Below are 68835 nucleotides of genomic sequence, written 5' to 3'. Positions count from 1 at the left end.
TTAACGGTAATGAGACCGTTAATTTTATAGCCGTTTGGTTTTTTTTTTATTATTTATTTATTTACTCTATAAATACTCCTATTTCATACTCATTTCAATCACAAACACACATCTATTTCTCTCTATTTCCACCCCAATTTTCATCTCAAATCAACTCTATTTTCCTTCTCCCAAATTTAATCAAACTAATGGATCCTTAAGGAATGGAGTAAAAAAGTACAGTGGGGCCCTCAAATAGTGGTTTAAGGAACGGTTTAGGAACGGTATAGGAACAGCGTTGTGGATGGCCTTAGTATTTTGTCAACAGTTTTTTTGTGTTTATGCAATTTAAAAGCGTCCATACTCTATACTTTTTTTTTTCCAATTATGCGATTTTAATCTTAACTTATTAATTTACGGAGTAATATATTTATATTTAACAATTTCCCAAAAAATCAAATTAAGTAATTTTGCAGATAGAGTTGTGTTTCTCCAAATCCGAGCAATTCAACTGCTGAAAAGTGAAAACCACCTCCACCTCCACCATAAGTCCCTTTTAATCTCCTAAATTGTTCCGGCAAATTCGCCCCAACACTATTGCCGTCGATTCATCGTAATAGGATCAAATAATCGGATAAATGTGATTAAACATTACTTGGATAGTATATGATTCTTTATCTCCTTGTGTATGGCGTTGGCTCAAATAATAGCTATTTTAAGCTTACAATTTATAAACACCCAATAAATTTATCACTTTTTAGAAAAGTTCATAATCTTTGGTGAAGGTTCGGTACCCAACAGTGGAAAAAATTCAATCAATATAAATTTTATCATTTTTCGCTATAAATTCATCAATTTGTAATTCGTATACTAACAAGCCCAAAAAACACTCACATATATTATGTGCGGGATGACACATGACATGCATTATAAATATTCTTTCGCCGGTAAACTCAATATTTCATTAGACTATTATATTTTACAAACACTACAGACATAAAAACAAGTGCCAATTAAAAAGTTCAAAGAACATGATGACCTTTTTTTATGTTGTTCTTGTTAATTCGTTTTTTGATCTTTATAAAAAAAAGAACTTGGTAACGCTCTAATGAGTTGGTTACTGATAGAGAACATAAGTTCTATTTGACTGTATATTACATGTACTTCTGATTTTAAATGTCATGCCAAAAAAATAAATTGGAGTAAATTTTTAATTTTTTTATTTACGGAATTTAGTATAGCCACCAGCATTTGTAGTAAAAATCTCTTGTGTAATTTCAGAGAATATCCAAGCTTCTGCAAAGAGTTTAGCGCTGAAGTCAGGATTTCAAAGAAAATCATGATCAAGTAGCTCTAGTCTAGATTAAATCAAACATGTAGTACAATATTTTTATTTAACATACATCACTTTAAAAATAGGAGTATAACACATTAACACTAGTATATTGTTTTTAGTTATAAATAGAGTAACGTAATGTCAAAACAATCGTAAACATTCAAACGAGTCTACAAAATGTCAAAATGACACGTAATTTGAAAGACCAACTGTTGGCGTACTACTAAAACTTAATGATGAAACATTAATTCTTTTGAAGAACAATAAGTTTATATCGTTTTAACCCCAATTTGTTGATTGTTAAGGAAACCATCTACAAGGAAAGCTAAAGCAAGCATCTCTAAATTTTGAGTTGTTGAATGGAACTATTTGATTATAAATTCTTTAAATAAATTCCTAATTTTTTTTATTATAATTCTTATTCAAGTTAGCGCATAACTTACTTGAAGATCTAGGATTAAATAGTCAATAACATTCAAGTTAAAAAAAAATAAATTGTCCATAACTAAATGGTCAATAACATTCAAGTTAAAAAAAAATTGTCCATAACTAAATGTCAATAACATTCAAGTTAAAAAAATAAATTGTCCATAATAACATTGACTTAAATATCGAGTGAAGTCTGAATCACAAATATGATACCGATCAAATTAGAATTAAAGACCGAAATAAATTAATAATGATAACAGAGTAGAATACAACTGAAATTACAACAAAAAACAAAAAAATAGAAAATGCGTCTATTATACTTATTAGATACCAATTAGGGGTATTTTTTTTGGTTTAACCACAGGTGTACCGAATCCGCCTTTTGGCGAAATCCGACTAATCCTGCTCGACCGGGCTTGCGGATTAAGGCCGAAAGTCACCCAGAGAGGGCATGAAATTCGAAATAGTTCATTTCAAATCATATTTATTTATCTCAACTTATGGCCTGAATTTTGGTATTTTTTACAAAAATATTGTGATCTTCAAAAGATATCCAAAACAAGTGCTATATTTTTTCAAAAGATGAGCTAAATAACACAGTTTTTTTGTTTGTTTTATATTTATAATTAGCAACTGGTAGTCCTACATGTAAATGTTGTACCATTTCCAATTTTAAAATTAGATTTGCATGGGGAACTTGAGCGCGCCAAACGATAGATACAGTGGAAGAATCGGCATTCGGTTATTTTTGGAAAAAAGTATATTGAGAAGTCAGGCTTTTGTATATTTTGAAGGTGATCATATTTTTACAAAAGGCAACACAATTTAATTTATTAAGTAAGACAGTTACCTAGTGATTTTGGGTTGATGAGGCATTGCACGAGCTCCACAATGATGATTAGGTCTCTTCTGACATCTCTGCATTTTTTTATTATCTCTGATGATCAACATATCGTAAATTATATCATCACATAAAGCTTATAAGATGCTATAGCTAGATCTTACCCACAACCCTGGATGAATAGAACCATGGCTACTTCGACTCGTACCCTGTATTTAAAGCTCAAACATATTAATAATTCGTAGTACAACATTATCATATCGTGTTTACGTAGTTTTTGGACTTGTCTTGGAGCTCACCGAGAATGTGGAACTTGTCCTGGAGCTGGCCCAGGACGAACTGTCTGACTGACACGTTCTCTTCGACTTTGGTCCCAGAGAGAGCTGGAAAGGTAAGGGATGAGAGAGAGAGAGAGGTGATATGATACACCGGCAACAAATATTCTACCTTGTTGAACTCCTCTGTGAGAGGACTTTCCAGGAGTTTTGATGTGTTTTCCTGCAAAAAAATGAAGCCTATTATTATTGAATACAAGTAAATATGGCTATGATATGATGGCTGATATTTTACTGTTAATTTGTCCCCTCGTAGAGTAAATGTCAAAAGTAGAAACTTGAACATGCCACATTCTGTAAATCTTAATCACTTTCATGTTGGTAAGTACTGTTTCTTAGTTGTACTACTATATTTGTATGCTGTAATAGTAAATTTGATTGTTTAGATTGGATGCCACATTCTGTAAATTCTTAATCACTTTCATGTTGGTAAGTACTGTTTCATAATTGTACTACTAGTAAAATTTGTTTGAAACTTATTAATTAACTCAAGAGACAGAGACTGCTTTGATTTTGAGGTATCAATGATATGACTTACCTTAGCTGATGAATGGTGATTGGCCCTCTCCCTAGTTTTGAAGTTAAATTCCTGGAATTGACGACATAAAAGCAAACTCAGATGCCAAACGCAATAGATTAAAAACCTCATTGAATTACCGAGGGAGTTTCTTTTGTTTTTCTTTCTTCTTCCTAGAAATAATAACTTACTTGGGGAACATGCTAAACTAAAATTAAAAATAAGTTAATGCAGCAGGAAAGAATAAGTTACTTGAAACTCTGTAAGTGGTGTCTTGCTCTTTCTTAGTTGGGGTAACGAACGAGACTGCAAAATCTACAAAAAAAGGGAAAATGGATGATAATGTTAAAAGTTTTTATAAGTAAACACAATGAAAGCCAAAAAGAATTAGAGAACTCTGGTTTACGGCAAATACTAACTTTTCTGTGTGAATGATTTTGAGCTTTAAAGGGACCCTTGCTTTCCTGGCTGTCAGTTGTGCTCGAAGCAGAACTGTTCTTGGACCTGAGATCCATGAGTGGAGGAAACTTCATTAACACCTTGGTAGTCTACATTGATGAGATGTACAAAAACTGTCTGAGAAAAAGTTTGCATATACCTTTGACTTTGTGATCTGAGCAGTATTCCCTGCTCTGGTTCTCTTGGAACATTATCCTTTACATCAAAAAGAAGTGCGACATTAACAGCATCAGAGTAAGTATCCAGTTAACAAAAATTCTATATGCAACAATACCTTCTTTGATGATTTATGAGACAATGAGAACTTGTGCTTTATCTCTAGGACCCCAACATAACACATTCACATACCAATCCCCACCCACCTCTTTAAATCAGAATAGCATAGGAGTAACTAGTAAGTGACATATAATTAGTCATAGTAGAAATTGACAAAACTAGTAAAAATTTCCAAATAATGGAACCATTCTTTGTCATTCGAAGTACAAACTCTTATTTTATCCAAACACTACTAATAGTTATTCGACTTTGGCTCTTGAAATAATGGGATATCATTGTTATGTTCATATTATGCATACAAAAGGGTCGTCGACTTAAAAAATTTAAGCCTCTGTGACATATAATGCATGAATTATTACCTTGTCCAAGAACCCTGTCTCAAGCTTTTGTCGCTTCGTTGCATGATTTTGATATCCAATGAAACTTATTTTCTCGTCCTGCATGGTCCCAATTCTCTGGAACCTGGTATACGAGAGACAAGAAAATACACATAAGCCAAACGAGAACATTTGTACTTCAGTATACTGTATACAGGTTCAACTACATGGAACAATAACTTTTGGCAGTGGGAGAGCAAGAATGACACAAACAAAATTGTCTATCCCCAATTCTTAGAATGAAAGTTAAACCTTGTGAAATGGTGGCTGGATTGTTGCTTGTAATGCAGTACTGCATTTTTCTTTGCCAAATGACTAGCTGTAGGTTCCATAAAGTTTGCACTCCGCGTTTGAGATAAATTATTAGAAGCCTTGGGTTTCGGCTTTGCTGCATCCTCAACCGCAAGATGGCCTTTTACTGAAGAGAAACATAGAATACAAGAGATCAATACATATAAAAAAGAAACAAGTATCGCATACCGAAAGAAGCTGACCATAACTAGTGAACATTACAAGAATATATTGGTAACAACTAACTAAACCAGCACAAAATTCTGCATTAAACGACATTCCCACAATGTTCACAAAAAAAGAGGTAGTCTGGTCTTAAACCCAAATGAAAGCTAAGTGTAACATCATGCATCCAACTTTTGCTCCTTTAGGGAAGCAATTTGTTAGGAGGAGTTTATAATCCATGACTTGATTTTGAAGGAAAATCAGTCATAACAAATGGGTTGAACCGAAAGGAAACTTGGGAACAAGATAAATCTTTTAGTCCATATGGATAAAAAATGCCATGAGCTTACAATTCTTCTGCTAAAGTTGAACAGATACTTGTGAAATTGAGAATAAACATGACAATGAGAGACCAGAAGAAATGATAAAAGAACTTCTTTCAGTAAATTGCTTCCCTAAAGGAGCACAAGTTCTTCCTATTGAATTATGAGTTTGCTACAAGTATCAAAGTATAAAATACAATGAAAAAGGACACAAAGTCATAGATGCTTTAGAGACCAAATCAAGCAATAATGTTTGTTTTCGTATGACTGAAAATGAACCAAGAACAATCAAGAGCACACAACATATTTACAAGAAAGCTCAAATCTAATTTTCATCATTTCAATCATGCTAAAACTAAATCTATTGATTAGCTCAGCAACAAACACACATTGAGAGCAATGGACAGCCCTCCTATTTTACCTTTGGCATTCTTTTTAGAAGGGGGAAGCCCATGCCTGCTATCAGTATCCGAACTGCTGCATCCTTTTTTAGGTTTTGATGATTTACAAGAGCTGGTCACAGGCAGTATTTTGCCTATATTCAATTCCACGATAAAAGCTGGATCCTCACCCAAATAACAAAAATTCCACAAGTGAATAGCCAATCAAAATGATCGATATCAATTGAATCCCCAATCTAACAAAAATCAAAGTCGGTGAAGGGATAGAAACTGACGAGAATTGGGATAATCTCCGGAAATTTGGAACCAGCGCTCAAGCTCCTGAATATCGGAATCAACCTCAGGCCTGGTGAAATCGAAGAACTGAGAGGCGTCGAACTCGTACGCATGGTCAATCTCGATGTGACAGTCATCAACAAAATCCCCCATTTGTGAAAAAAAGGCGCCTATTGTTCCATGGTGGGTGTTGGTAGAGGAAATCGCTGACTCCTGCTCCTCAGGGAAAGCAAACGCAGCAGAGCAGAGATTTCGAGGAGGGATGAGAGGAGGAGCGGATGAATTTGTTTGAAATTGATTGAGCTGTTTTGATGACAATGCGATCTTCCCGTGCTCGTTGGAAAAGAAGAGGACCAAAATATTGCTGCTATTTCTTTTATTACATATTTAGCGCCCTTTATTTGAATTTGTAGGGCCCTTTTTCGGAATATCAAATTCAAATTAATTAATCATTATTAACAAAATCACAGGATTCAATTCACACACCACAAGACAAGATCCCCCTAACGATCTTAATCTAATTCTGATGTAGTACTATTCCAATATTTTAGCTATTCATTTATTAACGAATTTATTTCTTGGATTCGTATAGTATTTTGCAGGCAAAATATTACACAAGATTGTTATTTTACAATCATATAATATTAATTCAAATACAACAAACAATGATATCTTTTAATATACTCCTACCTTATACAACAGAAATATTTAGAGTACTTCCCAAAATTCATCATAATTCAAATATTCTGAAATGGAACTTTTATTTGAGTATAATTAGTAGTTTCCTTTTAGTTTCCGCAGTCAATTTTAAAAAATACAGTACATAGTAATTTTTTTACGGTATAAATCAACACCCACTCGCATCTCCACCCATCTCGTCTCCTAGACAAGTCCGAGAGTTTTTTCTCTTTGACTATTTTCGATGCTCGAATATGGAGTGTGTCAATTTGCACTGATATTTTTTCCTTGCGTAAAGTAACATATGTCAATTTAAACTGATATCATTGGAAAAATACACTAATAATAGTTTTATTATTTATAAATAAATATTGATTTTAAGATTATGTAATGGTGGACTTGACTTTGATACTTTTGGTCTCAAATATTAATAACTTTATCATTAGGGGTAACACACAGACACACTAAAACTCCCACCGTCGTCCCATAAAAATAGAGATTTGAGGATGACATGCGTTTTGTTGCAAAATTGGTGATACAATAGATAGATAGAAAGAATAGGGAATATATTTTTTGTCCACAAACTCTGCTAATGTATCATTTTTTATCTGTAACGTTTCAGCATAGCGTTTGAGGTCCATAAATTTGATTTAATATCATACAGTATGAGTTACTTAATCAGTATTTCAAACAAAATTTAGATAAAAAAACCCCAAGGTCATGAAGGACTATTCAGTCTATTTACCCTCTCTTCTTTATTAAGTATTAAAATATTAAATTTATCTCTTTTTGTTTCTTCTTTCCCCATTGCTCTAAGAAACTGGATTTGAGAAAGAAATGGGAAGAAAAAAAGATCTATTTCTTATATTTGACCACCATTTGTTTATGAACAATCCAACAGCCAAAATTTTGTCTTCTGTTTATGTTCCTCTTGATGTTAATTACTCCATTGACAAAAAGTCCGGGGAATTCTGATTTCTAATCCATCGAACTCTGTCGGGAACATGCTGAATCATTATGACATCCTAGATTTTGCCAGAGAGAGGAACATCCATATCATATCATATCATATCATATCATATCATATCATATCATATCATATCATATCATATCTAACTGGAGTTATCATCTTAATACATTAGAAAATGGGAACATTTCCTTTGGTGAAACATCATAATAATACAAGGATGAACATTTAAATGTAAAGCACTGATTTCAATTTTGGAGTGAAGGGTATATTTCACATCAATTTAAGGTGCAGCTGTCTCTTCCACTTGAGCGGCAACCGATTGATTCCGTTTCCAGACTGAAAGATGCAGCAACCAAAGGCATCCCCCCTCATAAAGTCCTGTCATCAGTAAAACAATCTTTAGTCGCTGCCGAAAGGTAATTCTGTTTTAAAAGCAAAAGAAGTAAAGAATGTGGTTACCATGGATTGCTGCTTATGCATTTTGTTGACTTTCCTTTGGCAGCTCTGTCTTCGGCTCATCATAATCAACTCTCCAAGGGTCAGCAGCGGCCTTCTGGCTTGACCGCGGTTGCTCTCATGCTGATTCTCCATAGCTTGTACATCGTTCCCCTGAGAAGGAGCCTTTTCCAGGTAGCCTATCTTGTTCGAATTCGACACCAGCAGAGGGAAGAGCCACTCCAAGAAGGACGCTCCAACCAAGCTCGCGCTGCCAGTAGCGTAGCTGCAGGCACTCTCAGTTTCAGAAGCTGGCGAACCAGGACTCTGCTCAAGTCTGCTATCCGTGGTCACGAGTGCAAGAGAAGTTTGGTGCACAGGCACCGCGCTTGCTATTGCTGTGGTTGATATTCGGCCGTTGGCTAGGAGGGACTTGGCCGAGCAGAAGGAGTCATCAGTGCCCACACTGCACGTGTCAACCTCCATCTCTGATGATTCATCGTCATCGCCTTCACTGTCACCCTGATAATCATCAATGTCTACAGAGCTAGCATGCCAGTCTCCATATTTAATGGTCAATAGTTTTGGAGGTTGAATGAAGGATGGGAGTGGCGTCCCAGGCTTCTCTTCCCATCCGAAGGGGACGGATACGACGAACTTGGGAGGTGGCGCAGGAGGCTCGACCGGTCGGCTGAAAGGTTTCCAGTCCTTCTTGGGCATTCCAGGTTTTTCTTCCCATATGAATGGAACAGAAATGAGCTGCCTCTCTCTCTTCCTCTCGCTCTTGGAAGGGTTTGGTTCTGCCATTTTCAATTCTTGCATTAGTGGATTCTGTGAATTTTACATTGAATGGGAGACTCTTATATAAAGCTGTTAGAATTAGTGGAGTAGTAGTTTCTCAACTAATTCATTGGACTCTGCTAATTAACAGAACCATTTTGTTTAGAAAATTAGGCTTACCTAATGTCCCATTTGAATAAAGAATTTGACTTGATTTAAAGTGGAGTTTTGCCAGTTTGTTTAAGGTAGTGCCTCTTATCTTTGACTTCTTTCAAAATAAGTTGATACGCACACGTGTGAATTGTGATAAGATTCTCAACATGTATTTGGATTATCACAACTGCGTGCTTAATTTATACGTATTTTCGAATATATATTAGGGTGTCCACTATGGAGTGGACGCGGCTGTAGCCGCGAGGGTGGGCGGCGGATTATAGTGGAGAAGTTGTCCGCCCCGGGGGCGGACGCGGCGGACGCGCGATAGCCGGGAGCGGGGCGAGGACGCGGCGGGGGGGGCTATAGCCGCGCCTATAGGCGCGGCGCCTATAGTGGACGACATAGCCGCGGCGAATTAGCCGGTTGCGGGGAATTTGAAATTTTTTACACTCCCTCTATAAATACCACACCCCCTACTTATTTTTCACCATTTTCACAAAATCCATCCACTCACTATCCACACAACCACTCTCTAAAAAATGAATCGAGGAGACGACGACTCACCCGACTCTCAGGAATCGGGATATGACACCAATACATCACACCCGTCGGGTTTTGCCGGATATGGCACGACTCCGTCCCAGTATTTGAATTGGAATTAATCTCCCCCACCGTGGGCATCGAGTCTACCCCTTCCTCCATCTCAGCCGTGGAGGTCTTCTCCAACGCCGCCACCTTTACAGCAGAATCTGAGTCGTTCCGCATTTGGAGATTACAGACCCAACCTAGACGCGCTTCACCAGCCGCGGCCGGGTTCCCCTTTCCAAGCCAGCCAATCTCCGATCACCGAAGCAGATCAAGACGCATTTGATACTATGATGGGTCTGCTCAGTTCCGGCATCCCAGATACGCCGGCAGCGCAGGTGGAAACGCCCATTCCGACCCGAGGAGGTAGCGGCAGTCGGGGCCCTGGTGGCGGTAGGGGCGGAGGCGGCAGTCGTGGCACCGGCACGTCGGTGGACGCTCGGGCATCTGGCCCGGCATTGCGAGTAGCGAGGGCAGTGGCGCTGGCGGTAGCGGTGGCTCTAATCAGGCCGAGGGGTCCAGCCGCGGCAAGCCATACACCAAAGACAAGAGCATTGCCGTGGCGAAGGCGTGGGATTCTATCACTTCGGACCCCGTGGTGGGCACCGATCAGGAGTCGGGGAGCTTTTGGAGGCGCGTCATGATGGCATACGAGGAATTCAAGCCCGACGGCGCCGAGAAGCGCGACCCAGAACAGATCCGAAAAAAGTTCGGTAGGATTCTGCGGGCTACCAAGCTGTTCGCGTCCATATACGAGAACAACCTTCGCCACGCCGAGAGTGGCCGAAGCGTAGCAGATGTGAAGACCCTATCGGAGGGCCAATACCACAAGACGGGCGAGCCGAAGTTCACCTTGTGGGAGGAGTATCTTGTCCTCGCGGATTGCCCGAAATTCAGGTCGATCATGGCGCAAGAGGTGGGCACAGCTCCTGGCCCGAAGCGCACAAGGCACAACCTTGCCGGGGAATACAGCAGTGGGAGCGGCTCGCACGAGTTCGAGCAGTCCGACGAGCAAGTCGAAGAGCCAGCCGCGACTCACATTAGGCGACGACGGCCCCCGGGACAACAGGCCTCTATCCGCAGCGCCAGAGGGGGTAGAAGTGCCTCCCGCCTAACGGCGGCCGCGTCCAGATCGCGCATCCCCCAGTCTGCCCCAATCCCATAGCCCACGGTGCAACCCCACGAGGTATTGATCAATACCATAGACGTAACGTTGATGCAACAACTGCAAGACGTATGCAGTAAATACGCAGGGGAAAAAGACCCGTATCTCAGGAACGTCTACAAGCGGCTCATCACTCGGATTGAGAGACGACTGGGGAGCGTTGATAATGATCCTGGGGAAACCGCGGCCGGCAGCAGCGAGGGAGGAGGAGGAGGAGAAGAAGAAGACGAGGAAGCCGACTCCGACACCGAGTAGACGGTGGCAGAGTTTTTAGTTGTATTTTATTTTAATTATTCATTGTATAATTTTACCGGTTTGCAATACAACGAATATTCGGCCCTAATTACCTCGTTTTCTATTTATTTACACTGTGATTATTTTAATAATAAAATTTGGGGGCTATTGGAGGTGTCCACTATAGTGGCGGAAATAGAATTTTGGGGCTATGGACAACAAAACTGGGGCTATGGACAAAAACTTAGGCGGGGCTATTGGGCGTGTCCGCCTTGTAGTGGATACTCTTATTCATATCCTCTTTTTAGTTTTATTCTTTTTGGTTTTTGTGCGTAAGAGAGTCAGTGCACGACATCCACCTCACTTGTGCTACACATGCACTTCATTGCCCAAAATTTTTTTTTATTAATAAACTTTTATTTATTTATATCATACAATTGGATCTCAATATAATTTTTTTTACAATTGACCATTGTGAGCTTTTCGTATAATATTATTTACTGTATTTGTTTTTATCAGATTTTGTATTTCCTGGGCCCTGAGTGTACGCTTCCTACCAAGCCGTTGTACCAGGCTATCAGCTGCTCGAGATTTTTGAGATTCCTAATTCATCTAGGCGTCGTTCAATTACCATGACTCATTATCATATAATTATCCATCTAAAATTAAGTTATGAGATTCAATCTCATGAACCGAACATAAATGTATATATTTAATCATGAGATATGATCTTGCAAACCGAATAAACCCAGTGTATTGATTTGTTGATGTAATTGATGTTGAAGTCGATGATCTTCAACTGCGAGCATAAGGACAATTGAGACAGGATTGGACCATAAGGAGATTGTTCGGGACACTAACATATGTCCGGCGGGATTATCCTGGACAGTTTGTTGGAGCTTTGGAGCTGAAATCCACCACACTTAGGTTCTTGCATAAATAAATTGATGCAAGAGAATGAGATAGATGAACAATAAATTAATTTAATACTAAAAAGGAAATGTGGATATTTTGAGTGGAATGGAAGAGTAAGAAAGAGAAGGAAATATGAAAAAGAGACAAAAGGAAAATATTAAATAATCATTTCGTTTACTAAAAATAAAAATTCTTTCATTTTTAGTCCGTTTCTTAAAAATAGAAACTCTCCATTTTAGGAATTGGAACTACAATTCATTAACACTAATTTCACTATTTTTTTCTTTTTATTTTTCTCTTACTTTACCAATTTTGCTTTAAAACTTATGCCGTTTTCAAATTTCTTATTTTTAGAAACAGATGGAGTATAAAGACTAAAATATCCCTTTAAAATAAAAAAAGGGGGAATGGTAAAAAAGTAAGAAAATAGTGCAAAAATGCCTGAAATGTGACTAAGTATACGTCCACAAGATATGTTTTTTCACCAGAGTACCAGAAATGTGCAAACTACATAAGGAATTTTTTTTGTAGTTTACTCGAAGAAAAATTAGGACTATTTAACATGATGAAGGAAGTGGAGTATATAAATAAATCTTTCACATTTTTAATATACTCTGAGCCCATAAAAATGAAACATATATTGACAGACGAAATAAGTAATTGTCTTATTTAAGATTATTGAGAGCATTTGCAACCCTCAACACTAACAAATATAGAAAACATAATTATTCAAAAGTTTCACAAGTAATTTACGCACATCGAACACTAAAAAGTATAGTACTTCTATTTATAGGTTACATCTATTCTTTCATATTTTCAAATTATTTCTTATTTATAGATTCAAATTAAATTGATTTACAAATAAACACTAAAATTTAATTTTAAAAACAAATTACGCAATTGAAAAAAAAACGTAACTAAAATAAAAGAAAACATAATTGAAAAAAACAAGTAATCATGTGCTCACTGATTGGAGACGTGATGCGCAAGCATTCTATACCAAGTGCTTAACAGAGCCCTAGCAATAAAGAAAAAATTATTAAAAGTATAATTAAGACTACTATATGATTTTATCAAAATAGATAAAACACATGAGTATATCATATAGTAATAGAATATTATTCTTATTTAATTATACAAATAGGGATTTTAGTCTCTCGTATCATAATAGTATATGGTAAGATTCTAATCAGCATTGCAAATCCATCTCCAAAAGGTAATTACAACCCATACATGGATCGATGGCCTCCTCTCCTCTATTATATATAATGACGACTCTTTTGATTTATTCCAAACCTAAACAAACATCAAATCATCCACATTGATACAATTACTCGAACCGAATGGATTCCTCGATCGCCGCCTACCAACACGACGAAACGCCCCGCCCCTGCGCCGGCGGCTGTGGTTTTTTCGGCACCGCCGAGAACAAAGGCCTCTGCTCGCAGTGCTACAAGCGCCACCTCCTCACAGCGGCAACTGCGCATAAAGTGGCGATAACTGAAATCGGCGGTGCTCTGACATCGCTAAAGACTGATGAAAGCGAACCAGCAGCAGAGCGGAGTAGATGCAGTGTGTGCAAGAAAAGACTGGGAATGTTAGGGTTTACGTGCCGGTGTGGGGCCGGTTTCTGCAGCGTGCATCGGCTACCGGAGGCGCATGGCTGCGGTGTTGATTTCAAGGAAGCGGGAAAGATTGCTATCCAAAAACAAAACCCTCTTTGCAAAACGGACAAGATGATAAATAGGATTTGATATCACCACTTTTATGTTACGATTGATTATAGCGCTCTGCATATTTTGTGATTTTCTAAAAGTATTTGTTTCTGATGTTATTTGTTAATGGATCGGCGTTACATACTTTCCTAAGTCTGAAATCAATTCAAATTTAATCCATGGATTTAACCCTAGTTTTTGCGTTGTAGTACTTGTATCCCAAATCATCCGTACACACATGAATCATGAATGATCGACCCAACCCAATTAGGGTTGGGTAACATATCGAAATACCGAAATACCGGCCTTATCATACCGAAAAAATATCGAAAATACCGAATTTTTGGTATACCGTGATTTTCGGTACAGTATGATAACTTATCGAAAGATTTCGGTAAGGTAACAATATGAATTTTTATATACCGCAGTATACCGCTTTATACAGAAATTCGGTATATACCGTAAATTAAGGTATATACCATAAAATATAAATATAATTATATATAAAATATAATTTATATATTTTTAAATAATAAATTTTATTGTGAAATATAAATATAATTATGAATAAAATATATTTAATATATATTTTTTAATTATAAAATATAAATAATATTCTAAAAACTCAAATGATTTATTTTCATTGATGTTGAAAGTATGGTATACCGCAAACGTACTGTATACCGAACTTTGGTACGGTATATCGAAAATGAGGTACGACATCAGTATGGATATTGGTCATACTGAAAATAAGGTATACCGAAGTTCGGTATACCCAAAATTTTGATAAGGTAAAGGTATGATTTTTTCAAATACCGAATTTACGGTAAGGTATACGGTATGGTGGTTTCGATAAAGTATACCGTACCTACCCACCCCTAAACCCAATAAGGTCAAACTCAACCCGAAATCATCGTGTTCTTATCGGTTCCTAACCCAATGGGTTCGAATAGAACTTGACACAATACGATAACGACTAAAACATGATATTACACGATAAAATAAGATGTTCCATAATTAAAATAATTATTTTCTCTAATCAAAATAATAAAATTAAAGTATAACATTAAAGTATACTGATATTAATTCTATACAAAATTAAATAATTATTTTTTAACAAATTAAAGTATAATATTTTGTTAGTTTATAAAAAATTAATTACTACTACTTTTAAAATTAATAAAATAACTAAATTAAAGTTTAGTATTTTTTTAATTAATAAAAATAATTACAATAATTCTTAACATATAACTCAAACTCGATCCACAACCCGTTATCTTCGGATTCTTATTGAGTCGACCCTATAAGGACCCAAATCGTAAACGTGCATGTTCGTGTCGGATTAACTTTGTGCGGATTCGTGTCGGATCAAAAATTGTCAGTCCTACTTCGGGGACATTCAAAACACTTTTGTGTTAATTAATCAAATAAAGGTGAAAGGGCTATAAATAAGTCCCCTTTTACATATACGAAATGTAACTAGATCTATATAACACTATAAAAGACGACTATGGAAATTGATATTTGTGGAGTACTACTATCTTATTTTTCATATTCTTTTTATTTTATCAATTTTTTGATAAAGTAAATTGCGATGGTTGAGGGGCAAATCATGATGAATATACGTACGAAATTAAATTAGCAAATGGACTACTACTATATTTTTACTTATACGTGTAAAAGGTATAATTGAATACGCACAATCGGGCAAAACAGAAAATAAAAGGTCTTAACCTTTTTCAATTTCTAAGATTCCAAAAGAGAGCTAAAAATGAGGAAAATTTTCATTACTCCTTTTATATCTAAAATTGTGAAGCCCATTACTCCAATTTCGCCCCTTCAATCAGCTGCACCACAACCTCAACCATGAATCAAGCCCAACAAGACAAGCCCATGGTCAACAAGGCCCAGTGCACAGCGATTGAGCACCCTAAATGGTGAGAATCAAGCATCAATCAATGCCTTTGGGTATAGGAATTTTAAATCCTTGGGTCAATTTTCCACTCATTCAGGTGCCTACAAATCAGCACGGAGAATAGTCAATGGGTCTGCCGGTAGATACTCTTGATAATTACTAAAAAATAAATAAATCATTAAGCTAAAAATATATTTAAAATTTGGTCCAAAAAATTACTACGTATAAATTAAAATTTTTAGTAGTAAATTTTCCATGAATTTAGTTTTTTCTAAAATTGAAAGTGAATTTGTAGGAAATTAACTACAAACTCTAAAATTTGCAATTTGAACCGTGAAAATACCAAGTTTTTGACAATTTTTTTGATATTACGTAAGTAAGCATAAATTTAAAATGAATCTGGTCATATTGAGATTATGTTAATTAGTGTAACGGGAGGGGATTATAATATTAAACGTGTTTCATATGTGTAGTGCATTGAAAATGAAACGTGAGAGTGAGACACTGACTCCTCCTCCCTCATTAATACTATTTAAATTACAGGTGAGGAGGCAGCAAGAAGGTTAGAGATGAGACAGGCGGCTTCTTTTCCTCAATTTGTGGTGGGTGTTTTTGCAACTGTAGTTATTCTCATCTTGCTCATTGTTTATGGTTTGAAGGGATTCTTGACCACCTCTGATATCCTCTTTCTCATTTTTCTAGGTAATTCATCTACCGTTTTACTCTTTAATTTTAGGTTGAAATGGAATTCAGTAGCTAATGAACTCATGTGCACATGAACATCCTGAAAGGATATGGGCTAGATTAGATTAATATGGATTAAATAATTATAGTTGGGCTACAATTATATTTAGTCCATAAGCCCAACAATCATGAAACTCTAATGACTCTTTGTCTATATATATGGTTATTTATTCTCCATTGTGGGAAGATGAGAAATAGCGTAACATTAGAGAGAAAATACGTAAAGCTCTGTAGAGAGAATTCCTAGCTTTCTTCTACGGAGCAATTGTACCGGGATAGTTTCTGCATCGGATTGGATTGCACGTGGACCTCGATAGTAGTGGATTCAACTTGCAGGATTCAATCGAAGAAGAACAACACAACAAGTAAGATTTAGTTCCGTTGTGTGTTACGTGCTCAACTTGCAATATGATTATGAATCTAGATCTGTTATTCTTGTCTGCAATTTCCGCTGCGCTCATTAGATGAATACAAGAATTCCTAACAGTGGTATCAGAGCTCGGGGCTTGATTCATAATTAATTTTGTTTCCTAATTATTTTGTGGATGATTTTAGAAATCAAAATTATGAAATAAGATTTCAAAATTCTTGCAATCGAATCCGATTTGATTTGATTCATTCAAAATTGGAATTTTCACAAAATTCAAACGAAATCTTCAACTTAGATTTCAAACTAATAAATTATTATTTTATCAAACGAAATCTTCAACTTAGATTTCAAACTAATAAATTATTATTTTATCATTATTTTGAATATTAATAATAAGTGTGTTTTTAATATTATTTTAGAATTAATATTAAATATCTGTTTATATTATTTTGGAATTGATATAGATAAGATAATAAATTTATTAATTGGATTAATGGATTAATGAGCAAGAATTTGTTAATATTATTATTTTGGAATAATAAATAATATATGTGTGCTTGATGATGATTTGGAATTATCACTTGATTTACAAATTTATTAATTTAGAATTAATATAGATTGGATTAATTTCGTTAATTAGATTAACAAATTGGGACATAGTTATCATCTGGAAATGATAATATATACTCCACAACACAATATTAATTTGGAATTAATATTAAATATATATAATTATATTAATTTAGAATTAATATAATTAAATCCACATTTAATTAGAGAATAAAATTTGATTTTATTTGTTGAGCATTATTTGATATCTTATGTGATAAGCATGCTATTTGATTTTATGCTTATTTTTTAACTATAGTAGTTAGAGACCGTTTTATTGTCTGGGTAGGCGGCGCCCAGTATGTGTAGTCCGTGTTATATTATGTCTGGGTAGGCGGCGCCCAGTATGTGTAGTCCGTGTTATACTATGTCTGGGTAGGCGGCGCCCAGTAATTGTTTGAAGTTTAATATTGGATATTATATTCACAGAACTAGTATCACACTTTTCCCCACAAAATATAAGTCTTGTTTTGAAACAAACGCGTCGTCCATCACAATTGTTTGATGTTCCTAGTCTTTTCGACCACGAGTTTTACGCCCTCGCGTTTACTCTAAATCTACAAGGTTTAGGCTCATTCATAGATGCATGGTTGGCATCGTGTGATGGGGTTGACTTGCTTAAATTATTTTGAGTAGCCCTCGCAACCAGAATAATTTATGGACGTATATTAATTAGATTAATAAACCAAGAATTGTAAAATTGTTGTTACAATTGGCTTGGAGGCCTACCTGGTGATATTATTGTAGTCATCAGCCCTCGCAGAGGCTGCAATAATATAGACTTGGATCTTGGACCACTAAAATTTATATTAGATATAAATTCGTATTTTATGTTTGGGGGACATAATATATGTTAAAATTAGTGGAAGCTAATCAATACAATAAACCCTTGTTTGATTAGTGATGCGATTGTGATCTTTGTATGCTTTTCTAATTTGCTTTTCGTTTTATTTTCTGTTCAGATAATATGTCAAACTTATCTTATGAGTGTATGATGGAAACAAACAAATTGACTAGGTCAAATTTCACTGAGTGGCAGAGAGACTGCCCAAAACTCAAGGCACAAGGTGCAATGAGTGGGAGCTCAGCTATGTTTGTCATTGAGATAAATATGTCTATGAATAACTCACAATCCTGGGTATTGGATACCGCTTGTGGGTCGCACATTTGTAATAATGTGCAAGGTTTAATTGACAGCAGGAAAGTGAGGCCTGGGGAAGTAGACCTACGTGTTGGAAATGGAGCAAAAGTTGCTGCCGAACGCGTGGGAACTTATAGATTAGATCTTCCCTCAGGACATAGACTAGATTTACATAATTGTTATTTCGTTCCAGTTATTTCAAAGAATATTATTTCCATTCCGATGTTGGACATCGAAGGTTTTTCCTTCCATTTTGCAAACAGCAGGTGCTCGTTTTCTAATAATGGATTGTTTTATGGAAATGCTTCTTTAGAGAATGGATTATATATGCTTGAAGGCAAACGAGATATTCTCAATGTGCAAAATAAAAGACTTAAGCTATGTAATACGGATAATGCTACTTATCTTTGGCATTGTAGACTTGGTCATATCAATGAGAAAAGGATAGCGAGATTGAGAAAGTTAGACTATCTAAATTCATTTGATTTTGAATCATATGGTGCTTGTGAATTCTGTCTCAAAGGAAAGATGACTAATAAGCCACTTTCTGGGAAAGGGGTGCGTGCTAATGATGTGCTAGAGTTGATCCACAAAGATGTGTGCGGACCGTTTCCAACTCAAGCAAAAGGTGGTTATTCGTACTTCATTACTTTCACTGATGATTTGACAAGGTATGGATATGTGTATCTTATGAAACACAAATCTGAGGCCTTTGAGAAATTTATAGAGTTTAAGTGTGAAGTTGAGAAACAACTTGGGAAAGGTATAAAAACTCTTCGATCAGATCGAGGAGGGGAATACTTGAGCCGAGAATTTCTTGATTACTTGAAATCGCATGGAATTCAGTCGGACTGGACACCTCCTGGTACACCACAAATGAATGGAGTATCTGAAAGGAGAAACCGAACACTATTAGATATGGTTCGATCCACGATGAGTTTAGCTAGTCTTCCTTTATTTCTCTGGGGTCATGCTTTATTGACTGCTATTTACATTCTGAATAGAGTTCCATCTAAATCAGTTGAGAAAACACAATATGAGTTATGGTATGGCAAAAAGCCTTGTCTTAACTATATGCGGACCTGGGGTTGTCCAGCTTTTGTTAAGAAACAAATGACTGATAAGTTGGAATCTAAAAGTGAGAAGTGTTACTTTGTGGGATATCCTAAACAAACTAGGGGATACGATTTCTACTGTCCTGAAAATCACAAGGTGATAACATCAAGGAATGTGACGTTCCTTGAAGACAATTATGTCTGCAAGGAACAAGGTCAAAATACAGTAGATCTTGAAGAAATTCAAGAACCACAAGTTAACAATGAGGATGATGTATTGTCAAATGGTTTGAACAATAACTCAGTGGGAGTTTTTGATGATCTATTGGGAGGGGAAAATACTATTAGAGGAGACCTTAGAGGGACTCTCGAAGAACCTCCTCAAGATAATGAGATGCATCAAATACAAGATGATACAATAGTTGCGTCACCTCTACCTCAAGAAGATCATAGTGATATTCCTGGGCTTACTCACAATCAGAATGAACAGCCCGAGCCTGAAGAAAACCAACTCAATAGGCCTAGAAGGATTCGTCGTGCACCTGAGAGACTGAATCTAATGGTTGAGAACCAAGATGATGAAGTTGATTTAGATGATGATGAGCCTAAGACCTATACCGAGGCGGTGTCGGACACCGATCGAGAGAAGTGGCTTGAAGCCTTGATATCTGAAATGGACTCGATGTACTTCAACTTAGTCTGGGAACTAGTTGACTTGCCAGATGGGGTTTACCCCATAGGTTGCAAATGGATCTTCAAAAAGAAGAGAGATGCAGATGGCAAAGTACAAACCTACAAGGCTAGGTTAGTGGCAAAGGGTTATAGTCAGCGCAAAGGCATTGACTATGATGAAACCTTTTCGCCAGTTGCTAAGATCAAGTCCATTAGGATATTACTTGCAATTGCTGCATACTACAATTTCGACATTTGGCAAATGGATGTCAAAACCGCATTTCTCAATGGAGAATTAGAAGGCGATGTCTATATGACACAGCCAGAAGGTTTTGTATCGAAAGAAAGGCCGAATGCAGTGTGCAAGCTAAAGAAGTCCATCTATGGACTTAAGCAAGCTTCGAGGAGTTGGAATATTTGTTTTGACAGAACAATCAAATCGTTTGGTTTCGTCAGAAGCAAAGAGGATCCATGTGTTTATAGTAAACGCGAAAATGGAAACGTCGTATACCTTATCATATATGTTGATGACATCTTGATTATGGGAAGCGATCGTTCCATGATGCAATCCGTGAAAGAATGGTTGTCTAGTTCCTTTATGATGAAGGATCTGGGTGATGCTTCCTACATCCTTGGAATCAAGATCTATCGAGATAGACCGAATAGGATGTTGGGATTATCACAATCCACTTACATAGACAAGTTGCTAAGGCGCTTCTCAATGGAGAATTCTAAGAAAGGTTTTCTTCCTATGGGACATGGCATTGTATTGTCAAAGAAGGATTGTCCTTCTAATGACAAAGAAAGAGACAACATGAAAAGGATCCCGTATGCTTCGGCAATAGGATCTATTATGTATGCCATGATTTCTACTAGGCCAGATGTGGCCTATGCGCTTAGCATGACAGGCAGATTTCAGCAAAATCCCGGTGAAGAACATTGGAAAACTGTTAAGACTATTCTTAAGTACCTTAGAAGGACTAAAGAATATTTCTTAGTCTATGGTGGACAACCAGAGTTATCAGTTACTGGGTACACTGATGCTAGTTTCCAAACAGACCATGACGACTATAAGTCTCAGTCTGGATATGTTTTTGTCCTCAATGGTGGAGCAGTGAGTTGGAATAGTTCCAAACAAGGTACAACTGCCGATTCCACCACTGAAGCCGAGTATATTGCTGCATCTGAAGCTGCCAAAGAAGCTGTTGCTTTGTTAGAGTTCGTTAAAGAACTGAGTGTCATTCCGAGTGCCAATAGTGCAATACCTTTGTATTGTGACAACACTGGTGCTGTTGCGCAAGCAAAAGAACCCAGAGCTACGAACAGAAACAAGCATGTTCCCAGAAGATATCACCTGATCAGAGAAATAATTGAAAGAGGCGACATAAAATTAGAAAGAGTACCCACTGATGATAACTTGGCTGATCCTTTCACCAAACCGTTATGTATAGCAAAACACAACAAGCACTTTGAGAGCTTAGGTGTTATGCATGTTGGTAGATGGCTTTGAATCAGTGGGAGTTACAGTTTTATATGTCTTATAAACATTTTGTGTTAAGACAATATTACTTGATCACATTATATGAAAATTTTATTTCCTATGGGTTTTGTGCACTTATTAGAATAATTGTTTTAAATGTTTGATTTTATTCTAAATATTTGTTCCCTTGAATTATGACTGTCGTTAATGGTGTGAGACATTAATGATATAGTATAATTCTAAAATAGCCCTAACCAATGATCGTCAAGAATGGGATATTGATGATATGTTATAGGTTAGCATGGGGTTTGCATCACATTCTTCGAGAATATAGTTGTTCTCACAACTATGAGATATTAGATACTCGTGATGGACACATGGTATATTTTGGAGAGTATTGGTATACCCTACTATTAAACTGTTTTGTTAGGTGTCTACAGTTTATTAGTGCATGAAGTATTTAATAGTCCTTGGATCTGAGGTCATTACACATTTTGTTTGTTGAGTGGTGTGCTTTGACCTTGTACAACGCTTTGCCTTCCCTCGGAGGATTAAGACACGGACTTGTGTTGGGTACATCATAAGATAAATGGAAATGGTAGTTGAGCCAAGAATGAGATTCATTCCTCGATTAGAATTTCGAGAGAACACTCAAATTCTCTATATTACTTGACCATTAAGTCATTGGCCAATGCAAAGATATATTCAATTAAAGTAATTGAATATGATCGAATGGGTCATTTAATAAAGATGAGATAAAGTGATTGAGCTATTTGGATGACACATGACAAATCTTAGGCTCAATCGGGTGGTTCGTGAATGAAAGGATGTTACTATAAACTTTGTGTAAAGGCTTGTTTACCGAATTCACGTAAACGTTCTTCATATATCGAGCTACGCTGCCAACGCAGTCTAGGAGTTTTGTGCAGACTTCGATTAGATCGTCGTCGATAATGAGGGCCTAAAGGGTCACACTATAAGTGTATTTTGATCCGCTCAAGGGTACAAAGTTGGAACTGCGTATTATATCTAATGCTAGTCCAAGTGGGAGATTGAAAGGATATGGGCTAGATTAGATTAATATGGATTAAATAATTATAGTTGGGCTACAATTATATTTAGTCCATAAGCCCAACAATCATGAAACTCTAATGACTCTTTGTCTATATATATGGTTATTTATTCTCCATTGTGGGAAGATGAGAAATAGCGTAACATTAGAGAGAAAATACGTAAAGCTCTGTAGAGAGAATTCCTAGCTTTCTTCTACGGAGTAATTGTACCGGGATAGTCCCTGCATCGGATTGGATTGCACGTGGACCTCGATAGTAGTGGATTCAACTTGCAGGATTCAATCGAAGAAGAACAACACAACAAGTAAGATTTAGTTCCGTTGTGTGTTACGTGCTCAACTTGCAATATGATTATGAATCTAGATCTGTTATTCTTGTCTGCAATTTCCGCTGCGCTCATTAGATGAATACAAGAATTCCTAACACATCCGTCATCTTTGAAATCTGTTGATTAATTATACTAATCTGTAATGTGCAGTTGGTGGGTTTTCGTATACGACAGTGGAAATTGGATTATCGTTATGTTGGAAAGGGAAAGGGGAAGGGGAAGGGGAAGAGAGCAGTGGCCCATTATTAGGTGAGGTACCACCATCTTATGCCGTGGACATCCCTAACGGATCACTACACACTTAATCATTACCATAGATCTGATCATTCATGTCAAACCCTAAATCTCCCTTCTAATTTTACCTCTAATTCTTCCGCAGGAGGATAAGTCTTCTTTTTTGAAATTAAATTGTTAAACTCTAGTAGTACTGTATTTTTTTTCTTCCCAATTTAGTTGATTCCTTGTTCTAGAATGTTTCAACTTAAATGATCATTTCCTTTCCACAAAAATACAACTTCCCTTCCAAAAAATAGTCTCGACAAGTTTTAATAAAATATTAGTAAATTAATAGAGAGAAGAGAAAAAAGTGAGTAAAATAAGTGAAGTGAAGAGAAATTGTGGATAAAATATGAGAGGTAAGGACAAAAAGTACGTAAAATAAGAGTGATAAACTTTTCATTTTTAGGAATTATAATAATACTACTCCTATTTTTCATGGATAGAGTGAATCTTATTTTTTCTAGCACTACTTTATTACTATCTTTTATTTCATTCTTTCTCTATCTCATTTACTTTATTTTATCATAATCTCTCCTTTTTATTATTTTTAACTTTATTCTCTCTTATCTATATCTCCAAATTTAATTCACTAAATATCTTTTATTTAATTATTTTCTTGTTACAAATAAAACATTTTGATTAAGATGGGACAAAAGGAGTAATGGACTTCGAAAATTATCAAAACAAGAATACGGAAACCAGCCTACATTTAGTTTATAGAAACGGACAATTAGTTAAAAAAAATATCTGATTTTTTCAAGAAAACAATACTCGAAAAGTCCTACGTTCATTCAGTTCGAAAGCAAGCATCATCCAAACAATAGCCATTAGTTTAATATAAAAACAAGAAACTAAGAGCTCATAACTCACAAATTAACACATGCACCATTATGAAAGGTAATGAAGCTTTCCCAAATTCACAACACCTCAATTCAATCAAACAACCTCCTTGGTCGTCATCGTCTTCGCCCGATCATCATCACTCACTTTACCTTGAATTGAGATTGCAACGTAACCAATCTTCTTCTAAATTTCAGAATGTCGTTCTCATCCAATTTTCATATATACAATGGGGAAGAAAGGTACAAGACACTGAAACTAACTGCTGAAAGGAAAAACAGCTAGTAAGAGAACACCCCAACAGGTAATAACAACAAATACTTGACTATCCGTCATAAAGCTATTAATGGTGACATCTAATGTTTGCAAGTGTCTAATGGGAAAATCAAAACACATAAGCACTACTCCTGTTGAAATTAACCTAAATCGATGTCATTCAGCTAAGAACCATATCCCTGTCAAATTTACCCGAATGAATGTTTCAGGATTTCAGACGAATTAAAGAGGTCACTTGGAGCTCGAAATTGTATCCTTATCCATCTGCATGCATGTATACGAGAGCAGCTTTAGTGAACGAAACTGAAGTGACGGGGAGTTATTCCGTGATATTCAAATATTACTCTTACCCTACATTTTTAGCTAGTTCTGCAGCCTTTCTATCATCAAAACCAAATCCAGCCAATATCTTATAGCCTGCAGACTCTTTTTGTGACCAGATTCCCAGAAGTATATGTGTTACTGTTATTTCACCACTTTCACCTGCAAATGCAACTAATTTTAGTTATAACCAATGAATATAGCAAAAGTGAATGTTAATTATACCGCATTGCATTCTCATAGCATTTGCACGAACTATAATCAGTACTTGGCCCATGAATCCATGACCAAAATGTTATAATTGATACACATGAGAGCAAGGTTGGAATCAGCATAACCTTAGAGGGCATTTTTTTGAGTAATATGATAGATTAATGTAACAAATGATTGAGTATTTGAAGGATAAGATGGCCAAAAAAGTTCGAAATTAATCAATCTATAAAAGTAAATGGTACATTAGCATGGATTATTTTTATAAATCCATATTATAACTCAAAGTAAACATGTTTGCTTTGAATGATAGGATAGATTGATAAAATATAGGATTGAGTATTCGAATGATATAATAGTCAAACAAGCTTAGACTAATCAATCTATCGAAGTAAACAGTGGATTGGCTTGGACTATTTTTATCAATTGATCTTGACACTAAAATAAACACGCCCTTAGTCTAACATTAATATATCAAGACAACGAATTATTAAACCAAGCCAATTTCAATTATGCAAACATGTGTTTATGTAGTAAACAGTGAACGGAGAAAACATGTGATGGGGGAGAGAGAGAGAAACAAGTTTATCACCCCTAAGTGTGAAAGAGTTGCATAGATTTTCAAACCAGGAAATGGCAAACTCGAAAAATACTGGATTGCAAATTACTCCACTATGTCTTTAAAACAAATTCCATAAATCAACAGTAGTATATTTCAACTACTGAATACATGTCTACACCAGGCTTCTATGACATCTAAAACAACCCCTATTTAATTCCATGTGTTACCCAAATTTAGTACCCGAGGGATGAATGAGGGTCAGGATTGATAAATCAGCACTCAGCAGGATCGAGAGAATTGGGTGACATTATTTTATCATGAAAATGAGAAAGAGCTAAGCTAGTTGGGTATATGCATAACCTGATGGAATAAATTTCTAATGAGTCTATCCTGTAGAGGTACTCTAATTAGACTACTAATCAACTCTTCTAGATTTTGTTGTAAATCTAACTAGAAGTAAAAGGGAAATCATTTTATAATTTAAGTAGTGCCTTTTGAGCCAAGTAGTACCAGACATAAATCGCTTCCACAAATATTTAATGGGATGGCCTTGTTCTTCTAGATCAATGGGGAAGAGGCATTTTTACAATCAGTGGATTACACCCTCTCCAATTCAAGCTGGACCAATGCTGTGTTGAAGACCCAAATTCATCAGTTCCCATATCACCTTCCTCTTACTTGGCATGTGATTGAAGAAATGCAGCCATTTCAGGCTCTCTCTTTTTTGTTCCTTAAAGTGAGGGGAAAAGATTAGTTCCAGTTTTGGTTTCAATGAATTCAGTATATTAGGTACTAATCAAATGACAGAATCTCAAATTTTTCCAAAGCTTTCTTTCAAAGTTTCTGTCTAAAAACTATCATCAATCCAAGCTCCAGTCCATCAAACTTTCTTCTTCTAGATGCTTGACTTGTGTTTTATATGTTCTTTTTACCCCAGGTAGAAGTTTCTTCTTTCTTCTTGTACGAGTCAGTTTCATGTGATACATAAACAAATATCAGGTTTCTTAGGGTTCATTTAGCCGATCCTGGATTGCATCCAAAATCCAAATTCTTCATCAAATTTGCAGACATGAGAGCAATTTAGATATCAGGTCATCTGCTCCTTTTGGAAAAATTTCAAAGGTTATTATATTCATTTCATTTGCTAATGTTTTCCTCTTCTAGTGCTGTGGGAGGATTTCTCTCTTCGTAAAAAAAACTCTTACGGTTTTTGCAATTTCTTCTTTTCAACAAAAAAAAGAAAGTTCCTTTTCTTTCTCTTTTGGGTTTTTATAGGACGACAAAAACCAAAACCCTGTAGGCATTGGCTTCTCAAAGCACAACAAAATACTACAAAATTATATATTTCCTTTTATTCAAAGAGACGAAAATAAATTGAGAATAGTACACAGCAGGGAAATGGTGGTATATATGAATTTCTACAATGAAGTGATAAAAAAGAAAGCATGAAAAGGACAGCATTATGAACGATGACTATGCAATTGCATAATATGTAGGAGTACGACATTATTCTGACAAGCACATACAATTAAATACAGATTCAATGTTGATTAGTTGGTAGGAACTATTTTTAGTGATCAAATAAAGACTCAAATGAACTATTGGTTGTTGTTGTCAACAGTACTTCAAGTTAAAGGATGCTCATTTAACATTCAACTTGGTATAGATCACTAACATTTCTTCTAATCGATGATCCAAGTGAGCTTGCACCATAAACCCTTTCCCGTGCTTCAAAATATTCACCAATAAGAGGCCAAATACTCCATTGCAACACTATTTTACAAAATGAGCCAAATGTGGAAAGGATTAATTATTATGTAAGCCTCCATGTAGAGTTTTTCCACTTAAACACATTTAGGGGGTGATGGGTTTGGGATCGAACTGGGATTCAATCACATATAGATGCTTGGTAAACCTGACAAGTACTTTGAATCATTACTCTAAGGTAATGCTCTATTTGTTTATTCCCCTAAAAAAAACTCCAAATTTTGAACGCATTAAGAAGCACTAGTATTCAAAAAGTAGATCAATAAGAAAGATAAGAAGATCAATATACAATATCTTCTACTCAAGGTTCTGCGGAAAAATAGCTCTACATAAATGTGGTGAAGAACAAATCAGCAATGAAATTGAAAAAATATAGATATTTGACTGCGATGATGAGATAAGGATATGAAAGAAGTCCATTACCAAAGACAAACTTATAAACGATAGAGTACGTGAAAAAAATGGTAGTACCTGTCTTCAGCTTGTCCTCAGCTGCCCAGTCAAGAGCCTTTCGGGCTGGTTCAGTCAACGGGGGATGCTCAGGTCTGAAAAAAATACATGTCTGATTTCCCTATCAATCTTACAATTTCGTCTCGCACCTTAAAGAGTGCAATACCATTCTCCCTCAAAAACGTTGCTGCCAAACTGGTTCCTGCAGGATCAACACTTGAGCTTCGTGATCTACATTCAGCACATATGTTAACTTGGCTCAAAACGAATAAAAGGCTTTGTTGAGTGAGCAATTTTCAAGGATTCAAACAGTTACCAGCTTTATAAACAAAATAAGATTCTTTTCCATATCCGCATTCCTGAGAAAATTTATATTTGGTATGAATATGAAACAACCTAGGAGCACAGCATATTTTAGCAACATAAATTTAGATTTGAACACAAATATAAGCTTTAAAGAACTGGAATAGAGGTGCAAAATGTTTATTTCATTTCATCCTAAACAATAGCAGGCAGACCTTCAACCAGAATGCCCATGAGTAGAGCCTCCGTCCCAGTATTCGGATATTTAAGTTTCCGCGCCTCCAATTCCCCCATAGCAAACGATTTAATCGACCTTGCTGACCATCTGCAATCACCATTGTTGGAGGAGGGCAAGAGAATCACAAGAATGCCCACAGCCACATTAAAATATACTAATTCGCACAGATTTTTATTGCAACAAGAAAAGGCGAAAGAAACAAAAGAGAAATATAAAAAAAATCTTACTTGGCCTTCTTATCAGTATTAAGCCCCTCTGTCTTTCTGCAAAAACCAAAATAACACATCAAATCTGCTTTTAATACGGAACAGGATAATGGTTTTTCATACAATAAACTGAGTATTACGTGTTGGGCAAACTGAAGGAGATGCTGGCGACAACGTAGCCATCTCGTTTCGAAGCAACGAGAGTTAAATTTGACTACTGAGTCGAAAGCTTGGCGCCCCAAAAGGTATTCGGTGGATTGAAATTCAACAACTGCTCAAAGTGTTTTGTGCGAGATTGAACTGCAGCTGAAGAAATGGGCGTAATTAGAACACTGCCAGAACCCTTGAGTGGCCATTAATTAACTTGGAGACTATTCTTCAGAATTATGGTAATGGAAATTTCTTCGGGGCTAGTAGAATTTCACTCGACATACGTTAAACCCAGGGGTTTTTTTCCTTCTTTAGTTAGAAATTTGCAGTGTTTCTGTGAAGATAGTTTGCTACCATGACGATGTTGAGTGGGCCGGCTCGGATATAATTGGGCCGGGTGGATCCAGCTCAATACGGTCCAAGTCTCGGTATGTAAAGCCATTTAAAATAACAAAGAATTTACATTTGAAACCTATATTGTAGAATCTCCTCAAAGTAAGAAAAAAAAAACCACAAGAAGCAACTATGCCATTGGATGGAAAAATCCTTATATTTAATTATTTAAGTAATTAATAGGTGTTAACTAAATAAAGTTAATTTAAGACAAATTATTTTCAATTTTTAATAAAAATAAAATAAATACTCCATATTATAAATTTTAAGGGCAAAATGTCATTTAACAATGTAATCTACTAAATAATCTAATCTAGATGCTTGGGGTACTTCTCAAAAGGTAATATGAGTTGGGATATTCCATATATATGCTTACAATTTGATGAATCCGCGAATTATTGATGTTAATAAATGCTGGTAGAGAATGAAGATTATGACACAGAATTTACGTGGTTCGATTTACTGAGGTAAATCTACGTCCACGGGAAGAAGGGAGGGCAAGATTGTATTGCTTGATCTGGGATTACAGCTTACAACACAGACTTGCTATATGGTATTTTATCTCTAGAGAGCTTAACCATTTTCTATCTGATCTAAGTTCTATTTATACATTGAACTAAGGTCGTGGTTTGCAGCCCCACTAACAAGATCGTGGGTGAGCAATAACTGCTCAATAACTGCTTCGTACCACTAAATAGATCGTGGGTATAGCGGAGGTCGTGGAGGCCTTTCATGAGTCCACTAACTCCTAGTTCGGTCGAATGCTGAGACCGAACTGCTGGACTTTACCGATCAGCTCTTGCTGATCTGAGAGGAGAGCTTGACTGGTCGGCTTTTACCGAGCTGTAGGCTGAGTCCGAACTCTTTGGTCGTGCCGAACTCTTTGGTGCCGAACAGATACTCTTTCTTGGGCTCTGGGCTGATGGGCCGTCACTGTTATTGGGCTTGCCATTAGGGTTTAGTTCGTACCCCATCACTACCCCCCCGAAAAGCGGAGTGAATCACTTCGGCGAGGTGAGTCACTTCGGCATTCTGGATAATGGTAAGGGGGAGGCTGACGTCAGGGGACGTGCCTTGCGCGTGCCTGCATTAAATGCGACAGTAAAATCCGGCCGTTGAATCCTGAAAAGGTGGGATTCGAAACGGCGCAACGATCTCGAAATCTTTCCCGAATCTGATAAATATGCTCCTTTTTCCTCATTTGAACACCTTTGCTGTTGCGTCTTCTATACTCTCTCTTTCTCGAGAAATTTTCTTCCGCTTTCAAGAGCTTCTTCAGATTTTCTTCACCTTCAAAAAGTAAGAAAAATGTCTTCTTCTTCTTCGGAGTCGGGTAGCGGTAGGAAAGGGGATAAGGGGTCTTCTGGCCGGAAAGAGTCCGGGGAGAAGACCGTAGAGTATTTCCCTAGTATTTTGAGTAAGGATACTGTGATATCCCTACCCGAAAAATACTTTTTTCCTGGGGGGAAGGCGGTGGTACCTGACGGTGATCATAGGGCTGACTCCCCGCCGGAGGGGTACGCCACCGTGTACGAGGCCTGCTTAGAATGCGGGCTTCGTTTCCCCCTCCCTTCTGCCTTTATAGATTTACTAGATTTTTTTCAGCTTCCTTTAGGCCAAGTGACTCCGAACTCTTGGAGGCACTTGTCGGCCTTCGCTGCCGAGCTCCGTAGGTTAGGAAGGGATTTGTCTTTGAAGGCGATCCTTAAATTCTTTCAATTTAAGAGGAAGGGGTCTTGGTTTTACTTGATCCCTTTACAGCCCTTTAGAGCCTTTTGTAAAACGAAGTGGCCGAAGTGGCAAAATCGCTTCTTCTACTATGATAGGACCGCGGCTCCTAGTTTTCCCTGGAGAGGGCCGGAGTCCGTTATCCGTCACCCTCGGCCTGAACCGTTGGACGAGCTCGATGGCGAGCTCAACAAGATTCCCATAGTTAGGAAACAATACACGGAGTCTGAGCTCGTCAAGGGCGACGTCGTGTTCGACATCTCGTCTTCGGACGAAGAGGCCGAGGGTGAGGATTTCTCTTTATCTTTATGCTCTACTGCTTTAACGAAGAAAATCTGACTTTGCTTTCTTGCTTTTTGGCAGTGTACATGCTGAGTAAGGCTAGCCGCAAATCTTCGGAGTCCAAGGAGCCGGAGAGGCCGAAAACCACCAGCTCGGCGTCTGATGCCGAGAGGACTCCGAAAAGGCAAAGAACCTCTTCGGATCCGAAGAAGCCGGAGTCGACTTCGGCAAAGGGGAGGGGGAAGGCCCAGAAGCCCCCGAGAGCGCCAGAGAAAGACGTGGTCTTGGCGCCTCCTTCGGAACATATCTGTGAGCCGTTTTTATGGCCCACGGACTTCGCCGAGGTGAATTCTCTTCTTGATTTTCTGGCCTTGCTTTTTTCCTGTATTTTTTGTGGCCCCTTTGTTGACTTTTTTCTTTATTCATTTTCAGAGGAACGATATGCTCTCCAAGCTCGTCGCCGTCGAACTCTCCAAAGCGTCCAATGACTATGCCGAGATGCAGAGGAAGTTGGCGGCTGCTTGTCATCGGGCCGAACAGGCTGAGGCTAACTTTGAGAAGGCCAGAGCTGCTAGGATTTCGGCCCAGGATGAAGCTCAGTTTGCCAAAAACCAGCTCGTCATCCAGCGAGAGCAGACGAAGCGGAGCGATGCTGCTGCCGTGGTTGCCCAAGGGGAGGCTCTCCGTGTTTACACGGAGAAACTCTTTTTGAGCAGCCAGTTCTCGGCCTTTGTCGGTAGCCTGGTAAGGCTAATTGCCGATAAGGGCGAGCAGGGGGCCGACGTCGTGCTGCCTCTGTACAGCCGAGAGATAGCAGCTCGGCTTCAGAATCTGCCGCTCCTTGAGGAGCTCGCTTCATCCTCGGTCCTGCTTTCTGCAGACCGAGTCCGGAGTTGTCGAGCTGATCGGGACGAGAACCTGGAGGCTATCTTTGCCTCCGTGGGACCCGTTTCACCCGCTTCGACTTACAACGGAGAGGGTGAGGCCGAGCCGCTGGAGCTGGAGGCCGAAGTCGAGCGGGCCGGGCATCCGGAGAAGGAAGCCGATCAGGAGGCGGAGGCGAGGCCGGCAGGAGGCGAGGCCGAGGCTGAGGTAGCTCAGGAGAAAGAAGCTGAACCAGACCAAGGAGCCGGAGACGAAGCTGTTGGAGTATGATTTCGTCTCCCTTCTCTTAGTCTAGTTTCTTCCTTGTAAAATGGCCTTGAAGCCCTCCTAGTGTAAAAATTTTCCTTGTGAATGAAAAATTCTCTACACTTGTCTTCGTATAGCTTTTCGTACTCGCCTTTATTCCTGTTGTATTTTACTATCTGCTCGGTACAGCTGCCGAACTAATATAGCTGCTTTGTACTCAAGGAGATGGAGATACTTCACTGGAAACGGCTGTACTCTTCGGCTTTAGACGAAGCTGAGAAAAGAGCTATAGCCGATCAGACGAAGAATGACGAGCTTCTGGCTCGTTTAGTGAAGCTGGAGGCCGATAATAAGGACTTAGAGTCCGATAAGAAGGATCTGGAGGCCGAGCTGAATACGACCGTTGCTGAGAGGACTGCGTACGAGGATTACATCCGTGTGCGCGGGGGATTGACCATATCAGATGTTCAGAGTCGAGTTGACGAACTGTGGGAGGAATATCATGTACTCCGGAGGAACAATGCGCTGGAGAGCTCGGCTTGCCAACAAGTTGTGAAATCATTACGGCGCTGGGCTTCTCGGTACGACATTGTTCTTTCTCGGCGCCCCTCCATAGAAAGATTCCTTCGGCATGTCGTGCCAACAGATGCTCGCACTCCAGATCAAGCCTCTGGTTCCCTTGTTCAAAATCCTACTTCCAGTCAACAACGAACTCCGGAACAGCCGGAAACGTCAAGACGAGAACGGGCTCAGGAGCAACCGGAATCGTCAAGACAGGGACGGACTGAAATTCGCCGAGGAGTTGTGACTATGAGCGAGCAAGATCAGCAGATGATTATTGCAGAGACTCTTCATCGCCGAGGTGTTAGGACTTCTCGGGCTCGGGGAAGAGGCGTTGGGTCGAGGATAGCATCTCGTCGACCTGCTTATTCTTCATCTGCTCGGAACAACCGAACTCGGCTTCCAGAGGATTTTGCAGATAGGTGGCTTAACTTCAGCAACCCTGGACAGTAGAATAGTCCTTTGTAATAGCGTAACGCCATTTTGTAGGGTAGCTGAGTTGTATGCCGAACAAGATTTGAAAAATGAAATTTTGTTTTCGCTTCTAACACTGTCTTTACAGCTTAGCGAAAAAATTTCATCGTACTTGTCCTCGGTCTTATGAAGTAAACTTCTTTGACCGAACTTGGTCCTTGGTCTTATGAAGTAAACTTCTTTGACCGGACTCGTCTTTGGTCTGATGAAATAAACATCTTTGACCGGACTCGTCTTTGGTCTGATGAAATAAACATCTTTGACCGGACTCGTCTTTGGTCTGATGAAATAAACATCTTTGACCGGACTTGTCTTTGGTCTGATGAAATAAACATCTTTGACCAGACTTGGTTTGTGTTCTAATTTGGCGATTTTTGTCGCCGGGATCGAACTTTCCCTTGTCCTAATTCGGCGAGTTTTATCGCGTGGATCGGACTTTCCCCGTTAACCGAAGTGGTCTTATGCAGTAAACCTCTTTGACCAGACATGGTCGTCCCCGGTCTTATGAGGTAAACTTCTTTGACCGAACTTGGTCGTCCTAATTCGGCGAGGTTTATCGCGTGGATCGGACTTTCCCTTATTGCAGTTCGTTTCAGACGAAGTGCTTGTTAAGCTGAATTGCGGTCTTGTATCCTCCTTGGAAGCTTGGACTCACAATCGTTGGCTTATTGCAGTTCGTTTCAGACGGACTGCTTGTTAAGCTGACTTGTGGTCTTATATCCTCCTTAGAAGCTTGGACTCACAATAGTCTTTAATAATCGATCTAAAAAGGGGATCAGTCTTTAAAGAACGATATACCTTGGTACCATTTGTAAGAGACGACAAGCACATAGAGACAAAACACATAGGGAAAAAATGAAAAAGACGAAAGAAAAAAACTTTAAACTTTTTATAAAACGACAAGCAAAAGGTACAAGTAAAAACAAACAAATAAAAACATGTACCCCTATGACCGAACTAGACACAAGACAGACTGACCGGACTTTGTCTCTTACAAGTGGAACTTCTTGAGGTTGGAGACGTGCCATGTTCGGGGTACTTGTTCTCCTGACATGTGAGTCAATTTATAAGACCCTTTGCCGAGGACTTCTGACACCCGATACGGACCCTCCCATGTGGGTTCGAGTTTGCCCAGCTTTTCTGCTCGGCTTACTTCGTTGTTTCTCAAGACGAGATCTCCCACTTGAAATTGAAGCTTTTTCACCCTTTGGTTATAATACCGGGCTACTTGCTCCTTATACTTGGCTGCTTTTATGCACGCCAATTCTCTTCTTTCTTCGGCGAGATCTAGTTCGGCTCTCAGTCCGTCGTCATTCATTTCTGAGGAGAAATTTAGAGTTCGGGGACTGGGTACGCCGATCTCCACCGGAATTACGGCTTCAGTGCCGTACACCAGACTATACGGGGTTTCACCGTTGGAGGTTTTGGGTGTAGTTCGGTAGGACCACAGGACTTGAGGGAGATTTTCTACCCATTGTCCTTTGGCTTGTTCTAACCGAGCTTTTAACCCTTTCACCAGAATCCGGTTCGTTACTTCCGTTTGTCCGTTTGCTTGGGGATGGGAGACCGAAGTGAACCGCTGTTGAATGTTCAGCTCTTGGCACCAATTCTTGAACGTCTTGTCGGTGAACTGAGTCCCATTATCCGAGATGAGGATGTGGGGTATGCCAAATCGGCACACTATGTTCTTCCAGACGAAGTCCAATGCCTTTGAGCTCGTTATCGTAGCTAATGGTTCCGCCTCCACCCACTTCGTGAAGTAGTCCACGGCAACGATAAGGAATTTCATTTGCCGAGGAGCTTGAGGAAGTGGTCCCACTATGTCTATGCCCCATTGCATGAAAGGCCAAGGGCTTTGCATAGTGTATAGATCGGTCTGCGGCATCCTTGGGACATTTGCATGAATTTGGCACTTCGTACACTTCTTGACGAGCTGCACTGCCTCTTGTACCATGGTTGGCCAATAATATCCCCATCTCAGAACTTTTTTAGCTAAAGCTCTGGCTCCGATGTGGCTACCGCACGATCCTTCATGAACTTCTCTGAGGATGTAGTCCGTCTCTTCTGGTCCTACGCACCGCAATAACGGCTGGAGGTAAGACTTTCTAAAGAGGACTCCTTCATGAAGTTCGTACCGAAGTGCTCGGCACGTGATCTTCCTAGCTTCTCTCTTATCCTCGGGCAATTGTCCTTGATCCAGATACTGCAAGATCGGCGTCATCCAGTTCGGCGAGCTAGATACTGAATGTACCTCGGCTTCATCAATGCTTCGATGCATTAATTCTTCCGCCTTTGAGCTCGGATCTGAGGCCAACTTACTTAAGGCATCTGCTCGGCTATTTTCCGCTCTAGGAATGCGGATTATCCGAAAATAGGAGAAACTTCGGCTGATGCTTTGCGCTTTGTCCAAATACTTCTTCATTCTCTCGTCACGGGCTTCACTGGTACCCAACATGTGATTTACTATGACTTGTGAATCACAATGGACTTTGAGAGATTTGACGAGCAGACTTTGCGCTAACTGGAGTCCGGCCAGGAGGGCTTCGTACTCGGCTTCATTATTAGTAGTGGGGAATAGGAACCGAAGTGAGTAGGTTACCTCGTGTCCGTCGGGAGCGACAAGTAAAATACCAGCTCCACTTCCCATCTTGTTTGAAGCTCCATCTACGAATCCGCTCCAGCAGTCCGGCGGCTCTATTTCGGATTCCAAGGGCTGTGCTAGTTCGGCATTGGCAGAATTCTTCTGTTCGGCAATAACAGGAATTGCTTGATCGAACTTTGCTTCTGCAAGAAAATCTGCCAAGGCTTGTCCCTTGATGGCTTTCCGAGGTAGGTATTCAATTGTGTGCTCTCCCAACTCTATAGCCCACTTGGCGATTCTGCCTGATGCTTCTGGTTTGGTCAACACTTGCCGAAGTGGCAGATCAGTTAAGACGCATACCTTGTGAGCATAGAAGTATGGCCGCAGTCTCCTTGCTGCATTTACTAATGCCAGAGCAATTTTTTCCAGAGGTTGATACCTTGTTTCTGGACCTCTTAATGCTCGGCTTGTAAAGTAGATGGGAAGCTGCTTTAGGCCTTCTTCTCGTACAAGCACCGCGCTGATGGTTTGATCCGATGCCGCTAAGTATAAGAATATTACTTCGGCTTCGGTTGGAGCAGAGAGAATAGGAAGCTCGGCTAGATAACTTTTGAGCTCGTCAAAGGCCTTTTTCTGCTCGGCTCCCCACTCGAACTTTGGTGCCTTTTTCAACACCTTGAAGAACGGCAGTTGCTTTTCGGCTGCTTGGGAAAGGAATCGATTCAGTGCGGCTAGACATCCGGTTAGCCTTTGCACGTCATGTATGGACTTCGGCATTGCCATGTTCTGAACGATTTGAACTTTTGAGGGGTTTGCCTTGAGTCCGTCCTTTGAAACCCAACAACCCAGAAACTTTCCCGAATCTACCAAAAAGGTACACTTTTGGGGATTAAGTTTGAGGTTGGCTTTCTTGAGCACGTTGAGAGTGGACTTGAGGTTGTGCTCGTACTCCGAAGTGCTTTTGCTTTTGACGACTATATCGTCAACATACACTTCGACCTCCTTTCCAATCAGGTGCCGAAAAAGCTTGTCTACCATCCTTTGATAAGTGGCTCCGGCATTCTTTAAACCGAATGGCATCTTTTTATAAGCGAAAATGCCGAAATCAGTAATGAAGGCCGTTTTTGAAGCATCAATCTCATCCATTAAAACTTGATGGTATCCTTTGTACAGATCAAGAAAACAAAAAATTTCAAAGCCTATCAAAGCTTCTACTTTTTTATCTATGTTCGGAAGGGGATAGCAATCTTTGGGACAGTGCTTATTTAGATCGGTGAAATCTATGCACATCCGCCATCCTCCTTCCTTTTTCTTGATCATGACAGGATTGGCCACCCACGAAGGATACTTCACTTCGAATAACACATCCGCCTTCAATAATTGACGGACTTCGTCATGGATGACTTGACTTCGTTCTGCCGCAAAGAGTCTTTGCTTCTGTTTTATCGGCCGGACTGAAGGATCAATATTTAACCGATGAGTGATTACCTCGGGGGGCACTCCGGTCATGTCCAACGGAGACCATGCAAAGACGTCTTTATACTCCTTGAGGAGCTGGATGGTTTTTTCCCGAAGTAGGGGCGTTCCCGCGAAGCCGATCTTAACCGTTCTGGATGGATCGTCTTCGTACAGCTGAACTGTCATCGAGTTCGGCTCCGGTATGACTTCGGTCATCGCCTCTGACTCCGGCTGCTGTGATTGCTATGCTTGGTGGTGCCGATCTGACTGCTCGGCACTTCTAAGCGCAATTTGCAGACATTCCTTTGCTCTCTTTTGGTCACCTCGGATGACCGCTATCCCTCCTTTAGTAGGGATCTTGATGGTGAGGTGATAGGTGGAGCAAACGGCCCGAACTGTGTTGAGCCAGTCTCTTCCCAGGATGACGTTGTACGGGGACCGAGCTTTCACCACGAAAAACTCAATCATCGTACTGGAGCTAGTAGGCGCTTTCCCCACCGTGATCGGAAGGCTGATAATACCTTCAGGGCGGGTGTCCTCCTGAGTGAAGCTCTTCAGGGGAAGCGGAGCCGGACTGAGCCGAGCTGGGTCCACTTCTAGTTTGTCGAAGCACTCTTTAAAAAGAATGCTAACCGACGCTCCTGTATCCAAAAACACCCTGTGGATCAGTTTGTTTGCCACTCCGGCTTGGATGACAATGGCGTCTTGGTGAGGAGAGATGGCCGGGACGGGATCAGCAGCCGAGAACGTAATCACTTCGTCCTGCTTCAGCCTTTTATGCGTTGGCTCCTCTCGATTGGAGCCTCTGCGTTCTGACTTTAGGGACGACTTGGTCTTCCCGGCAGGGAGCGCGTCAATAGTCTGGATTACTCCATCATATTGCGGCTCGTCATCGTCTTCGGGATCCGGCTGCCTTTTCGGATCCTGAGGAGCGCAGTTCGCACCACTCTGCTTTTTATTCTTCTTTGGCTGCTTACTTCGGTATTTTTTCAATGTCCCTGCCTTCACAAGAACATCGATACCTGCAGCCAAGTTTCTGCACTCCTCAGTATCGTGACCGTGGTCTTGATGGTAGGAGCAGTAGTTATCCTGTGGTCGGCGCGCGGCTGATTTCGTCATCCGCTTTGGCTTTTCGAATAGGTCAGAGTGCAGTTCGAAAATTTCCGCTCTCGGCTTGTTCAGCGGTACGAACTGAGCGGGCGGCTTCTCGGGATTGAGACGAGGTCCCAATCTGTCTTGCACCGGAGCCCTTTGAATTCTTTCAAATGGAGTCCGGCGAGGATGCCCCTGATCGCTATGATCGGGCTTCCTTCTGTCTCCTCGGGTCGATGAGCTGTCTAACGACCGTTTGCGACGGTCTGCCTCATCGGCCCGGGAGTACTGGTCCGCAATGTCCCACATTTCCTGAGCTGTCTGCGGACCGCACTCAACGAGCTTCCTGTAGAGAGCTCCGGGCAAGATTCCATTTTGGAATGCCGAGATGACAAGCAGATCGTTGAGATCGTCTACTTGCAGGCATTCCTTGTGGAATCTTGTCATAAAGTCGCTGATTTTTTCGTCGCGACCTTGACGAATGGAAAGCAGCTGAGCCGAAGTGATTCGGGCTTCCGCTTTCTGAAAGAACCTCCTGTGGAAGGCATCCATTAGATCTCGGTAAGATCTGATGCTGCCCTGGGGGAGGCTATCGAACCACCTTCTCGCGTTCCCGATGAGCAGCTCGGGAAACAGCTTGCACATGTGGACCTCGTTGAGACCCTGGTTCGCCATGTTATATTGATAGCGCCCCAAGAAATCGTGAGGGTCCACGAGCCCGTCGTAAGTCATCGACGGAGTTCGGTAGTTCTGTGGTAGGGGAGTTCGTGTGATGTCGTCCGAGAACGGAGTCTTCAGTGCTCCGTACACGGCGAATCCGATATCTCGTCGGTATGGAGGAGATTGAGTTCTCCTGTGATTCCGGTACCGAGGAGGAACAGGAATATGTCGGGGTTGAGGATTCTTTCTCCTGGGAGATGTGACACTACTGCGGTAGTGACTTTCTTGTGCGGAGGGAGAAGGAGAATCCGTCGTTTTCGTCTCCGGCTGCTTTTGGCTTTTTCGCAGGAAGGTTAAGAATTCCTCCTGATTTTCAGCCAAAAACTGCTTGACAGCCTCATTCAAATCGGGCTGCTGGGAAGACTCAGTGGGACGGTTTTTGGAGCGGCTTGTTCCTTCGCCATGAGAACTGGTGGTGGATTTATCCCTAGGCTGTTTTCCCGACCTATGGGATGGATTGGCTTCCTCCTGGTTCTCACGGGCAGGAATACGGGTATTGTGCGATCTGGTATGCATTTTTTGGGTGGAAAAAATGGATCAAAAATTCGCTTTATCACAAATTTTGTTCTCTGGTTCCCACAGACGGCGCCAGTGATGAATCCGCGAATTATTGATGTTAATAAATGCTGGTAGAGAATGAAGATTATGACACAGAATTTACGTGGTTCGATTTACTGAGGTAAATCTACGTCCACGGGAAGAAGGGAGGGCAAGATTGTATTGCTTGATCTGGGATTACAGCTTACAACACAGACTTGCTATATGGTATTTTATCTCTAGAGAGCTTAACCCTTTTCTATCTGATCTAAGTTCTATTTATACATTGAACTAAGGTCGTGGTTTGCAGCCCCACTAACAAGATCGTGGGTGAGCAATAACTGCTCAATAACTGCTTCGTACCACTAAATAGATCGTGGGTATAGCGGAGGTCGTGGAGGCCTTTCATGAGTCCACTAACTCCTAGTTCGGTCGAATGCTGAGACCGAACTGCTGGACTTTACCGATCAGCTCTTGCTGATCTGAGAGGAGAGCTTGACTGGTCGGCTTTTACCGAGCTGTAGGCTGAGTCCGAACTCTTTGGTCGTGCCGAACTCTTTGGTGCCGAACAGATACTCTTTCTTGGGCTCTGGGCTGATGGGCCGTCACTGTTATTGGGCTTGCCATTAGGGTTTAGTTCGTACCCCATCACAATTCTTACTCATTCTCTAATGTGGGATATTGTTTGCCCCACACTACCAAATCATTCTTTATTGTTATTTAATTTTAATCTTATCTACCAAAATAATAATGTACCAATATCATCTTTTTATCTATTGGGCTCACACTAGTTTAGCTAATCTTGAAGTTGTTTTGGTTTTAAACTTTTAACTAATCATAGCTATGAGCTATCTATTTCCAAAAAGAACATCATGTCATAATAAAATGTGTGAGAATAAAAGTGGAACGAAGAATGCGAAATATACAAGTTGAGCTTTGGACTTTTGGAGCATACATTATCAAACACAAAACGGGAAAAGTCTCAAGTTTGAAATTCATTAACAATTTCTATGTTGAGCATTGTGATCTTGTGACTAGCTTTTCAATACGGTTTTGAAGCTACTACTACAATAAACAAAATTTACGTTGGATGATTGGATCACAAATAAAGAAGTACAAATAAAACTTGTCTAAAAATTGCATAAACCCATGAAATAGAACCCAACAACACATTGCATCTGATCTTAAGTCGAAGACGTGGTCCCCTCACTTAAGAATTAATAAATTCAACCCTTGACTTTACACTTATTAGTACTTAATAAATCATGAAACCACCATTCCATCACATTATAACACGAGAGCACCACTCCCCCCTTAAAAATATGGTGCCTCGCACGTAATATAATTCTCCGCGTTCTTCAACACCAAAATTGTTCAACTGAAGTGTATATATAACAAACATAGCAAGCATTAGCTTCAACCATTCAACCCCATTAAAAAAAGAAGCATGGCCAGCCTCAACCCCTACGGCAAGCTGAACGAGGCCGAGCAAGAAAGGCTGGTGGCGCGTCGCAAAACGCGGCGACGCATCACCATCATCGCCCTCTCCAGCATGGTCCTCGTGGCAGTAGTCGTCGCCGCCGCCGTCAGCGTCACTCAAACCCGAGACAACGGAAGCAAGAAGCAGCCAACCATGTCCACCTCCCTCAAGGCCTCCTGCGCCACCACACTCTACCCGGACTCCTGCTACACCAGCCTCTCCCCTCTAATGAAATCCCGCAACGTCACCCCTCAAGATCTCTACAAGCTCTCCCTCCAAGTCTCCATCGACGAGCTCTCCAGGGCCTCCACCACGTTCCTCGAGAACGCGGTGAAGTCCCTCAACATCACCGATAAAAAAGCCCTCGCGGCTATCGACAGCTGCCACGAGCTCTGCTTCCTCGCGCTCGACCACCTCAACGACTCCATCTCCGCCGCCGGCCTCCACGACCTCCGCACGTGGCTGAGCGCCGCCGGGACGTATCAGCAGACCTGCATAGACGAGCTCCACGCCGCCTCCGATCTGCTCAGCTCCCTCGCGGAGGAGCATCTCAGGAACTCCACGGAGTTCACCAGCAACAGCCTGGCCTTCGTCACCGCCGCCGAGGAATCCATCGACGCGCTCGGAGGCATAGGGAGGCGCCGCCTCATGAGCGCCTCCCCTGCGGAGTGGCTGTCTTTTAGAGACCGGAGGCTCCTGCAGACGCCGAGCGAGAAATTGAAATTCGACGCGGTGGTGGCTAAAGACGGGAGCGGGGACCACAAGACGATCGCGGCGGCGCTGAAGAAGGTGCCGGAGAAGAGCAAGAAGAGGTTTGTTATATATGTAAAGAAGGGTGTTTATGTTGAGAATGTGAAGATCGAGAAGAAGATGTGGAATGTTATGATGGTTGGTGATGGAAAGGATGCAACTATTGTTTCCGGTGGCCTCAATTTCGTCGATGGGACTCCCACTTTTCAGACGGCCACCTTTGGTACTTATACGCTGCAGCTTTTAAATTTATGTTCATTTGTCTATTTAAAAAAAATAGTTTGGTTCATTTTAAACTAATTAATTAACATTTTTGATATAGCTGTGACGGGGAAAGGATTCATCGCTCGGGACATGGGGTTCGTAAACACGGCCGGGGCAAACAAGCATCAAGCCGTGGCATTAATGTCGACGGCCGACCAGTCGGTTTTCTATCGCTGCAAAATGGATGCGTACCAAGACACGCTCTACTCGCACTCGAACCGCCAGTTCTACCGCGAATGCGACATCTACGGCACCGTTGACTTCATATTCGGAAACTCGGCGGTTGTGATTCAAAATTGCAACATTATGCCCAAGTTACCCATGAAAGGCCAACAAAACACCCTCACCGCGCAGGGCAAGATCGACCCGAACCAAAACACGGGCATATCCATCCAAAACTGCGTCATTAGGCCCGCGGCCAACCTCTCTGGGGTCAACAACTTCTTAGGCCGGCCGTGGAAAAATTATTCCACGACCGTTTTCTTGCAAAATAAGATGGAGGGCTTCATCGACCCGCAAGGGTGGCTCCCGTGGGTTGGCACCTCGGCCCCCGATACCATCTTCTACGTCGAGTACGGGAATTGGGGGCCGGGGGCGGTCACCAAGAAGAGGGTTAATTGGAAGGGTTTGAAGCTCAATCTTGATGCAAAACAAGTGAACAAGTTTACGGTTGATAAATTTGTCAATCGGGACAAATGGATTAAAGACACAGGTGTTACCTACAAATCGGGACTTTGAGTTTACAAATCATTCATTCTCAACTACATCTTGCTTTGCTCAATTGCTTCATTCTTACACATGGATTTCTTTTCTTTAATTTTCTGTTAACATATACTCCATATGTTTTTTGTTTTTCTCTCCTTTTTTGTTCATTGTACGTTTTTCTCTTCTTTAGTCTGAGACAAGTTCACTAAATAATCCATAATATATGGGCCATATGTTTCTATTGTCATTTGCTTTTCACTACTACGTATACTCCTATAATGAATTATTTGGTTGAATGCATTAACATTTTCTATGAAATTGTAATGCATGCCTAATATATCTTTTAATTTTATTCGTTCCCTTATCTCTTTAGAAAGTTAACTATTCTATTTTCTATTTGCGGGTTAAAATATATATTACTAGTACTTAGCGTAGGGTTTAAATGAACCCTAATTAGATTAAATTAAGGCTAATTATGAATCATTAGATAAAAAATGGATTGTGGAGCTCTAGAGTTTTCGCTTGCAGTAATACAATATAAATAGGGCATTAAGTGGTAAAATAGAATTGATAATTATAATATACACTATAATTCAAAAATTTACACATTTTATTCGCATTACATACAATATACTTAGTTCATTATATGCACTGGACTTAGGGCATTAAAATTAAACTGCTTGCAAATTCAAAAAAAACTCACTTAAACATTACAATTTTTTCGCCATTAAAACATGTAGAACTTAGAGCATTATATACATTGACTTAGGGCATCAAAGTAATGCAATGAAAAGCATTATTGAAGTAGATATATAAATATGCAAAATGCATTTTTGGGTCATTTTTTCATCAAAACATTGCAATTGAGATTTTATTAGAATCCAAGGTAAAATTTTCTTTAATTTGCTATATGATTGTAATAAAATAATTTAAATTAAGAAAATTATATAAAATTTAAGTTGTAGGATTTTTTTATTTTTATTTTTAAGGGTTCTCATTGATTTTCTAATTTAACCTTACTTACTATATAAAATAAATTCTATAAATATAACACATAATGTACGCCCTAATCTAGTTACTCTAGTTTAGCCTTAGTTTTTATATAAAAAAAGTTATAATATGTAATTAATTTTAACCATATTTGGTCAAGAGAAGTTTGGCTATTTCAAACGTGCATCATAATTTTGAGAGAGAAAACTTAAATTTGTGAAGCCGAATTTTACTATAGGGATAAATCAATTTGAAAAGCCACTCATATTTTAAAAAACGAGAATTTGTCGGAATGATGAAGATGAAGAAAAGTGCAAGATAAAAAAAATGTGAGATTAGAGAAATGGTTATGATTAAAATGACAAAAGTGAAAATTGAGAGTCAGATCGATTTCGAAACTATTTTTTTTGGAAAAATGGCCACAAATAGTAACATTTGATTAAAAAAAATGAATAACGGTAAGAAAATAGACATGAAAATTAAAAGTGGAATAAAAAATAAAAAGGATAGAAATAAAAGAAAGATAAAAAAGGAAATTGGTAATTGGGGTTAGTGTGTCCCCAGTCTATTGGGAATTTGATGTGGTTTTAACTACAATCCAAAAGTCTGCTCGACTGTGTTATTCAGACCAATTTAATTTAACCAATTTTGGCCAATTGTTCCAATTTTAGGAAAATCATAAATTTGATCTAAACTAGGTAACTTATTTAAAATAAAATATTAGTACAAAATTTACCGATTAGCTAAGTTAAATTCTACTACTACTACTATTACTACTACTATATTTTGTTTAGAAATAACCTCTACCTAAAATACTCTTCACTCGATTATATGTGGAGTATTATTCATGTTTTGTCGAATAAATTGACCAAATACTAAAAACATAATTTAGTTTATATGTGACTAAGTTTGCTAGGAGATTGATTTCACAAGGGCAAAGACAATATGATCGAGTTAACTATACAGTAGTATTGAAATTATAAAATAAATTATATCAAAATATATATAGATCTAACAACACATGATCGAGTTAAGAGCATCCCCATCCGTGCTCTTGCCAACGAGCATGGATGTGGGCCCGGACCCATTTTTACTCTATGTTCTTAGGCAAGAGCACAACACTCACATCCGTGCTCTTCCGCAAGGACAAGCTTAAGGGTCCCACCATTCTATTATTCAATTTAAATAAAAATATTTTCACAATATTAAAATGCATTAAAATTACCCGGAATACTATTACAAATTATAAAAAAAATAAAAATTACATAATTAAAATTCTAAAAATTAAAAATTACATAATTAAAATCCTAAAAATTAAAAATTACATAATTAAACTCCTAAAAAATAAAAATTACATAATTAAAATCCTAAAAAATAAAAATTACATAATTAAAGGCTAAAAATACCCCCGTGGAAAACTATTCATCCGAAGTTGCTCGGGGGTCATAGTTGCTCGGGGGTCATAGTTGACCTATCGGCCAAATTGAAGTTGGGCCAAACCCCCCACAGTGAGTTGGTGGGGGGTTGAGGTGGCACAAAGGGAGCGGGAGCGGGAGCGGGATTGGGGGCGGATGGAGTCGCGGCGCGACGGCGGTTGGCCGTCGACTTCTTCCTTCCTTGCGGCCGGCGTTGGGAACTACTCGGGCCGGCGTCGGGGCTACCCAAGTTAGCTCCGGCGAGCTGGGTGGACACCTCATCGGAGTCGGCGTCGGATAGGGATACCGACCTCGACCATTTTTCAGATGAGCTAGAGGAGGATGATACGCCTCCCCTATACTTCGGATGCACACGCACCTCCTGCCAAACATTGAGGTACTTGAACGGTTTGTAGTGTTGGGATTGGTAGGTCGCCAACGCGGCACTGATTATGTCGACCTCTCTTCTGCCGCTCCCCGCCGACCGCTCTTCCTGGAGGTAATACCCCTGGAACTTTTGGATTTCTTCGTTGGCTCTGTATATTGCATTGAGCACCATACTCTCGTTGCGCTCGATTGTTCCAACCGGCCGGTTTTGATTGTACCGGCGACAGATGCGCCACCAAAAATGGTCCCCGGATTGGTTCGTGCCAATCTTCGGATCCATCTCCCCCGGAGTGTACGGGGTGCTAACACCACGAGTAGGAACAAGAGTAGTTTGAAAGCCGTCGCTCCCTCCCGCTCTAGGTACGGGTGGTTCGGGTGCCCACCCGTATTGCCCCTCGGGGGCATCTTGGTTGTCCACCGGGTAAGGCCGATAGCCACCCGGAGCTTGCCAACTTCGGGTTTGAGGAGGGGCCGAAAATTCCGTTTCCGGACTAGGAAATGGTTGCGAGCCGAACCATTCGTGATTCCAACCGCGGGAGTCGGAGGGGTGATCGCCGGAGCAGGACATTTTTTTGTTTTAAGAGTGAAAGAAAGATTGAGAATTGTAAGAATGGAAATGAGAGAATTTAGATGAGAATTGTGTAGTGTAGTGTGAAATTTTTTGTGTGGAAGTGAGGGTATTTATAGATGGAAATGTGAATTTTTGGGGAAAAAAATTGAAAAATAAATTAAAAGTGGGAAGAAAACGGATATAATTTTTTGGGAAGTGGGAAAATATTTTTTTTACTTATAATCGGATTTTTTTAATTAAAATCTGATTTTTTTTAAAAAAAAGAAAATTGCCAACGGCATTGCCGTTGGCCAATCAGAGGAGGACACGTCAGCTGCTCGCTAGCACAGACGTGCTCGATGCATCGAGCAGCGCCGTGCCAGCGGCACCCACTGGCACGGACGAACTCCGTCCTTCAACCACTGCGGATGCTCGAAGTATACAGTATTGAAATTGTAAAAACTCATGGTATCAACTATATGCAATACCAACATGCAGCCCAATTGTCGGATCACAAGCAGGGGTCAACACGTGCCGCATGATGAAACCGCCTGTCACTTACTCTTCGTCACAGTCAATACCCGAAATATTTAACTTACATAAAATGTCATAATCATTTTAATTTCGAATTTGAAAACATGTGCTCTGTCATCGTTCCCTCACTTGCCGAAATTTAAAAATCCCTCCTATCATTTCCTCTCACACATTCAACGGTCGAAATTTTCAATGCCCAATTCCCCTAGTTTCTTTTCTCTGGCTTTCACTCTTCATTCCCTGAAATTTTAAATACATCACCATCTTCTCCAGATTAAGTCCTAGAATCTTCATCACTGCAACTGAATTGTTGCGATTGGAAGTATTCTCATCGATTTTGGGTTATTTTTTCTGGTACGCTCTCATATTTAACTTAAACCTCTCTCCATCTCCTTTGTGTGCTTTCTGTTGATTGATTCAATAAAATTCGGTGGTGGAATTTGTTGTTTTCTTCGTATGAAATGAGTTTCTGGGGAGTTTCGATGAACTGAGCTTCTCAATTCTTTTCGGAGATCTGTTGCTTGGTTAATTAGGATAATTCTATGTTACTTCGTTATCACTCGTAATGAACGTCGATATTGGTGGCATGAGAATTTTAGATTGGTAGCTCAATCGATCCATAGACATTGGCATAATTTGATTTGGCATTTGGTATTAGGAGAAGTTTGTTTGTAGTTTGTTGGAACCGCTGTGTATCCTTTTTTTAATTTTTCTCTTAACTTTTGAACTATGTAAGCTGGGCTAGCGTTGGAGGTTCGATAATGTTACGGACGTTCTCCGTAACGAGGCCGGATGGCTAACTTCTTGGAGAGATAAGGTGATCAAACCTTCGACGTGCTCGAAGGAAAGCTCACGAATTGCTGATTTTCGGACGTTCTCCGATGAACAACAATTTGGAAACGAAATATGATATTCTTGTTACTCAAGACAAGTTGTGGAAAATAATATATTCATTGAATGATTAAAACGATAACAACCTAGCCCTATTTATAATACTAGAATACTAGCTTAGGAAACAAGAAACAAATATAAGAAAAGATATGCAAATCCCTAATATATCTAAACTAATAAATAATGGTAGAATACTCATATCAACTCCCCCACGGTTAAAATCCACCTTGTCCTCAAGGTGGGAACCACGAACCAAAGACGAGAGTTGAAAGCACAAGCTTGGCGAGGCGTCTCCTCCTGGATCAAACGCATACCGAATAGTTGGACGTGTCACTTCACCTTCTCCATAAAAAATCATCAAGGTAGGATCAAAACAGTCGTCAAAATTCAGCGCTAAAACGTGAAGCTTGTTAACACGTCCACGAACTCCCAAACACGCCGTGTAATTTCGAGGCGGGACCATCCGTGCATCGATGGCAAGCAATGTCGGTCGCTGAAATATTCTTGCAACATCACTATCACGCAACTCTCCCTTTTCACCCAAACAATTCCCAACAACATCTTGGGATGTCACTCGAGCAACGACAGCCTTCTTCACTTCCTCAATGGAATCAACCTCCTCTACATCGTCTAATAATGCCTCTTCCTCCGTCTCTTTACTCATATCGGGGCTGCACGGTGGGTCAATTTCATCAAAAGATGGAACTTGTTGGTCTTCGAGTCTGCCATCTCTACCTTCCCTAGATCCCCAATTCTCACTAGGCAAGCCACGATCCATGAGTTTCTTTGCTACTGCCTCTAATATGGTGTTCTTTGAATCACAAAGCTCTGCATCTAATATGGAGTCCTCTGAATCACACAGCTCCCCGTCGCCGTCTCGTGTTGGCGAATGCGTGTGAGTAATGACCTCTCCATAGTCGAAGGGTTGATAGTGTTCGGGCAGTGGATAACGAGTTTGGTGGAGGTGGTACGGCCGGCGTCTATCTGGCTGATACGGAGGCGGCGGTGGGTACCTATCCGACTGGTGGTGTTGTGGCCGCCGGTACGTAGGCTGGGTGTAACGTCGATGCTGCTTGTCCCAATCAGCGCCACCACGATCAGGAAGACCGTAAGGTGGTTCCGGATCAGGCCGTTGTGGCGGTCGAAGCTTCCCTAGTCGCCGGTCGTTCGTGTTCATACGCGACTCCAATATGTCCACCCGTCGATCCATACTGTCGAGGCGTGCATTTAATTTGGCAAACCCTAATGTGATTGGGTCGACCGAAGCCTTCCCCGATTGGTCGGGACGACGCGGCTGGCCTATATGCAGCGCCGGCGTCGCTTCCCTCGTCGGCCGTTCCGACGTAGATGGGCCATGGTATGTTGACGGCATGAGTACGGGATGAAAGCACCAGTTGTTACGGACGTTCTCCGTAACGAGGCCGGATGGCTAACTTCTTGGAGAGATAAGGTGATCAAACCTTCGACGTGCTCGAAGGAAAGCTCACGAATTGCTGATTTTCGGACGTTCTCCGATGAACAACAATTTGGAAACGAAATATGATATTCTTGTTACTCAAGACAAGTTGTGGAAAATAATATATTCATTGAATGATTAAAACGATAACAACCTAGCCCTATTTATAATACTAGAATACTAGCTTAGGAAACAAGAAACAAATATAAGAAAAGATATGCAAATCCCTAATATATCTAAACTAATAAATAATGGTAGAATACTCGTATAAAGTTGTTAAGGACTTAATCCCTAACGATCCGATAAAACGGACAATAACGAGATAAAGATAATCCGGCGCCCGTGAGGGTCGGCGGAGATAAAGATCTGGGCGGCTGTGCGCGGGTTCCAACCCGTCGGGCAACGGCTACAGATCAGATTTACGTTCCGGCTGTGCGCGGAGACCTTCCGTCGGGCAGCAGATAGCGTAGGGAATTATGGATTCAAAGCATAACTCGAGGCATTTGGCCAAAATAATATATTTGTTGATGGATGATTAAATATGATAACAAGCTCTCCTATTTATAATACTAGAATACTACCCTAACTTATTGAATAAGAAAACTAAGATATGGAAAAGATTTGCTAAATCCCTATAATATCTAAACTAAATAAATATAATATAGGTTCGTATCAACTCCCCCACGGTTAAAATCCACCTTGTCCTCAAGGTGGGAACCACGAAGCTACGAAGAGTTGAAAGAAGCAGCTTTGGCGATTTATCTCCTCCTGGATCAAATGCCCACCGAATAGTTGGGCGTCTCCCTTCATCATTTCCACCCAAAATCACCAATAGAGAACCGTGTTGGGTATAAGATATGGTGGACACCCCCGCCACATTGTTGTCACGACAATTCAACACTGAAATGAAAAGTTTTGCCACACCTCCATGAATGCTCAAACACGGCGTGTCATTTCCCGGAGGAATCAACCTTGCATCTTTGTCGAACGATGTTGATCGATGATTCATATTTGGATCATCACTGACATTCAAATCCACATTGACACAAGCAATTACGGGCAAATCGGTATAAGCACTATCTCCTTTCTTGCCCCAACAATTTCCAACGACATTTTTGGATGACACTTGAACAACATTGAGTGAGACGATTATCTTCTCCACTTCACCAATAGAACCATCCTCCTCTTTATCTACTAGCAATGTCTCCTCCTTTTCACCAATCTTCTCATCATATACCCCAACGAGCACTTGTGGTGGCTCATTGTCGTTCTTGACAATCCCTTTGTTCTTGATGAACTCTCCAGGGGACTCGTTGTTTGGAACATCAGGAGGAGCGCCATCATTGTGAACATCGGTAATGTCATTGGGAACCTCAACACCGAATACTATCGTGGGAGTATTATCAGTTTTTTCTTCGGCTAAATTCTCATCTTGAATGTTCTTCTCAAACGACCCGTTCAAACTGGCGAGCAAAGCGGCTTGCTCTAACCTATAAATACGTAATTTCTCATTGTAATCGTCTAAGGCCGCTTGTTGGACAGGAGTGAGTGATTGAACCATGAGATTGGGAGTATTGAGTAGACCACACTGCTTCCCCGAATCAATAAACTTGCTGGACTGTTGTGGCCGATGCGTGACGCCGGACCGTGGCGGGGCAACGACAGTCAACGGAGCTGTGCCGTGACTCAGAAATCGGTCGGACCGCGGTGACCGGTATGTAGGCTGCTCGGCGCGGCCATTATGAAGATGTTGGTGTCGCCTCGGATACTCCTCAAGCTTCTCGAAGCGGTGATCTGTGTCGTCGCTCCAAGCCTCGAATTTGTCCAATATGTCCAAAACGCGATCTAGTTTACTGGAAACGGGTTCCTGCCTGTACTTGGGTGGCGGCTGATCATACACCGAGACCTCGTTGAAGGGGCGTTGCCTTGGTGTCTCTCGATAGACAGGTGTGTCCCAACAAGTAGGTCGGCGCTTGGGCGGTGATGGCGAGTACATATCTAGCTCGTAGGATGAAGAATGTTGATATGCAGTGGTCCGACGGGTGCATGGTGGGTCCCAGCAAGTGGGCTGTCTCCGACGGGTGCAGGGTGGGTCCCAGCAAGTGGGCTGTCGGGTGTGGCAGGGGTAAAACGGCTGCACGGGTTGAGGGAAATTGTATTTACGATGGCAATAGCCGGCGTAGTCGTATGACATGTCGACGGACTGAATCGTGGTTGTGGTAGAAATGGTGGTGATGATCGTCTGACTTCGACGCGGCACGCGGGAATCCTTCACGTCGGGCGTTGCAGAAGTAGAGTTGTCCGGCGGCTAGAGCTCGGCGGACAGGCGGGGCTCGACAACCAAAGCAGTTACTGTCGCGGAATGTTTTCCGTCGGGCAGTGGTGTAGCTTTGGTTCGAGATGGTGGGAGGGTGAGCTCACGATGAAAGCACCAGTTGTTAAGGACTTAATCCCTAACGATCCGATAAAACGGACAATAACGAGATAAGGATAATCCGGCGCCCGTGAGGGTCGGCGGAGATAAAGATCTGGGCGGCTGTGCGCGGGTTCCAACCCGTCGGGCAACGGCTACAGATCAGATTTACGTTCCGGCTGTGCGCGGAGACCTTCCGTCGGGCAGCAGATAGCGTAGGGAATTATGGATTCAAAGCATAACTCGAGGCATTTGGCCAAAATAATATATTTGTTGATGGATGATTAAATATGATAACAAGCTCTCCTATTTATAATACTAGAATACTACCCTAACTTATTGAATAAGAAAACTAAGATATGGAAAAGATTTGCTAAATCCCTATAATATCTAAACTAAATAAATATAATATAGGTTCGTATCAGATAACTACTCAAAATGTGATAGTTGGATAGATGATATCATTTTGCCAGTGTTTTATTGGTTGGTTACTATCTGCAGGTGTAGTTCGATTCAAATGTCAGCAGGTGAAAACAAGATGCTTACCCTAACGGAAACAACATGTGGTACTCTTCTGAATGAATTGCAGGTAGATAAACTTATGGTGCTTTACCGATTACATTTTTGACACTTCTTTTTTCCATCTATTCTTTGCCCTATTATTTTCTTGTTCATATAATAGAAATGAATTGTTACTATTGTTCGTGTGCCATCTTCCTTATTTCTGTCAGATAATATGGGAGGAGGTTGGGGAATCTGTTACTGAAAAAGACAGAATGTTGCTTGAGCTAGAACGAGAATGTTTAGAGGTGTACAGGAGAAAAGTAGATCAGGCAAACAAGTGTAGGACTCAACTGAGGCAAGCAATTGCTGATGCTGAGGCCGAGCTTGCTGCCATCTGCTCTTCCATAGGTGAGCCTCCCGTACACATAAGACAGGTAAGCTTATAGATGTGTCTGTTTTCTATTAAGTAGTGATGTGTTTCTTATTTAGTGTACCAACTCAAAATTGATTTCGTATACAAGTGAAGAGACTAATCATTGTTCAGTGATGATAATTTTTTAATCCATACGAAAGTTTTAAAAAGTTGGAAGGCGTTTATTGACACAAAAGCACATCGCATTTGAAGCAAAGTTTTCGTGGTAGGGAGATTATATAATGCTGAAAACTCATAGGACAATGGGGTCAAATATGATTTGACAACTTAGCTGCTAAAGAAAGATCTTTGATTCATCAAAAGAGTTACAATTTTCTTCTTTTACCTTAATGGATGATCTTTCTTCATATAGTCTGATCAAAGCACTGGAAGCTTGAAAGCTGAGCTGAGAGCAATACTTCCACAAATGGAAGGGATGAGAAAGAGGAAATCTGATAGGAAAAAACAATTTATAGAGGTGAATGGTGAGATACAGAGTATCAAGAATGAAATATATGGTGGATGTTATGCTTCGAAGGATGTGGCAGTGAATGAAACTGATTTATCATTGAGAAAGCTTGAAGAATTGCATATTGAACTGCAGGAACTCCAAAATGAAAAGGTAGACTCATGAAACTACCATATAATTTTAAAAGATTTTTTCATGTTTCCTGACATTCTCCCTAGATGCAATGAGAATGTCTGAAGCAGGTTCTAGAGCACCTAAGTTTTATTTACACTGATTGCTCGGTGCTTGGTTTGGATTTTCTCAAGATATGAAACTTATCATATTCTTATCTTCCCATTGTTCTGTGACGCCCTGGATTGCTTGCAGTGTGAACGTCTGAAGCATTTTCACGAGCACCTGAATTATTTGTACTTGGGCTGCTCAGTGCTTGGTTTGGATTTTAAGCAAACTGTCAGTGAGATTCATCCAAGTCTAGGGGAACCTGAAGGTTCAAAAGACATCAGCAATGGTACCATTGAACAATTGAGGACTGCTATACAAAGAATGCAGGAGGTTAAAATACAGAGAATGCAGCAGGTATATCATGATCTATTAGGATTTTCTTTAATAGTCTATAATTTCCCAGTAAGTTAGCGAGTTGTTAACTGCAAAATGCTATTCAGTTACGAGATCTAGCATCTTCATTACTCGAGCTTTGGAACTTGATGGATACACCAATTGAAGAGCAACAGAATTTTCAGAAAGTTACCTGTAATATAGCTGCTTCAGAAGATGAAATAACAGAGCCTGGCATGCTTTCTGCCGACTTTATCAATTATGTGAGTCAAAGATTTTTGTTTGTGAGATATGTTCTTTCAGACTACGTGTTACATCTTGCTTGAATTTGGAAGTTGAAGTTTCCAACATGCAAACTGGTTTTAAAATCTCCACAAAAATCTATCATTCAGGTCAAGGCTGAGGTTTCACGTCTGGAGGAGCTAAAAGTAAGCAAAATGAAGGAGCTTGTTTTGAAAAAGAGGGGAGAGCTTGAAGATATTTGTAGGAAAACACATTTGATTCCAGACTCAGATAATCCAGTAGATTTGGCTATAGAAGCTGTTGAATCTGGTACTATGTCTTAAACTTAACAATAATTTTTTCCTTCAGTTCTTCTTTCTCATTAAGAGGAGCCGTTGAATCTATCTTTTCTGATCAATAACAGGAGCCATTGATGCCTCTTGTGTTCTGGAACAAATTGAGCTCCAAATATCTAATGTTAGAGAAGAGGCTCTAAATAGGAAAGACATTCTTGAAAGGGTTGAGAAGTGGATGGCTGCATGTGATGAGGAGAGCTGGCTTGAGGAGTATAATAGGGTAGACTCCTGTAGAACATCCTATTGATTACTTCTTGAGTTCTAATGTTTGATTGCTTATAATGGCTCCCCTTATCTTTTTTAGGATGACAATCGCTATAGTGCTGTGAGAGGTGCCCATCTTATTCTGAAACGTGCTGAAAAAGCTCGTGTTCTAGCCAACAAACTACCTGGTATGGTCGGAATTTTGTTGGGGACTATTATAGTTGATTGGTGAATCACTTTGAAATATATTCATATACGAGACTTTGACATTTCTTTGGTCGTTTATATAGCAATGGTGGAGACATTGGCTTCAAAGATTACTGCATGGGAAAAAGAGAACGGAGTGTATTTTACCTATGATGGTGTAAGTGCTAGCATAGCAACATGAACATTTGTTTCTTAATACTTTGAGATTAAGCAAACATTATTTTCATTCATCTCTTCTATGTCTAGGTTCGCCTGCTTTCTATGCTTGAAGACTACATGACATTGCGGCAAGAAAAAGAATTAGAGCGCAAAAGGCAGAGGGTATAGAGCTTTTCTATTGATAATAACTAAAACTGTGATGGTGGTTATGATTCGTTCTCTTTCTCTAGCCCTTGTTACATCTCTGTATATGTATTATTTGCTATAACAACAGGACCAGAAGAAACTTCACGGGCAGTTACTTACTGAGCAGGAGGCTCTTTATGGTTCCAAACCAAGTCCTATGAAGAACCAGAGTGCAAAAAAAGGCGCTAGATTGTCATGTGGTGGTGCTGCGACCAGCAGAAGGCTTTCTCTTGGTGGAAATATGCTGCAGACTCCTAAGCATGATATGCCTCTTCCAGCAAAGGCTACTCCTGTTACTCGCAACGCCAAAAAGAGTGAACATATAACTAATGACTCTCTTAAGGAGGACGGATTTCAAACTCTCTCTACTGGTAAATTTTTTTCTGATTGCCTGGTTATTTGTTTCTCTGCTATTCAAGTGTTTAGCCACAAGTTGCCATGGTTTGTACAGACAGAAAAGATTTTATTTGACTCTTGTTACTACTACTGATACAGAATTGCAAAATTTATATTAGTTTGAGAAATGGTGTCTAATATATACTACTAGTTTGAGACATATCTGTCTATGTATTATTTGCTATAACCACGTGTCTTGCTTCAAATTTCTTATTGAGTTTCCCGTGTCTTGATTTCAGGGAGGAGAGGTTTGGACTTGGCTGGTCTTCCTGCAAGCCAGCACTCTGTCAACTTGCTAAATGGTCGAGAAATAGAGTCATCCATGACACGAAAGCCTTTCTCTCCCTTTTCTTCCACAGACTCATCAAGGTCGAATGCCACAAATATTTTAGGTGACCTAAACCAGAAACATAATGACTTGATGCCAAAGATGCTCACAAGTAACAACAGCACACCATTCAGCACTCCTTCTAAGCTAATTTCAGCAGCCGAAGTAGAGAACAGAATGCCTCAAGCGATGGCAACCTCAGTACCGTCGACACCCTCAGCATTGCCCATCCCAATGCATCTGGCTATGACGCCAATGCAGAAGCCCCTACCATCGGCAACACTGCAGATGGCCATCACACCGGCTAAGTCGGTCAATGAGGAGATAGAGTACTCGTTTGAGGAGAAGAGAGCCGGATTTGTGCTGCCTAGATCACATCTAGTGAACTTGATGCAAGTATTATAAGTTTGAGCTTTTGCAAAGTGCTACCATTCTGTATTCATTTTTTATATCTTACTATGATAACATTCAATTCCTTCTCGTGTATTGTACATAGTCCGCGAAAAAGTAGACATGGACTAAGATCTTTAAATGCTCTTCAACGTTCTAAACTTTGATGGTAAATGGTTTATTGAATCTATTAGTAGATTCATTATGCTTTTTCCATCTTATAAGGCTGTATGAATCATTCATAATTCATTTCTTTAGGGAGTAACGTTTTTGTTTTGACAGTTTCTAGTTTCCAGTTAGAGATTTGCATTTGACTAAGCAGATGAGATACTTTTGGTTTATAACATATCTATGATATTGGTATCTTGTTTGGTCAAAAGGAGTGATTTTGGTGAAAAACACACTAAACATGAGCTGGGAACTTATATGGAGTAATAAAGCAAAAAATACAGTGACATTAACTGTTAATTATCCCTAAAATCAAGGGTAGGAATTTCGTAATAAGTTTTTTTTTTTTTTTAGGAATTTCGTAATAAGTTGGTCGACTTTTATTTACCTAAAAAGACAAAGAACAAGGTCAGAGTTGAAAGTTGAATGGCTCCAACGTTAACTTTACAGCTTTAAATAATTAAACACTCATTTTTAAATTCAAAATATTTATCATTTTCGCAAAATTACCTTTATTTTATATTCAAATTCATTAACTTTGTTATTTTTTTAAATGTCACTTATTAAATTTCCAAGACGGACCTGAAACCATTTTCTCAACCATAATTAATACTTTGAATTTTGCAATTTAAATATTGCTTCCTACCTAATTAATTTTTCAATATATTAAAATTGATTCCTTTTTATTTCTTAATTTTCTCCAACTTTATTTTCTTCATCCACTTTTTCTTGCAAAAACCCTAATTTTTTTCAGTCACAATTTTCCTTTTTTCTGACATCAAAATTTAATTTTTCCATTTCATCTCTGTAACTCTGTTCTTGCTCTGCAATGGCTTGTATTATGCATACGTAATTTTACAAAAAAAAAACTCACAGTCAAACAGATTCTTCTTGCAGTAGAGTTCTGCTGTACTGTGTTGATCTCTGAATTTAAGACAACATAATTTTTGTTTCTAGACTTACAGAGTGTCTCAGCAGACTGCGTCATGTCTGTGTTTGTACAATTCTTCCCTCTTCAAAGAATTTCGTGTTTGAATGTGATTTTCTCTGTTGGTCCAAGTGTTTGAGGTGAAAAAAATTCAATATTTATTAGTTTTGTGATTAGGGGCTAAGCATTTTGGAATTGTTTTTCAAGGGTTTAAGTTTGTTAGTATATGAATGGAGGAAAAAGAAGGGATAAATGGTTCAGGCATCACAGTAGGAGGTGATGAAGCCCCTCAAAGCTACAGTGTTGAGCCAACAGTTGAAAATTCCAGCAACTTTGTTGGATCAGCCACTCCTCCGCCAACTGCAGCTGCATCCACGGGGAATGTGAAGAAGAAGAGAGGGAGGCCAAGGAAGTATGCGCCAGATGGCTCCATTGTGGCATTGTCTCCTATGCCGATATCGGCCTCGATTCCGCTCACCGGAGATTATCCGGGTTGGAAGCAGAGCGGAGGCCATCCGGTTGATTCTTTCAAGAAGAAGCATAAGCTGGATTTTGCAAATGCAGGTAGCTGTGCTTACTTTTTTCTCTATTGGTGACTGAGATTGTTGTTGGTTAAAGTGTTGAGTAGTTAGATCTAGTGGTGTTTGCTTTTTCCATATGTTGTCTTTGGGGGGGGTTAAAGTTGAATGATATATTTAAAGAATCCAAATTTAGAATTTGGACCCCTTTGAGGATGTGGATTGTTGGCAGTTTTGGTTGATGCTCTGGGCAAAATGGAATGGAATATTGTTGAGAACCATCCTAGTTACTGGTGTTGTCTTTTTATATCTGATGTGACATGACAGAGGTTCTGTCTTTTACTCAATAATTGCTGTGTGCATAAATGGAAAGAAATAATAAATGATAATGATGAGGAGATGATGTAACATATGTGGATCTTAACTGAGATTCTGATCTGTATATACTGTCTAAGAAGAGTTAGGATTTTTGCTAGCGGAGGAGTCTAACTACAAAATACATCTCAATATGATTCCTTCCCATCTTTCTTGTTTAGTATTTTCTTAGTTGGGACCCTACTGCAAAATGAGCTAATAATGAAGAAGGCTGCATTGTATAACTCCAAAATTTATTTTTACTTGTTCTTGAATACAAATATGCATACTACTGCTTCCATGCCATCTACACTTTTCAGATTCAATTGGAAGGAGACAGTGTTTGGGACATTCCTTAAGCTAATAAATATGATGCATGATCAGCAGTTTCTTGGGATTCTGTGTGATATCCAAAATTGGGCTCATAGACTATTGAACCATATTGATCACCTATATTGTGCATTTTACTCAAGTAAATTCTTTTTATTTATTGTAGGTGGTACTATGGCATACCCTGTTGGTGGAAGTTTTACTCCCCACATGATAACTGTTAACTCTGGCGAGGTACTTCTAATTGTTCCTCGTTTTTGTTTTAGTTTACTGTATTTTCTTTGGAATGTTTGCTATACTAATTGTTAATATTGAACATATACTTCTGCTAAATTGGCAAATTTCTGTTACTTAAGGTTCCATATAATATCCATGTAAATTAAAACTAAATGGCATTGTCAGTTCTGATGCATAGAGTTAGCTATCGGTGGTAGTAGAACTGGAGAAAGGGGTATACTAGCATTAAATTTAGTTTTGAGAAATCAGGTGAAGATTCTAAGGAATTTACTAAAATTTATGTTCGTGTGTTATATGTTTCTCTTTACTTACTCAAAGCACATGTATTCTTTTGATGTGTCTATTTCCGTTTTAGTTCAACAGTAGCCATCTAAAAGTTTTTGGACAGTAGGTATATCCTGTTATATTGTCATGTTTTTTGTGCTTAACAGCTGTGCCCCCCTAAGAGAAGCATATGACACTATAAATGTTTGATCTCGTCTATTGTTTCATTATTTAAGTGCTGTATTTGAAACATTTTTTAATGGAGCGAGTGTATTCTACATACTCCAAATAAGCAAAACCACAAATACATTGAGTGTGAGTTTTGAAATATCCTTTTATCAAACGTCTTTTCAGCAACTCTCTTGAGCCTATGTAGACACACATTAAACATTGATATTAAGCTTTTAGCACAATTTTGGTTGATAGAGTCGAGTAACTGTATCATCAACCAAAAGATATTTGAAGCAGCTGTACAACAATCTTCTATTATGTAGGAGCATGTGATACAACTTAAAGTTGGATCCTCAGACTGACTGCAAGTTATGCCATTCTAGCTCTTGTACATTGCTGAGTACAAAGATTCTAACTTTTAGTTTTTCCTATCGTTTCAGGATATCATGATGAAGATAATATCCTTTTCCCAACAAGTATCCCGAGCCATTTGCCTTCTAGCTGCAAATGGTGCTATCTCAAATGTTACCCTCCGACAACCGAATTCTTCTGGTGGTACTTTAACTTATGAGGTGGGAGCCTTCTGAGCAGTTGTATGTTTTCCCTTTGATTAAACTTCATAAAAACACGTAAAGTGATGCAGTTTAAAGGATGGACTAAATCCATTTGGTTACTTACATCTGAGTTGTGAGGATTACTAAATTATATTTTCGCACCTTCTACAGGGTCGTTTTGAAATCCTCTCTTTGACGGGATCATTTATTCCTAGTGATAACGGAGTGACAAAAAGCAGATCAGGTGGATTGAGCGTCTCTCTGGCAGGCCCTGATGGGCGCGTATTGGGGGGAGGACTAGCTGGCATGCTTGTCGCGGCCAGCCCTGTTCAGGTAAGTGAACGAGCTGCAATTGAGTGTGAAGACACATCCTTTTGCTTACAATTTGGATGCAAGTCCAGAACGGGCATTGTTTTCTAAAGCTATTAATGTTCCAAACAGATTGTGATTGGCAGCTTTGTTCCTGGTGGTGGATCCCACGCCCAGCTAGAGCAAAAGCCTAAGAAACCGAAATACGAGCAAACAATATCATTTGGGGCTATCCCCGCTAACCCTATTTCTGAAGCCCCCTACAGCGGGCCAAAGGCGAGTCTGACTACATCCGTGTCCTTCCATGGCGACAACCTGTCGTCAGTGAACTCCATACATGGTTCGAAGATTGCTGACCCTGGTAATAATGTATCTTTTCCCGGTGACGAATCTAGAGAGCAGAACCATGACTTAACGTGCTGATCGCGTATGCGTTTTACTGTATTTTGACACAGAGTAGTGCAGGGCAAGGGATCGAAGGATCCAAGAATAAACTTTATAAAATCAGATCTGTCCCTTTATAGCAATTGACGCCCTTATATAGACATATAAGAACCCTAACAGCTAAAGGAAACAAATAACTATTCCTAACATCAAAAGGAAACAAATAAAATAACTATTCCTAACAGCTAAAGGAAACAAATAAAATAAATACTAACAAAAGATAACTACGGAAATAAGATAGCAAAATAACTATGGAAATAAGATAGCAAAAATAACTAATAATAAAAAGATATCTATTAAGAATCTAGAGTCCCGGCTTGTTCTGTGTCATGCTTCTCCATCGGGGGAGAACTCGACCGCAAGTTCTGTAAGGGAGTAGGATCTCCATATTGAGGGCCGACATTATGGTGGAAAGGTGATAAGTCAGCCACGTTGAATGTGGAGGAGATGTTGAACTCTGCTGGAAGATCCACTATATTGGCGTTATCATTGATTCGCCGCAATATTTTGAAAGGACCATATTTCTTTGGCCGTAGCTTGCTATAAGTGCCTACTGGAACACCTTCTTTGCTCAAGAAAACCATCACCTCATCGCCAACCTCAAAAATCTTCTCACTGCGATGCACATCAGCCTTCTCTTTATACCTTTTGTTTGCCTCATGCAGCTTCTGGATTGTTTCTTCACGGCTCGCAACAATGCGGCCAACAACCTCATCAGCTGTGCCTCTTGGTTAACAACAATAGCAGGAACCTTTGTATATACGAGAGAAAAAAGAGAGCGTCCTGTAGAACTATGTTGCACGCTGTTATACGCAAACTCGGCTTGAAGCAAGGCTAAGTCCCATTACCTAGGCTTATCCTGACAGATAGAGCGTAACATGTTGCCTAAAGTACGATTCACCACCTCGGTCTGCCCCTCAGTCTGTGGATGTGCTGTGCTGCTAAAATTAAGAGAAGAATTAAATCTTTTCCACAAACGTCTCCAAAAATGTCCTAAGAATTTGGAGTCGCGATCTGATGTAATTGACTTTGGAATCCCATGCAAGCAAACAATTTCTCGGAAGAAAATTGCTGCCACTGCATCAACATCTGAGGTCTTTCGACAGGACAAGAAATGTGCCATTTTGCTAAATCTGTCAACCACTACACAAATAGAATCCATACCTCTCTGCGTTCGTGGAAGTCCGAGTATGAAATCCATGGATAGGTCTTCCCAAATATCTGTTGGGACTGGTAAAGGGGTGTACAACCCAGTATTTTGTACCTTTCCTTTTGATGTCTGACAAACATGGCAAGTTGTCACGACACGCATCACATCTTTGCGCAATTGCGGCCAAAAAAATCTTTCTTGCACTATAGCTATGGTTTTATCTCTTCCAAAATGAGCAGCTAATCCTCTAATCCTCCAGAGTGCAGGTCATAAATTACTTTGTCACGCAAGGAGGTGCGCGGTAAACAAAGTTGGTTCCCTTTCATCAAATAGCCATCACAGATATAGAAATCTTGAGTGGAGCGGCCGTGTTGACAGTCAGCCCATGTAATACTAAAGTCAACATCTCGACGCAAGCATGAGAATCCCACTACTTCTTGTCCCAATTGTAGTAACAGTGTATGTCGTCTACTCAAAGCGTCTGCTACAATATTTTGAGACCATGATTTATGCATTAGGCGGAATGGGAATTTTTGTAGAAACTGACACCATCTCGCATGTTTGTCAACGCTAATTCAGCACTGGCTGTTAATAAACTTGAGGACTTCATGATCTGAATAAAGGATGAATTCTTTCCCTACTAAATAGTGTTCCCAAATCTTGAGTGCGCGTACAATAGCATAAAACTCTTTGTCGCAGGTACTCCATCTTGCGCGCACTTCATTAAATTTCTCGCTAAAGTAGCATATCGGTCGTTTCTCTTGGGACAATACTGCACCGATGCCTACACCACTAGCGTCACAATCAACCTCAAACACTTTCTGAAAATCAGGGAATGCAAGGACATGGGTAGAACAAAGTTTATCTTTCAGCGTTTCAAAACTGGAGTTAGCCGCATCTATCCATATAAATTTCCCTTGCTTTAAAAAGTGACAAACACAGATTTTGCATGTTTTTAAGGACTAGATTTGACTTGTTTTAAATGTCAATCATGCAAATTATGTTCTTAAATTGCATATGTTAATACATTTGGTATTTTTGACGTGTTTGTTGATAAATGATAGAAAAATATAGAAAAATGTGAAAAAAGGCCAAAGTGCAGCAGCCTCTGTTCGAGCCCACTCTGCCAGCGATTTTGAAGTCCAGTCAGTGCTTACTACATGCCATTCTCTTCGTCTTCGAAAGAGCTTCGCGTGGATATCTTGCATGTCTTAATCAGAGTTCTGTGGAGAAAGTTATGACAATTCTACGAATGTTACGCAGTGCAGTCAAAGCTGACGGGAATTTATGTGGAAATTCACGGAAGAAAAGAAATTATTATATTGTGAAGCCAAATCTCTCATATTTCTTGTAGGGCACGAAATTTATCAAAAATAAACCTTTTTCCAGCTTATAAATACCTCTGAACCTAATTCATAATCTTGATCTCAGAGCCTCCAATTATTCTCTCTCTCACTTCTTCCATTCCATATTCCACCCTTAAATTCATCCATCTTCCATTGGAGCGGAGTTCTGCAGATCCAGGTAAGAGAAGACTGAAGATTGAAGATTCAACCTTGGGTTTTATCAATTTCTTTCATGTCTCGTACTTTATTTGTAGTTTTTACTTGTCTATGAGTTAAACATCAATTGTGGAATTTTTGGTGAAGATATTCGATTGATTTTCCTTGTTAGCTCTTGTAATTATTTGATTTATCCTTGCGCTTTCTATATTCAATTGATTAGCTACCTCTTGAATACATGTTAGAGTTGATTAGAGTACTCGGGAGACGAAATAGTTGACTTGGAAAATGAATAATTCACACTTTAATTAATAGAATTCAGGAGTTTGAGGTTTTACGTGAGGTCATTGGTCTTAACGATCTTTTAGGAGTTAGATGTTAGAGATTTAAAGGGGACTTTGATTTCAACACCTAATCTACGGATTTCTCACCTCGGGAGAGGGTTTAATCCAGTTAAGTGACCGACTTAATAACTCTAGGGACTATAATTCAAGAAAGTCGATTGTGTTTTGGATCCTAATATTCTACATTCCTATGCCTGCTTTGTACCATTGTTTATATGCTTTCTTTTTATTTGTTTATTTATTTTTCAGTCTAGTTTGATAAAATCAAACAAAAAAAAAACATCCGTGTCTTTAAATAGTATATGACGCTTAGTATATGATAGCCAGTTGCAATCTTATTCCTTGTGTTCGGTATCCCGGTACTGACTTTTAGCTATACTAGATCTACCCTGTAAACTTGGAGGTATTTTTAGTGCTAATAAATAGTGCATCAAAAAGTTAGTCAGTGGCGCTGCAATGGTGCCAAAATGCTAGATAAATCTTATGTAAAAAGTGGTAAGTCCATGGAAGCTCCGGACTTCAGACGCCGTCTTCGGAACAGGCCAATTTTGAATGGCTTGAATTTTTGGAAACTAGAAATTCACATTTCTTGAGATTGAGAAAAAGTTAGTTGGCACGTAGTGCTTCAAACACCTGCCTTAAGTGGAATAGGTGTGCAACCTCCATGGGACTATAGATAAGGATATCATCGAAGTAGACGACCACACATACTCCCAAAAATGGTTTCAACACCTGATTCATTAGCCTCATGAATGTACTCGGCGCATTTGACAATCCAAATGACATAACCATCCATTCGTACAAGCCTTCTCTTGTTTTAAATGTTGTCTTCCACTCATCCCCGGGCCTAATTCTGATTTGATGGTAGCCATTCTTGAGATCTAAACGTGAAAACCACTTCGAACCATGTAGTTGGTCTAACATATCATCGAGACGGGGGATTGGAAATTTGTAGCCTATAGTGATTTTGTTGATTGCTCGACTATCGACACACATTCTCCAAGATCCATCTTTCTTTAAGGTTAATAATGCAGGAACGACGCAAGGACTCATACTTTCACGGATTTGTCCTTTCTGCATCAGTTCATCCACATTCCCTTTCAATATTTCGCCTTCTTGTGGGCTCATCCTATAGTGTGGGAAATTTGGTAGGCTTGCCCCTGGGATAAGATCAATATGGTGTTGAATGTCGCGTAACGGTGGCAAGCTTGAAAGGGTATCATCTGGCCAATATCTGCAAATTCAGCCAGTAGTAGCTGAATGTTTTCGGGTAATTTGGTAATTGATGGACGTTCTTGGCTAACTTCTTGCTTTATAACTAATGCAAATGTTGTGTCTGTCCTCCAAAATTCTTGTTTGATATCAGGCCACGAGGAGCACAACGAGACCAGTTCCACAACGGGCTCCCGTTTCCTACAATGTAAGGGTAATAATACAAATCTCTTACCCCCTTCTCAAACGAGTATGTATTAGTCCTCCCGTCATGGCAAGAACCAACATCGAACTGCCAAGGTCAGCCTAATATTATGTTGCAGACATCTAATCCCTCCACTACGTCACAAATGATTTCATCTGAATAGTTACCTATGGAAAACGGTACCTTACAACGTTGAGCCACGTGAATACCTCCAGAAGTGGTTGCAATCCAACCTAAGTTGTAAGGGTTAGGGTGTGGTTCCATCTGTAACTCGAGCGTACGAGCCACCTTGCCCCCAATGATATTGTCCATACTTCCGCCATCTATCAAAATGGTGAATATTTTCCCTTTTATAGTACAACGTGTACAAAATAGCTGATGTCGTTGCGTCTGACTGTCTTCAACCTTGGGTGCTGTCAGAACCCGTCGACAGACTCCCGCTAAGAGGTCATTGTCGGGATCGACGTCATTCATGTCACCATCACCATCAGGGTCACAAAATTCAGGCTATACTTCATCAATTTCTTTTCCAGCCAGATTCACCGTTCGCCTCTCTGGGCATGTGTTTGAAGTATGATCGGTGCCCCCGCAACGGTAGCACTTCCCCATGAATGGTCGAGAATAAGGGTTTGGATTGGGGCTTCCTTCCTCCCTGCTGTTGTTGTGCAGGGGTATTCTTAAAGCCTTCAGTAGCTCCTTTCTTTTTATTGTTCTGCTGTGCAGGCGTGTCTCCTGCAGTCTGTCCCGTAGGTCTAGTTCGGTCACTATTTTGTTGGTTGCGGAAAGGGTTCTGCTGAATCATAATCATCTGTTCTGCCTTTAATGCAAAACTCTTAGCATTTCGTAAAGTTTTTATGTGTTGGATGCCAATTCTATTGCGAATTTGTGGCTTCAACTCCTCCATGCATCGAGCCACTTGCTGGGATGTAGACTCGGATAGTTTGGTTCTAGTGGTCTACCGATTGAATTCACATGTGTAGTCGTGAACTGAGCGATTGTTTTACTGGCAACGTTGGTACTGTTGAAATAATACCTGGTCATAGTCAGCAGGAAGGTATTCATCAACAATCATGCCTCTCATCTTCCGCCAAGTAAAAACACGAGCTTTCCCTTGAAGTTCTCTATCACGAAGTTGCATGTCCCACCAAGCAGCTGCGACGGATTTTAGACGACACGCAACCATAGCAGCTCGTTTTTCGTTAAGTACCTCAACATGTTCAAAGAACCTATCTACATCCGTAACCCAATCGAGAAAATCTTCAATATTGAGGGTTCCATCGAATGAGGGAATGTCAATCTTCAGTCTGAACTCCGATGCCCCCTTTCTCCCAGTTCCCATTTCATGATTATGTTTGATGTCGCCGCGTGGATGACGATGGGCCTGCATCCGGATGTTTCTCCTTCGAGAAGCAAATTCATCAATGCTTTCCTCTGGATTGTCCGACGAATCAGATGTTGAATGTTGCAATCTCTTTGATTTCAATGTATCCCTGGACCAATTAGAGCGATGAGAACGCTAAGAATCAGTTGACTTGACCTCAGATGGTTGTTCCCTGCGTCCCACCCTACGGTAGTGGCGCTGGTTCTCCCTCCTGATCCTGTTAACCCTAGATGACGAACCTACATCCATCTCTAGAATCTCCATCCTTTGAGTTATTCCTGCAATCTGCGTTTGAATGGAATCAAAATGCCGATCGAGGTGTTGCTCCAAGCGGCGAAACATCACGCCGTCTTTGTGATCATGGCCGTAGAGATTGGAAGCTCCAGAATTGCCAACCATAAGACACAGAGTAGCGCAGGGCAAGGGATCGAATGATCCAAGAATAAACTTTATAAAATCTGATCTGTCCCTTTACAACAATTGACGTCCTTATAGACATATAAGAACCCTAACAGCTAAAGGAAACAAATAACTATTCCTAACATCAAAATGAAACAAATAAAATAACTATTCCTAACAGCAAAAGGAAACAAATAAAATAAATACTAACAAAAGATAACTATGGAAATAAGATAGCAAAATAACTATGGAAATAAGATAGAAAAAATAACTAATAATAAAAAGATATCTATTAAGAATTTGGAGTCCCGGCTAGTTCTGCGTCATATTTGCATCTTTGGTTTTTTGAATATGGTGTAGAAGTTTTATAGGCTCACCTGTCCTGACCCTTGTTACAAAGTAGAGCATGATTTGTCTGTTAAATTTTTCATAGGAAGTTAGGATTAGAAGGGTTCTGTTGTAGGATTGATTACCTTTGTTGTGTGTAACTTTGATGTATTATTATTATTATTATTATTATTATTATTATTATTATTATTATTATTATTATTATTATTATTATTATTATTAAACTTGAATCATCACTTATTCACTTGTAGTCAAGACTTGAGTTATCTTGTCACGTTTATTATTATTACTATTAAATGCAATATAAGCTTAAATTTGTTGAGAATTGAAACATTGGTAACAAAAGTAGAACTTTGTGTGGTTATTGCAGTGCACATGCTTATGTATAAAAAAATGAGTTGATTTGCTTTAGTATGCACGCGCAACAACAAACAAATTAATCCTTTTTGTACTTTTTGATTAAAATTTGTGTGGGTAAATTTATTCTTTTTATTTAATTATTTTAATTAATACATAATTTTCACTAAGAATAACTGAATAAGAGCTAAAGGAAAAACTATGGCATTATTTTCGTAAAAGCTGTACTTGTCAAAAACAAATTATTCAAACAGAACACTAATTGGAAAGAGCACAGCTGATAACTAAGTTTAGAGAAGCAGATAAGATTGGGGATAGAACAAGTGCTGAGGTGGAGTAGGATAAACAATATTTGCATGAGATACTTTTAAAGATTTAATATGAGACTCATTAATAAATATGTGTGCAACTGCTACTTTTTCTGTGGTCCATGTGAATCCAATCCAATCCAATCCAATCCAAAATTGATTAAAGCTAATCCATCAATAAGCATCTTCTGACGATGCATTCTTACTAATAAAACCTACTTCTTTCCTCCTATGATTCATTTAGATTGTTTCAATTTTTATGTTCGTTTTCTTAATTGGGATCGTGTTAATTATATCTAATGTGACAATCAAAAAATTCTATGAAAACAAAATTTTACGGAGTATCAGTTGTTTCTCAATACAATTAAATAATTCAACTATGTCATTTAATTTTAAACAACGAATACCTCAAATAAAAAATACACACACAATAATAATCAATCAATTAAACAAAACTATACACTAAGCACGACACCATGTTGTTTAGTAGTAATATATTTAGAGGTAAAAATGCTTGTGTAAAAAAATGTTCAAAATATAGTTATTATTAGTAGTAATGATTTATCCACCTTTTATTTATCATCAAAATTTCAATACTTTTACGTGCTTTGTTGGCATGTAATAAAAAAATTATAGAAAGGAGACTCCAAAATTATTTGATTTGTTGATGCAAAAACAGAGAAAAGAAGAATGTGAATACAGAGAGATTGATGTCATTGGATCAAAGTTGTTGTAGAATATCTATTCATCTTTTCTGCCTCCCAACCTCTGTTGGTTTTGTCGATAAACTCTTCCACTCTTTTTCTCAACTCATCTTCTTCTTCTTCTTCTTCTTCTTCTTCTTCTTCTTCTTCTTCTTCTTCTTCTTCTTCTTCTTCTTCTTCTTCTTCTTCTTCTTCTTCTTCTTCTTCCTCTTCCTCCTCTTCTTCCTCTTCGTTTTGGCTGTAAACCATGTCAATGCTCACAGACGATTCTTTCTCACCCGAGCTTTGGTTGAGGCAAGCAATGGTAGGACTAGGCCTCGCAATTTCATCAGAATCCGAGCTTGTTTTCGATCCGCCAACAACAAGAATCGCGATGATCACATTGCAGAAACAGAAAACGGCAAGGGAATTCGAAGCAGCCAGGCTTATCAACTCAATCATCCAAACCACCATCTTTTTTATTCCTAATGCAAAAATTGGTGTATTTGAATAGAGAAGGTGAAGATAGGTGACTGTTTGTGATGTTTTGGTGGGAGAGAGAGGGAATGGTTTTGGGGTTTATAAAGGCTTTTGGTTTGAAGAAAAATGTGCTGAGGAAGCTGCTTTTTTTACAAAGGTGAGGTGTGAAAGCTATCGAATTTTATTAATTATTGACCAATTTGGAGCTTCCCCTCTAACTAAATTTGATTGATTAATTAATAGATTAATCAAAGTGTGCTCAACAACCCACATGGCCATTTCTCGATCCTATGCAGAATTTAAAATTCTTACTACAAATAGTGTTTGAGTCTATAAATTCTATCTTGTCATGAAAGTGAGTCTTGGATCTAGATATGAACAC

General features: G+C 39.6%; 6 protein-coding genes and 1 pseudogene across 7 annotated transcripts; 3 read left to right on the top strand and 4 right to left on the bottom strand.

Annotated features, from left to right (window-relative positions):
• Positions 1-1875: 1875 nt before the first annotated feature.
• Positions 1876-6332, bottom strand: LOC121743691. Its single transcript, XM_042137020.1, has 12 exons — positions 6005-6332; positions 5750-5887; positions 4802-4967; positions 4532-4634; positions 4036-4091; positions 3857-3941; positions 3690-3752; positions 3459-3509; positions 3033-3083; positions 2885-2968; positions 2750-2794; positions 1876-2662 (listed from the first exon to the last, which is right to left on the bottom strand). The coding sequence occupies exons 1-12, from the start codon at positions 6156-6158 to the stop codon at positions 2591-2593; spliced, it is 1068 nt and encodes a 355-aa protein (XP_041992954.1). The 5' UTR covers positions 6159-6332; the 3' UTR covers positions 1876-2590.
• Positions 6333-7735: 1403 nt separating this feature from the next.
• Positions 7736-8907, bottom strand: LOC121744057 (anther-specific proline-rich protein APG-like). The gene is made up of 2 exons (XM_042137498.1): positions 8113-8907; positions 7736-8031 (listed from the first exon to the last, which is right to left on the bottom strand). The coding sequence occupies exons 1-2, from the start codon at positions 8893-8895 to the stop codon at positions 7924-7926; spliced, it is 891 nt and encodes a 296-aa protein (XP_041993432.1). The 5' UTR covers positions 8896-8907; the 3' UTR covers positions 7736-7923.
• Positions 8908-24072: 15165 nt separating this feature from the next.
• On the bottom strand, positions 24073-28829 carry LOC121745726 (annotated as a pseudogene).
• Positions 28830-41031: 12202 nt separating this feature from the next.
• On the top strand, positions 41032-42816 carry LOC121744217 (probable pectinesterase/pectinesterase inhibitor 46). Its single transcript, XM_042137701.1, has 2 exons — positions 41032-42037; positions 42137-42816. The coding sequence occupies exons 1-2, from the start codon at positions 41032-41034 to the stop codon at positions 42814-42816; spliced, it is 1686 nt and encodes a 561-aa protein (XP_041993635.1).
• A 4007-nt stretch (positions 42817-46823) lies between these two features.
• On the top strand, positions 46824-56019 carry LOC121743727 (65-kDa microtubule-associated protein 3-like). 2 transcript variants are annotated; one of them, XM_042137075.1, is made up of 13 exons: positions 46824-47013; positions 51921-52008; positions 52151-52357; positions 52709-52957; positions 53171-53380; positions 53467-53622; positions 53752-53911; positions 54006-54157; positions 54242-54329; positions 54432-54505; positions 54595-54669; positions 54782-55064; positions 55329-56019. In XM_042137075.1, the coding sequence occupies exons 2-13, from the start codon at positions 51937-51939 to the stop codon at positions 55820-55822; spliced, it is 2220 nt and encodes a 739-aa protein (XP_041993009.1). In that variant the 5' UTR covers positions 46824-47013; positions 51921-51936; the 3' UTR covers positions 55823-56019. The 2 variants fall into 2 exon arrangements, with proteins under 2 accessions (XP_041993009.1, XP_041993010.1); XM_042137076.1 differs by lacking the exon at positions 46824-47013 and having other exon boundaries at positions 51877-52008.
• Positions 56020-56663: 644 nt separating this feature from the next.
• Positions 56664-60167, top strand: LOC121744272 (AT-hook motif nuclear-localized protein 1-like). Its single transcript, XM_042137751.1, has 5 exons — positions 56664-57467; positions 58272-58339; positions 59218-59349; positions 59503-59664; positions 59773-60167. The coding sequence occupies exons 1-5, from the start codon at positions 57134-57136 to the stop codon at positions 60061-60063; spliced, it is 987 nt and encodes a 328-aa protein (XP_041993685.1). The 5' UTR covers positions 56664-57133; the 3' UTR covers positions 60064-60167.
• A 7756-nt stretch (positions 60168-67923) lies between these two features.
• Positions 67924-68544, bottom strand: LOC121744263 (histone H3.v1-like). Its single transcript, XM_042137741.1, has one exon. The coding sequence runs from the start codon at positions 68445-68447 to the stop codon at positions 68004-68006; it is 444 nt and encodes a 147-aa protein (XP_041993675.1). The 5' UTR covers positions 68448-68544; the 3' UTR covers positions 67924-68003.
• Positions 68545-68835: the final 291 nt, after the last annotated feature.

This window comes from Salvia splendens, chromosome 8 (assembly GCF_004379255.2).
Source record: "Salvia splendens isolate huo1 chromosome 8, SspV2, whole genome shotgun sequence".
NCBI classification, from domain to species: domain Eukaryota; kingdom Viridiplantae; phylum Streptophyta; class Magnoliopsida; order Lamiales; family Lamiaceae; genus Salvia; species Salvia splendens.
Note: the sequence above shows the minus strand (reverse complement) of the source record. Positions and strands in the feature narration are given on the sequence as shown.

What these genes read in the sequence shown, in the direction of transcription:
- LOC121743691 (XM_042137020.1), bottom strand. Translation starts at nt 6,158, where the DNA reads ATGGGGGATTTTGTTGATGACTGTCACATCGAGATTGACCATGCGTAC. An exon ending in CACCACTTACAGAGTTTCAA is followed by an intron (nt 3,510 to 3,689) that starts GTAACTTATTCT and finishes CGTCAATTCCAG; the next exon opens with GAATTTAACTTCAAAACTAG. An exon ending in CTATTCATCCAGGGTTGTGG is followed by an intron (nt 2,663 to 2,749) that starts GTAAGATCTAGC and finishes AAAAAAATGCAG; the next exon opens with AGATGTCAGAAGAGACCTAA.
- LOC121744057 (XM_042137498.1), bottom strand. Translation starts at nt 8,895, where the DNA reads ATGGCAGAACCAAACCCTTCCAAGAGCGAGAGGAAGAGAGAGAGGCAG. An exon ending in TGCATAAGCAGCAATCCATG is followed by an intron (nt 8,032 to 8,112) that starts GTAACCACATTC and finishes TACTGATGACAG; the next exon opens with GACTTTATGAGGGGGGATGC.
- LOC121744217 (XM_042137701.1), top strand. Translation starts at nt 41,032, where the DNA reads ATGGCCAGCCTCAACCCCTACGGCAAGCTGAACGAGGCCGAGCAAGAA. An exon ending in TTTTCAGACGGCCACCTTTG is followed by an intron (nt 42,038 to 42,136) that starts GTACTTATACGC and finishes TTTTTGATATAG; the next exon opens with CTGTGACGGGGAAAGGATTC.
- LOC121743727 (XM_042137075.1), top strand. Translation starts at nt 51,937, where the DNA reads ATGTCAGCAGGTGAAAACAAGATGCTTACCCTAACGGAAACAACATGT. An exon ending in CTCTTCTGAATGAATTGCAG is followed by an intron (nt 52,009 to 52,150) that starts GTAGATAAACTT and finishes TATTTCTGTCAG; the next exon opens with ATAATATGGGAGGAGGTTGG. An exon ending in TAGAGCGCAAAAGGCAGAGG is followed by an intron (nt 54,670 to 54,781) that starts GTATAGAGCTTT and finishes CTATAACAACAG; the next exon opens with GACCAGAAGAAACTTCACGG.
- LOC121744272 (XM_042137751.1), top strand. Translation starts at nt 57,134, where the DNA reads ATGGAGGAAAAAGAAGGGATAAATGGTTCAGGCATCACAGTAGGAGGT. An exon ending in GTGGTACTTTAACTTATGAG is followed by an intron (nt 59,350 to 59,502) that starts GTGGGAGCCTTC and finishes CACCTTCTACAG; the next exon opens with GGTCGTTTTGAAATCCTCTC. An exon ending in TCGCGGCCAGCCCTGTTCAG is followed by an intron (nt 59,665 to 59,772) that starts GTAAGTGAACGA and finishes TGTTCCAAACAG; the next exon opens with ATTGTGATTGGCAGCTTTGT.
- LOC121744263 (XM_042137741.1), bottom strand. Translation starts at nt 68,447, where the DNA reads ATGGTGGTTTGGATGATTGAGTTGATAAGCCTGGCTGCTTCGAATTCC.